Consider the following 72,089-nt stretch of genomic DNA (forward strand, 5'->3'; position numbering starts at 1 on the left):
TGTGTGTGTGTGTGTGTGTGTGTGTGTGTGTGTGTGTGTGTGTGTGAGAGAGAGAGAGAGAGAGAGAGAGAGAGAGCTTGCAACTTTGTGTTTGACCACAGGAACCACCCCCTAGAAAGCCATTGGAAAAGTAGAGCCACAACTTACTGCAATTGTTGTCATTTGCAAAGAATGTGCTTATCACCTAATATGCGCTAAATAAAATCATCTTGAGGCCAAGATCGAGATAATGTGCACCTCAATTAGTGGGCATAGAAAAATGACCTTCAGTCTATTATCTTGTTTGGAATTTTTTAAAATTTTCTTTTGAAGAAGATTGGCCAAACTTGAAAACAAAAACACTGAAAAAAAAAGGCAAGTGTATATCCTCGTTTGCCTTGGTTTAAAAGGTAAGAGTGAGCACCACATGGTGTGTTGTCTCGTCGATGGGGAAGAAAAGGTCTCCGTACAAAAGAACTCAAAGCTCAAATCCAACCGTTAGTCCAATCATCACTTTTTTATTACATTTATTATGTGAATTCAAATCTACCTCCATTGATGTCTCCAATTATTGCATGTAGATAATATCATTGTATCTTGTCTTTAAAGTTGCTTGTCTATTTATGCATCACCCGCCACTGACTGTCTACATTTAGTTGCCCATGGTCTTTCATGCTGATGAGGTTGTCCCTTGTCAATTAGATTGTCTTTTATCTAGCTATAGCAGTTGTTTGATTGTCATGAGTGCAAAAAAATATCACCTTATTTCTTGTTTCCACAAAAAATATTGCATGCATGGATGATTGAGACATTGTTATCAAGATACCCTAGGGACTTCTTTTGTACTTAAGCCTACATAAAAAGAACAATGTGTTTTGCAAGTGACTCTTAGTTTTTCCTTACTTTGGCTTCCTTTTACTCGCAGAGACACGTCACGTTGTTTGTAATGTAGAAATGTTCGTGCATCAATAACTTCTTTCATTCCCTATATGGAACATGATCGATTGCTAATAAAATCCTTTTGATACTTTTTGGACATCACAAGATATTGCCTATAGAATGTGCTTCACATCTACAAATTTAGCTCAGTATAGTATGCCCCATAGATTTACAACCCTTGGATGAGGATAAGAACTCACCATGAACATATTCCTATTGTGAAGGTGAATATGAAGTACATTGCTCCTTATGCCAAAAATTACTAGACATGCTCACCCTCAATGAAGCTAATTTCCAGACAATCTATGATCACGCAGCTTTCCATCATGAAAAGATGCTAATATGCTCGTAATAATCTTCATCCAACAAATTCAGTCTACACTTTTCTACAAATGTTGCTAAAATAATCATGATGTACATTAAATGTTTAATTGTGTCAATGCATCACTTTCACAAGTTATTTGTGCCCAATTGCATTATGATGTGCATTTGTATATATGATTTCTTGTCATTTCCAATCCTTATTGAAGATTGCCTGCACACACCATATCTCAAACAATCATTAATGGCAATATGATACATCTTGTTCAATACAATTTATTATGTAATTAGATATGTTATATTGCAAATTATGTTTTGCTCCAATTCCACCTACTTGGCTCCAGGATTAATTTTGCATTACTGGATGACTACACACACTTTCACAACGAGGTTTAGATCCATCCATAAGGTTTCTTTTTGGGTCACAAGTAGAATACGTAGCATGGAGCTACTAATTGTTCCCCCACCCCCCTTTCTTTCCCTCTGCCATGTGCAACAGCTTTGAAGCTTTTCCAGAAGGCTGTTCTTTCTCCATGCCTCTTCTTTCAAGTGTCGAAATCCACAATCTTGAACCAACAGGTGCGCTTTCTTGATTCTTCTGAGATCAGCCTCTCTAAACTGGCTTTGGCTAGCCCATAACTAATTCTTTCCCCATGATTGGCAAATGTAGAAGGTGAGGTCCAAGCTCAATACTCTGCCCCATAATTAGGGAAGAAAAGCAACACACAAACATAGGACTTGATATACATGTAATGACTTCTCATTCATGGTTTTCGTGGTCCTTTCAGTTAAAAAGTGAACAATTGTAGAATTGATTTTACATATACTTGCAACTAGAGAATTTAATTTCCTAAACCTGAGAGTACTGATGCTTGCTTTTTGTTTAACGCATCGCCGGTTCTTACACCTCCATTTACTCAAGCCAGTGCTTCCACAAGCTCGATTGACTATAAATGTAGACATCAAGCATTTCAGACGGCAAAGTATAGCTTTAGTAGTCTTTGTGTGAAAGCTTCCTTTTCTGAGCCAAAATTATGGTGCACAAAAACGCCTGCAATGCTTGGAAACCCTAAGCCTACCTTAGCATAAAGCTCATGCCACGGAGCCACATGCACCATTTGTCCCTCACAGAAAATTGGCACGCCTCACATGCTAATGCCTCTAACCTGGGGACTGGAAGTTGCTGGAATACATTCTGCAAAAAATCAACAAAAAATAGAGCATCTTATGCTGGAGATTGACTCTTTTCTCCATTGTCTGCATCTGCTTTCCAGACTATATCTTTGATACCAGCAGATAGGTTGTTATAGAACTGCATCAAAAGCACACTTCTTATAAGACATCTTGCTTTAATAACAAGGATTTTGTCAAGACGAACTGCCCAACAGAACAGATTGAAGAGAAAATAACTCTTTACATTGTGGAACTCCAACGTGTCACCGCCTGCCTTGCGAACTTCCACCACAAAAAGAGAGGGAGCCACTTGGAAAACCTGTTACAGAAGAAGCAGTTTTTAGTGACCATATGGAGAACTTGAAGAACCAATCGGTAGATTTTCATGGGCGAGTGATTATGGTAGCTCTCAACTAAAAGTGCAGTACCAATACAGCCTGGCTAAAAGATGCATCTAGTACGCTATCGATTCATTGGTCAAAACTGGCGATGGTATTGCATTGACAAGGCTCAAACAAGTACCTGAGTTGCTACAGAAAGATGGCCTTTCCTCCCTTTCTTTTCTCCTTGAAGCTTCATCTGTTCATGAGCGATAAGAAGCTGAAAATTCACAATCACACAGCATATTGGTTCTTGTTACCTTGTAGTTTTTTTTCTCCACATTGAACCCCAAAGGCTTTGCTGTAGCTTCAATTTTTGAGACTATCTCCGGAGCAGGATGGTTTGATGTAAACCGAGTCTCCCGCTTCACAAGACCCTGTGCACTCCAAACTTCAGAGAATGTAGAGGAGCTCAAATACACACAACTAAACCAGATTAGAAAGAGAGAATCTATTGGTCTTTAAAAATTTCTATATATTTTTGCCTAAGATTGAAGTGGATGATTTTTCATGCATAAGTTTATTGAGCTTCAACAATTCTATGCAATAGCATTGGCTTCTCTCCTAGCCCCCCCCGCCCCCCCCCCCCACACACACACACACACATCAAAAGAGCAAAACAAGAAAGGAAAGTATTGCATGTTTCAAAGTTAGTTGATCCATTACACTTCCGATGGTTATTTTGATGCCAATCAATCTTGTACCTTGCCATAACTGCATCCATTTTCATACCTAACCTTATCAACTTAGGCTTTGTACACCAAACTCACATCGAAGTTAGAGACGCCTCCTTCTCTTCCTTATTGCAATCATGTCTATAGAGATTTATGAGACCGAAATGTTGCAGTCATTTCGTCTTTCAGTTCCTGTACTCAAACATGTAAAGTACAAATCAATCATATTCAGTTTCGGAAATTCCAGTTTGTAAAGTCATACAGCAGAATACTGTCAGCCCATCAGTATCCCAGAAACCCAAAAGGGACATTAGTGACTTTATTCAAAATCGGGGTAATCCGTTGACAAAGGAGCGGAGTGACTCCCCTCTTGTGCAAACCCGCTGCACTAGATTCACCCATGCTGAAATCGGAGTTCTAACGGAGTAGACTATGCTAAACTGAATGCTTCATGGTAAAGTTCCAAAATCTAAGGAGTATCTGCTAGGTCCTCCTCCATCCACTTCGCATTTAATGCAGGATAGTTCTTGAACTTAGCCAAGAACCGCCTAATCACTTTACCTTTAATCTTTCTATCTGTGTGTCCCAATAGCTGTTCTGGAACAAGTATCTCCTCGCTTTCCTCCACTTCGGGTTGCTCATCTGGCTCCCCATCATCGGGCACATCGCCTTTAAAAGGCTTCAATAGACTCACATGAAAAGCATTGTAAATCTTCCAAGTATCGGGCAGCTTCAGTCTAAAGGAGACATCATTTATCTTTTCTTTTATCTAGAAAGGGCCATAGTATCTCATGCTAAGCTTTGGAAAAAGCCGCTCCTTTCCCTTTTTCTTTAGGCGTGCCTTCTCAAAACGTAAGAGCACCCAATCCTCTTCCTTTAATTTCATATTGCGACGGTATTGATATGTTGCCTTCTTGTGTCGTCCTAAGATTTCACTAAAGCCTCCCGGACCTTGGCAAAAGCAGTATCCAAGTCCCTCAAGTCTCATGTACTGGTCGGCTTCAAGATTCTTATCATGGGTCTGGGGAATGTTCTGATCTACAAGCTGATTCCCTTTTTCCTTTCTTCCTTGTACCCTGGGACCTGTGGGTAGCGTCCTTCACTTCCCTATCCATTGGCACGTCATAGTCAATCATCGGAACCCTAAGATGCACTATCATATGATTCCTCTTTCTCTGGAATCCTTTAATGAACTTGCATCTGGTTCCCTCTGATTCTCCAGAATCCTGTGATGAGCTATCATTTGGTTCCCTTGATTCATTCTCTTCACTGGCAGACTATTGCCTTTTTGAGGTGGATATTATCCTGCCCGTCGCATAAATTAATGAGCCGGCATGCATTTCCAATCGTTGCTTAGTCATGTCGCATAAGTCTCTGAATGGAGTCAGACTTCTGGTTCAAAGCATAGTCTTGAATCTCTTTAGCAAATCATAGCAAAACCGCTCAATCTGGTCTTTTAAAAGAATCTTCAACAAGTATCCCAAAACCTCTGGGTTCTCAGTCATTTTCAAGTGATGCCTAGGCATGATGACATCTCTTGCATATTCATCTAATATCCAAGTTGACGTGAGAAAAAAAAACCACGTGGCATGTGTTTCTCTGCGTAACAACAGAGTAGATCACCATGCCTGCACCGTTCTTTTCAAGTAAGATGCCACCTTTCGCTCCCTGAAATGTTTTGAGAACCACCCTCCAGAGAAGGCGACGTCAAATTGTTGTTCAACTCAAGGGCTCGATGGGTGTCCTGGCCCGACTCCCTTCCTTGAACTCCTTGGTTTTCTTGTTGATTCGGTCATTGTCAAAAGAGGACGACCTCTCCTCCTTTAAACGGATAGATGACCTTCGATGCCTTCTAGGCTTTGTTTCAAAAATCGTCTTCAAAAGAATCTTGTCTTAGGTGCTTAGAAATTGAAGAAGCTTCTTAGCACCCTCAAACACTTCAAATGGCGTCTTTCCCGTGTGTCATTGTAGGCAAACTCCACCAAGGGTTAATACTTTTCCCATTTATTCTTCTGATCCAAAGAAGAAAACTTGAACAAATTCAAAACCATTGAATTGGCTATTTCAAATTGCCCATCTGTCTACGGGTGGAACGAGGACGAGAACTGCAACCACATGCCAATGTTCTCCCAAATTGCCGTCCAAAACAACTAGTAGATCGGACAAAACAATGGACTCAGACATGCCATATATTCGAACAATTTCGCCAAAGGATCTGGCTTAACTATCTTCTTTACTGCAAAGCAGTGTGCTTGCTTACGGAATCTGTCGATGACCGTCCAAAGGCCATCATGCCAACTCTGCATCTTCGGGAGATCAAAGATGAAATCCATATCAATACTTTCCCAAGGGCGGGTGGAAATAAGTAAAAGGCTGTAGCAATCCTTTTGCTTTATGCCTGTCAAACTTGACCTTCTGGCATATTGAACAACTGCGAACAAAGTCGTCCACATCCTTCTTGAGTTTCAGCCAAAAGAAGTAATGCTCCACACCCTTCAAGGTGGTGTCGATGCCACGGTGACCTGTAAAAGGTGGACCATAACACTCAGTCAAAACCTTTTCCTTCAACGGTTGTGTGACGCACAGCATCGTTTTCTTCATCAAGTAGCCATCCCCTAAGGAATATCCCGCTACTTTCTCCCCATTCTGTATTCGAGTGAATACATCGAAAAAATCCGGATCTGTGGCGTACTGATCAACCATGTCCTCGAAGCTTCTATGATGAATCGCGGAAATAGCCAAGACTAACGGCTTCCAAGACAAAGCATCTGCCACCAAGTTTTTTTGTCCCTGAACATGGACAATCTGAAAGTGAAACTGTGACAAGATATTAGCCCACCGCATCTTCTTTTCTGAAAACTGCTTCTGTGACAAGAAGTAGCATAAACTCTGATGATAAGTGAAGACCGTAAAATCGGCTCCGAGTAAGTAATATCGCCACTGAGTAAGAGCATGGATCACTGCCATAAGATTTTTCTCATAAATCTGGACTGTCAATTCTGGCCTTCAAAACAATCGGCTTTCATAGGCAATCACATGGCCTTCTGGCATTAAGACCACTCCTAGACTACGACCACAAGCATCACAATATCTTCAAATGACTTTTGCAAAAGTCCGGCAAAAGTCAACACTGGTCCAGTAGTCAGTTTTTTTCTTTGAGTGTGTGAAAGGCAGTCACCTCTGTCGATCCCCACGAGAAAGGGACTCCTTTCTAAGTCAAAATGTGCAAAGAGAAGCCACCTCTGCAAACTTTCGAATGAACCACCGATAGTAAGAACACAAGCCCAAGAAGCTTCTAGCTTCATGAACATTCTTCAAGTCAGGCCAATCGCGGATAGTGTCATTTTTTGGCCAAATCTATCTGTACCCTTTCTATTGAGACGATGTGTCCCAAGAAATGTATCTCAGGCAAGAAAAGCTCGCTCTTTTTCACATTTATAAGCAATTTATGCTTCCTCATTGTCTGGAAAACCCACAAATGATCGGTATTCTCTAAAAATACAAAAAGTCGTCTTGAAAGCTGTCTTGTAGACGTTTCCAAGAGCAATACAGATCTGATCATAATCACTCTTCATATCAATTCGGCAAGTAGAATTTGGAAGTCTGTCTAGTATATCATTGTCCTTGTAATGTGGAAATCTGTTTTGGTTCATTGTTTCTTTATCTTGGCCTCGGCTAACGCTGTAAGGTGGCAAGTTCGGTGGTGTACTACCACGAATCAATCATGTGATCTTCACGACGTAAAGGAGGTAACTCGCTTTGTACGCCTTCAGAGAAATAGTCAACCCCTAATGCAAAAAATCTTGTCGTTCGTTTTTCGAGGTCAAAACATATTCAACCTTCAATCATCATTCAGTTCTCTCAAGAAAATCGAGTAAAGAAACTGAATTTCATCAAGTACAATCTCTTTGCCCTTCATTTGTCAAAGTCGCTTTCTCAGCCCGATAGTCAACCATGGCCTTGTTCTTGTGGTACCAAGGGATTTCGAGGACGTCGCAACCTTCCTAAGGGCATTACGTAGAAGTCCTCATGCCCTAAATACCCCTAACATTGCAAGCGAAATTTGCCAATGATTGGTGTAATGGCAACATTCCGTCCGGGTGCCGCTAGAACTGCCTCCGCCTGTGGCCTCAGCCTATCAAGTTTAATTCCAAGTCGAGCCGCCAATTCAAGAAGTTGGCCTTGGCTCCTCCATCAAAGAAAACGAGGGCTTCCTGATCTTTCACTTTGCCCCAAGGGCGGCAAAGTTTTGTACTTTCGTTCATCTGATTCGGTTCGGGCCCCACTCCGTTCTGCTTTCATCTTTCCTTTTCTTCCGCACTCGGCTACTGCTCTGTAACTCTCAAATTCGTCTTCTGGTGGTCCTTTGGTTCATCTTCTTTCTGCAAGTACAGGTTCTGCTTTTCTACACTCGTCTGTCCTTTCGGCTTTCCCCCCTACCTGAGAGGAGAAGCAATGGTCACACGCCATCTCGAGTAAATCTTATCAATCGGATAATTCTTCGTGTGTTTCGCCAATCTCGGATCCCTGGGGTACTTAATCAATCTGTACACACATATGCCAATCTGCAGTTGACGTTTGTACTCCATTCTAGCAAACTTGTCCGTCAAAAAAAAAATTGCCCAAATCTTCATTCTTTTTTTCAGTGTCACACCGGATTTTCAACTTTTCTTTGCCTTCCCACTGAGAGGTGCCATCTCTGTCAGATTCTTCACAAGAACCCATGTATAATCTAGGATTCTTTATGGCATTATGCCCTGTAAGACAGAGCGATCAAGACGGGAGTGCGCCCGATGCGCCATGTATGAAGGGTGGGAATGGCTAATAAGTTCGGGGTCGGGACACGGAGATTCTTTCACAAAAGTCTGTGTGTGCCGCAATAAGAATCGGATCCTCCGAAGAAGAAGAATCTTTTTGTGCTCTGATACGACTGTAATAAACTTGGACACCCCAAGTCTAGATTCTACCGCGACACAGCAAAGATTCACTTTAAAACAGTTCACAAAAGACGACATGGCCCGGCGTAGTTCCGTGCCAAGAGGTATTGGCCCCAAAGACTGGTGCCCCTTGCGGTATTTCTTTTAATATTAATCTGTGTGTAGAGTACAAGGGAGTCTGCGGGCACTCACACTCAAACTCTGCGTCCAAATGCTTTGAATAATGAGGGCCCAACAAACTTATTTATTCTTACAAGGGATGCCCAAAAGCAGAGCCCCAAAATCTCAAACTCAAAAGCTTCTTAATCTCAAAAGCAACTGTAATCCAAAAGCTATTAAAATCAGTTAGCGTAATTTTCGGAAATCCGTACACTGCCACGTCAGCATGTTAGTAAAAATTGCGACGATACGTACGGCCTGCCACATCAGCATGTCAGCGCGTTTTTTGGGGATTTTCCCGCTGGCCTACTGCCACGTCAACCTGTCGGCGCATTTCAGGGGCTGTGTGTATGTCCGGAAGCCTACCACGTCACCAGCTTGTGACACCTCGAGCAAATAGGGATGTGCGACCTATGAGGCCGAGTTACAATTAAAATATGTTTTTGGAATTGCAATGGATACCCATGACTTGGAGAATTACAATGTACCATAGAAACTCCTTCATGTTCCAAGGCACTTATGTTGACCCCTTTCCCTATTTCAAATTATCTCTTGGTCAAGCACTACATTTTGCTTATGACGCTCGAGACATCACTCTTGATGCCTACAGGATTTACTTTGACTGCTTCTAGCTTTCGGAGTCTCATAGTGCTCTGCTCTTTGTATCCCTTTCTTTTCATGGGTTTTCCTCGCTTTGAGGTTTCCCACTTGTAAAGTAATCAAAGCAGATTTACAAAAAAAAGTGTGTGTGTGTGTGTGTGTGTGTGTCTAAAAGGAATCATCATTCGTGCTAAGTAGCACACATTCAAGCAAGGAAAGAAGTTAAGATTTGTTGAAGTGTAAAGTCTGGATCATGTCACCATTTCAATTCTGCTGCAATTGACATCTCTAGTGTCGAGAGGATCTTTTTGGAGTGTAGTCAAATTGGAGTCGAGGTGTCCACCGGATCAGAAGCCAGTCCGTGTTTTGATTGCATCTTCCACTGCCTAGTCTGCCATGATGTTAGAGCCTTGATGTCTCGACCACCTCGGATGCTTGGTGTAGGCTGATCTAGTCCTATACTGGACTTGATTAAGAGAGAAGAAGCTTGCTGTTTTTCCCTGGTTTTTATTCCGTTTAGGGCTAATTTGGGTATGTGGAGCTTATGGATCCTGCCTGGTCTTCTACCCTTGTTTACCCCAGCCAGGGGAACCCCAAGGAAAATTAAGGATGAAGAGCATTTCTGGATGGTTTAGTTTTCCCAGATGAAGAAGTTTTTTTGTGGCTTCCCGCAAGGGGAGCAAGCTTGTCGTTTTCGGATCCATAAGGGGAGACATTTTTTTCCCAAAGTTCTTTTTTGACGGAGAAGCGTTTGGACAGCGGTGGGATTTTCTTCAAGACTTGTGGAGTGGGTTCCTATGGCTGTGTTTTCATCGAGGAGATAGATTGGCTGGTCTGATGTGTCTCTTGAAATTGCATTTTTATCTTGAAGTTGTCGACGGAGTTATCTTTTAGAGAACTTCATGAAGGCTGATATCGGGTTCCAGCCTTGTCTTGCACAGGCAAGTGTGCAATTTCGGTCCATCTTCAAAGAGGGGTTGCAGGCTGATGACTCAATTGCACCTTTGTACCAGGTTGCGGATCTTGGATGGCAAGAGGGGGATTACTTTCCTCCTAGAAGGAGAAGATGTACTTTTTTCTTTTCCATCTGAGGATGCAAGTTTCAGTTCCGTCTTTAGTTGACTCTTGTCCATATGGTATGTAGCAGACCATGTATATGTTTCAGTGCATGTGTTGGAATTGGCTTGGGCAAGTAGAGGGGGATTCTTACATCTCCAATACCACTTCTTGTATGATCATCCAACTGTTTGAGGATGAGGCCAAGAGGTGGAGCATGTGGTGCCAGATGCTTAGCCGACTCTAACAACAATTTGAGGAGGTTTTGTTGGAGTGCAGACTACTCCTATCTCCATGTTCTCTCTTCACCAGCGGTAGTGTGGCCCTACACATTTGGTCACTCCGATCATCTATGCCCTTTTGTGAGCTTGTCAGTACCCATTGAGAAACAGGTTTGCATCTCTTATGGGCTGTATTCTTGATGTCTGAGAGCAGATTTGTTGAGATGCTTTGGATGACAGGTTTGCACGCAAAGTCGGCAGTTAATGAAGACATCTAGTTCCTACTTCAGCAATCAGCAACATATGGAGGCTTCTCCCATACATGCCCATTCCGACCTTTGTGGGCATGTTGCAATTCCCCTAGGCGGTTCCTTACTCTCACCTTGAGTGTTGGTATTATGTTGTGTATTGGATATCGATAGTGTAACAAGAGAGAGGACCTTGCTCTGATACGACTGTCACAAAAACGGAAGCGTGCAATTAAATACTTTAGAGTTAATTTAGCTATTTCATGTAAGATTCCGCACAAAGAAATAATGAGAAAACAATGCAGAAAAAGAACACAGCACTAGAGACCAGAAGATGGACTGTTCCCCCCCTTGAGGAGATTTTTCTATTAGTTCTGGACTGTTACAAGCACATAACCGGAAAAGTTTATATCGTTCCTTGTCCCGAGAGACATCCTAATTAAGTGTCAATGATACACGGTGGCCAAGAAAGCTCTGATGTTGGCGGTGTCGAAGCTCAAGCAATGCAAGGAGAGTGTTCTGTAAAGAGAGACTCTAGACCAAAGATCATTTTTGAAACTCGTTCAAGACTGCCTGGTTATACAACTGATACATATAGCCCAAGACTACCAAGAAATATAGAGCTACACATCTATGGACTGTAGTGGAAAGTGGTAGGCTAGCCATGGTGTCCACTTGGCTACCAATCATCTGTGTCCCGCCAAGCGCCTCTGGTCTACTAGACCATCAGTCAAGCCCAGACCAATTGTTAACTGTCTATCCAGTACATAGGACACTGTAGCCCAACTTTACACAAGAAACTTTCCCCATTAGCTGGCATCCATGACTCTGCCAACATCTACTAGCCTCTTCCCTTTAGAGGAGATACAGCAATGGGCTGTATGGTTGGGATGAGTTTGGCACCTTGATAGCTGGTCTCCCCTACATATGCCTTTTTCAATGGAAACACTTTTAAGTTGATTGATGATTGGCAGCCTTTCTGAGCCACTGGCCTTGCAAGGAAAAAAGCATGCTATTTGACAGAAGAGGCTATAAGCCATTTGAAAAGATGTTTGATTTGGGAAGATCCAAATTCTTCAAAGCACTTGCAAGCAGGGCAAGCGTTGTAACTCCACTATAACCCTACCCATTGTTAGAACATTTTGACCAAATAAGAAAAGAAGATACACAACAATCAATGGCCAACCAATTCATCTAAGGAAAAAATAACCTGTTGTTGTTCAAAGAGGTTTGACAGGTTTAACCCTTCTGACATGGAAATGAATTCAAACGCATTCATCATCACAGGCTGCCTTTCCTTCCTCTCAGTTACAAGGTGCTCCTGTACCACATTTTTCATCCCAATTCAAAGCATGTACAAAACAGAAAAACTAGGATGATCTGCATGTTGGATTCCTACAAATTAAAGACATACCATTGAGTCATTAAAGACAGCATCCACATCTTCCAATGAGCTGGCTTCCTCTCCTTGGAACTGGGGAGGTTTATAGCCCTTTTTGAACCAATTATTCTCGAGGATTTCGGGAATTGTAATCCGCTACGCAAACATTGGCTGTGATCAGCACAATTTATTTGCATGCAACCACATTTGCTAAATGTGGATGCACTTCTCTGTGTATGCAAATTCAATGGGCCGAAACAAGTTTGACCTTACAGTTTTAGGGTTGGGGTCAAGTATTCTTGTTATTAACTTTCTTGCACCAGATGAAAACCATGGAGGGCATTTGAAATCAGCTTTGTGTATCTGAAATACATGAAATATCTTTTGCTCCAGATCAAGCATATCAAATCATGAGCTTATACCTTAATCAGAGTTAATATCTTGCCTTTCTGTACAGGGCAGCAAGATTCTCTTCGTCAAATGGTAAATAGCCAGCCATGAGCACATAAAGAATGACTCCACACGACCATAAATCAGCGGTTGCACCACTGTATCCTTTGTCTTTTATAACCTGAAACATGCAAGCTTTGCAAACTTCATTCAATTAATCCGTAATCATGGTTTAATACTGGTAGTCTTGTTACCTCAGGTGCCACGTAGTTAGGAGTTCCACATGCAGTGTGAAATAGTCCATCTTCCTGCAGAGTCAAAGATTTGGATTCAGATGCATAGAGAACACTGTAAAGGCCAGCTTAGAAAGCCATAAAACTTATATTTGGTGCCTATAAATTGAAGGCTAAGATCATGCTGGCAATGAATCCCAGCGAGCCCTTTAAATATTTCACAAAGGTCTTCCAACTTGTACTAGACACAGCCAGTCTTGTACTAATGCAAGCCATACACTGAAGCTGCAAAGCAGGTGGATGGTTCATCAAAATTCTTCTTTGAAACAAAACAGGGTCTGGTACTCGAGCAAGCCAATTGAAGGCTGCAAGTATGAGTGAAAATTTAAAGGAAAATCTCTCTCTCTCTCTAGCAATCCTGCTGAAATTCTGAAAGTTTGTGTTTGTTAGTAGCATTTCATAAGAAACCTCAAGTTATAGACGCACTTGGCAGGATTTTCCATGAATTGCAAGATGCTGATGTGGCATCCGTACGGCGTGATGACACCTTTTTGGCCTCAGTTATGAAAAACGCTGACTTTCTAGGCTTTTGAGTGCCAGATTTTTACAATTGCTTTTGGGCCACGTGCCTTTAAGATGCCGGCTTGGGAGGGAGAGCTCTACAGATCATTGAGAGTTTGCAAATTGCAGAAAGCTCTCCCCAGAAGTTGTATCTGTGAAGATCAATAATAAAGTAGAACCGCAAGGAAAGTGATTTCAAAGTAAAAGAAAAGAACCACACGCGCACTGCTGCCCCCCCCCCCCCCCCCCCCCCCCCGCGCATGCAGGACCTCTCCCCCCCCCCCCCCTCTCTCGCGCCATCACTCTCCCCCCCCCTCCCCAGCACGCACTGCCCAGCTGCCTGCCCGCTGCCTGTATTCGGACCAGCGCACAGCCACAGCCAGCCCGCCCGCCCGCTCGCCTCAGCCTCAGCCCGCGCCACCCCAACTGCGCACTCCCAATTCTTCCGCCTTGCTACCCCCACCCCCTCCCCCCGGGTCTTGCTCAGCTGAAGTCGTCCGCATTTTCAGCGTTTTCGGCGAGCTCATCCAATCGAGGGCCTCATCTCCTCATTGCCTTCTCGCCCTTCTCCACGGCAGCAGACACAAATGGAGGCTCATGCTCCGCCCCAGAGGGACTCCTCAGAAGTCCCCCTCACCCGACCCTGCAGAGCCCACCATCCGACTTGCTCTTTCACCGACAGAGCAAGCGAGCCTCGCAGTAGAGGTGGAGCGCCTCCAAGAGACCTCTGTCATCTGCAAGATTCTCGGCACCACTAAAAGCATCTCATCTCCCAAAGGCTAGCACTAAAAGGGTTGTCCATATAATCTACCACATCAGCAACTAGAAGCGCAAAACGTGGATCTGTCCATACAGTGCCACCTTAGCAACATAAATTACAAAAGTGTGTACTACAGGCCACATCAATATGTCAGCGTTGGATGCAAGCGTCCATATTGTCCTGCCATGTCATCAGCTTCATACGCAAGTCCTTGTGTGTGTGTGTGTGTGTGCGTGCGTGTGTGTGTGTGTGTGTGTGTGTGTGTGTGTGTGTGTGTGTGTGTGTGTGTGTGTGTGTGTGTGTGTGTGTGTGTGTGTGTGTGTCCTACTTTACCGCTAGTAGCTTGGGCTCCATCGGATGGGGTCCCATATGTTGGACTTTAAATATTTTGGCCCACTCAGCGAGGACATGTAAGTCGGTGAGAACTTTGTCTTCTTCTGCTGCTTCTAGGGTTTAAGCCCCTAGGCCGAGATCTACAAGTCGGCTAGGGTTAGATATGGGGAACCCTACCCCACTGTGTCTTCAGTGGCTTGACATGTCAGCAGTTTGTGACATCCCCCCTTCTTCAAAGAAGCATAATCGTCAGTGATTACAGTATATCTGCAAAACAGCTCAAGTAAGCTCAAAAATATATGAGGGTCATTCCGAGTGACAATCAGTTTTCTCATTCCATATCAAAGCTCTTGATATTTTGGCGTAGCAAGATTAGCCAGTACACCCAGACCGCGTTGATCTGTAACGGGTGTCTTGATGTACTAAAATTACATACCCAGGCAATCTCACCCAAATAAGGAATATTCAGTGGTTGGCATATCAAAATGCAACACAAATGCTTGCATATGCATGTTACAAGACATAGAAACATATGACTAGTCACCAATGAGCACTCCACCCGCAAATAACCATCCCGATCCAGGCCATGAGATGTTCAACGACTCCCTCATCACTTCTCCCGCAAATATTCTAAACAGATACGTGCCATGAGATATAGAGGCCTTTTACAACCAAACGGCCCTCAGACCGAAGCCTGCATCGCTTGGAGGTGTTGCGAGTAACCACTACTCAGACTTCAATACTCCCCTTGTAAAAAACCATACAGGTCCGGGCCATGACTAAAAACAGTACTTTTCAAACATAAAATACTCCCCCCGCAAATAGCCACAAGGGTTCGGGCCATGAGTATGTACAAGCATTCTTAAGCATCAATTCTCTTCAGTTTTGCTCCTGGGAGTAAATCACCAATCATTGAAACCAATAGCAAAACCAGAGTCGAGCAATCTCAAATCAGCATCAAGACAGGTTTCAAACAGATAACATCCATTTCAAACAGATTCCAAGCAGTATTTCAAACAAAGTGCAAAAATTATCTAAATACAAAGCAATTAGAAAATTCATTCAAGGTTTTGTTCGGATGGTTGAACTTTAAGGACGACTGGCTTGTCCTTCTAGATCACAGTGATGGGAGTGTCGCATCATTCTTGTCGTGCCAAGCCATGTCTAGGAGAGCATTGCACTTGCCCAACTTCATAATATGAAAATCTCCTTTTCCATGTTATCCTTGGATGGTGACTAGAAGAGCACCGATGAGAGGTAGCACTATCTGAGTTTTCTCTATGGCTAGCTCGGCTTCAAGTTATCTCCCTTGGGAATCGTAATCAAAGTTGATCTACTTCAGGAAGTTGGGATGGATAAGATTCTCAATAGCTCCCGGGTCAAAGAAGATTAGGGATTTCAAGCCACTGATTTTGCCATATGCTCTGCACAATTCATTTGAACTTTCGAGGTTTATGCCATAAATATCAGATACAGCCCAATATCAGATACAACCCAATTGCAAGTCTAGCTTGCTTGGCAAGAGGTGGTTCCGAGGCTCTGCCGGCTATCGGAGCAGGCATCGATTCGGCAAGTCGATTGGTTCGAAGGAGACAATTGAAATAATTATGCCCTGATTGAAAACATCCAAAACATCTGCCTTCTTGTAATAGTGTCCCATTGTTGAGGCATCAAACGAGGCCTTTGAGTTTAACTTTCACGAGAATCTAGAGAAATAGTTCATTGTGGTCAAGTATTCTGATTTGTTTGGGGTGTCTTTTGTAGACAATTGCTTATCAAGTTTGATGTGGAGGCCGGTGATCCAAAGACATTGCAAGAAGCGGTACGCTTGGCTCAACTCCAAGAGATGAAGCACAACAAGGGCAAGCTTAAGATGGCCTCAGGTAATGGTAATTATTCCTCTCATGACTTGTCTAAGGAAAAGGACAAGAATTCTAATGGGAATGGCAACAATAAAAAGAACTCTCCAAATTCTTCTCAATCTCAATCTAAGGGCGATAAATCTAAGGATAAGGGTAAAGGAAAATCTGATAAGCCTCAACTCACACCTGATGAAAAGATTGCCCAAGGAGTTTTAGGTGGTTCATTAGGTAGAGAGGAACAAGCATTGTATGCAAAAGAACGTCGGTGTTTCCATTGTTCAGTCGTAGGTCACATGGAAAAGGAGTTTGCTAAGAAAGAGTCTAAAAAGGAAAACTCTACTGTGTCGAATTCTGACTCTACCCCTCAAGTGAATGCCGTGAGTGTGGTAGAGCAAGAAGCTAAGCACTTTCGAAGAGGATGAACTCATCAAATGTTATGGACATGTTAATGGTTAAAGGGTCATTGTGTTGTTTGATTCTGGAAATTCTCACGATGTCAAAAGTGAATCTCTTGTGAAACGTGCACGTCTTCAGACTAATCCGATCCCCACCATCCCGGTGCAAGGATTTTTTCAAGGCATGGATGCTTCTCTTTCTCACGAAGTTAATGATGTCAATTTGATTGTTCAACAAACTCAGTTTACTGGTCGATTAGTAGTCTCTAAACTTGCAGGATGTGATATCATTTTGGGCATTAAGTGGTTTCATGTTGATAGCCGTTTTTTCGGCTCTTTGTAATTGCCACAGTGAGTTACCTCACCCTACCAAAATCACCCAAACACTCTGGCTATCCCTACCATTTCACTGTACATAGGCGTGCGTGAGTCACGGGACTTTTCCCATATTTTCTTAAAAACCCTCAGCTAGCTAGTCACTGGGCTAGGTGAGCCAAAAAAAATAAAAAAAATAAAAAAATAAAAGTATATTATGGCCTCATTGTGTGTAAATATTTCATTGTATATATGGCCTAAATATAGGGATTTTTTATAATTATTTTGGTATTTTATTTAAATATTTCTACTTAGGTGTGTGTTTTATTAAACCTATGTACACCTTCTTTCATCCTCTTACACCATAATTTTATTTTTTTGCCAATATGTACATACTCTAACCTCATATTTTTCCTTTATACAAATCACTCCCACATTTTCACCCTCACCCGCGTGAAAACAAAAAATTGATTTCTACTCATTGGTTACTTTTATTATATTATTTACTTGCATACATTTTCCTCTTTCACCCAAAATAATTCAAGGAGGGACCATATCATATGATTCCAATATCTTTCCATATCCATAACTCCTCCATATTTTTATTATTATTTTTACTCATTATTCTAACACCATGTGCTCATTGAGCTAAAGCCCATGAATAGTCCATACACTAGTCCCACCATGTATATATTTCTTATTTCACCAATAATCCTCCTCCATGCATGGGTCAAGGGCAACTTGAATGCTTTGTATTATAATATGACAAAGGAGGGGCTCACCTTTGGATGCATTGTACAAATTCAACAAAGGAGGGGACCACAAAAAGACTTTTGCAGGCCTAAAAAACAGGCTTTTTGGTGAGAATTTTGGCACCTATCTCCACTCCGAATTTGGAGCGGTGGTCAAAAGAGAAAATGTAGCCCACGCTCTGAATAATCACCCCAAATTTTTTCATGATTTTTGGAGCTACCAGCTGTGAGCTATGATTTTTTTAGTGGACCCCAGTTTTCCCATGCTATGCAGCCACACTCTCTCTTCCACTTTATCATTTTCCTCTTTCACACACACTTCTCCACTCATCATCCCCATCTCTCTCACCACTCCTCTCTGCACACTACTCACCTTCTCCTCAACCTTGAAGAATAAGAGAAACCATGGTGAACTCATACCTCCCACACACAATTCCATTCCAAAATTGACCACCTAGTCTCATTTTTCCTCCTCCAAATTACCCATATCTATCAAAAAACCACAAAATTCAGCCTCTTCTCTTAAAAGACAGCATCATGGTGGTTGATTACTCAGCTTCAATTACCTTGGCTCTCAAGGAAGGTCAAGAGTGGAGAAAAAATGTACCGTCAAAGCTAGTGGACCGTCAACAAGCGTCAAAGTTGGCTCTACTCAAGACACTTGGAGCATCAACCTTGTAAGAAATCCACCTTTTCTTACCTCTTAAGAGTTTTTCTTCCTTATTTGTATCCTACATGGATACTCCCATTGTAAATATTCAATTCCATTTGTAAATTAATACTAACTCTACTAACACTAACCCACTATGAAAAGTCCTATCACCTCCATTTCTCTCCTCTCTCTTTCCCCACCAACTTCTTGATAATTCCAAGCAAAAGAAATTAGATAAATTGCTGAAAATCTAACCCAACCATGGTTAGAGGAGTAACCCTAGCCTTTAAAATTGCTATAAAAGGAGGGTGTAGCTAGCATAAGAAAAGGCCATAAGCAAGAGCACTATGCTATAGCTTGAGAAGCCAAGCTCAACCTCTCTAGAAGGAGCTCTTGAGTGGAAGCTCATTGTCTTATGCATGTGCATGTGTTGTAATAGGGGATTAGCAAGGGAAATCTATGCCATTGTAAGAGAGAGAGTGATCATTCAATTGAGAGTAGGAAATCTATCATTTTTCCTACTAGTGTAAGCCCAACATTCGCTGAATCAAGGAGGGTGGATTTGGACTAAGCTTGGATACTTTGTCTCCCTTCCAACGTGAAGTAATGGACAACAATGATGCGTAAGTGTCTTGGTGTTTTCTTTTAAGTTCTTGATAGCTTGTCTCTGGTGTTGTCATCAATCTAGCCATAAATCCCACATACTGTAAGAGGGCGACAGGGTGGAGAGGACTCCCCTGGCCTTAAGACAGTGATTTGGGTGGCTTTTCTTGTGATGTGTTGTGGTGAAATTTACGCAAGCTATGTTGAACAAGTACTAATCTCACTTTGATTTGTCATGACAGATTTGTAAGAAGGTATTAATGCAACAAGCACCCCCTCCCCCTTTCTCTCTCTTTCTTAAATATATAGTTGGTTTGCTTGATCATTGCCGATACGTTTCGAAGCAGCCCGAGCACTATCTCTCTCTCTCTCTCTATCTCTCTCTCTCTCGTGTTTTAGTGTGTGAGAGTATTCCATTGGTGTTAGGGTTAGTGTAAATTCCTTGCTTGTTTGAGGGTTGCTCTAACGATTCTCCTCTTTTGCGTCCTAGTTCGCTCTTAAACTAGGTGGTGCCCCTTGTGTAGTTGGGATTTGGCGGTGGGTTTGTTGTTTTGGTTTATGTTGTGTTGTGCCCCAGCCCCATTGAGCAGCACGGGAGCCTTGAAGGGTGTCTAGAGGCCACTCTTCTTGTTGCCCGCCCCGGACCGCCTCAATGTTTAAGCCCATTACACGCTTCTCATCAATCACAATGTGTCACAGCCAGTCCTCATTCGAGGGAGAGCGGCATTCCCTCTCATTTCTCACGTCTAGGCTAAAAGAGAGCTACGTCGAGGATCCCAAGCGGCAGTCAGGAACATGGGTATTCTTGACAGGTATGGTGAGTTATTTGAAAAGTTTGAGCATTTGTTTCTCCATGATGATCTTCCCCCTACACTCCCTCCCAAGCAACCCGAGGATCATGTCATCGATCTAGTAGATGGAGCACAACCTGTAAGTAAGTTTCCATATCGTATGAACAAGGCTAATGAAGAGGAACTAGAGCGCCAACTAGGTGAGTTGTTGGATAGGGGTTTTATACGTCCCAGTGTAAGTCCTTTTGCTGCTCCGATTCTTTTTGTTCGTAAGAAAGATGGCTCATCGCGGTTATGTGTTTCAATGGGGCGGTGGTGTTCTCGAAAATCGATTTGAAGAGTGGCTACCACCAAGTAAAAATCGCAAAGCGAGACATCTATAAGACCGCCTTTCAGCCCGAACGCCGACACTACGAGTTCATTGTTATGCCGTTTGGTCTAACGAACGCATCGGATACGTTTAATCGCATGATGATGCGTATCTTCATTGATTTGGTCGGTAAGTGCGTGTTTATCTTTTTGGATGACATTCATTTTCTCCTCTTCTTGGGAGCAACATGCTATTGATGTGGAGAAAGTTTTAGCCCGCTTGGATGCTAACCATCTTTATATTGCAGCAAAGAAGTCGGAATTTTTTCTGACTACTGTGTACTACTAGTGTAAGGTGCAGCGGAAGTGAATGTTGAACTTAGCTCAAGATGAGTGCTCCGAATTGTGCTCAAGGGTTCCTTTTACTTACGGAAGGGAGAGCCTTCGTTCTTTTAGTGAGAGAGTGCAAATGATCACAAACAAAGTGGTAAATACTGTGAATGAAAGGCTGAGACTGAGAGATAGAGAGAGAAGAATACGACACCACAATGTTGTCAAACCCTCCTCCAAGGGCCCCTCTCTCGATGGCAAAAGAAGTCTTTGCTATTGATTGCACAAATCTCTACAATGGTCTAAATGCAATGGTCTTGCCGACGATGTCGACGACAGTGATGGCGACGACAAGACGAGCTGAAAACTGAAAACACTAAGGGCTGAAATCTGCAAATCTTGTATCTGCTGAATTCTGACTCTATCTCGGTGACGAAGGCGATGATGACGACGCGAGGACAATGCGCTGAAAACGTAGATGCTGAAATCTGCGAATAGCGGGCTGAATCTGCAAATGTTTGCTGATATGACCGTGCGGCGAGGATCTGCCTGCGGGAAGGTGAGATCTGCGAGGTTTGGGGGCTGCACACTGATGCAAAAATGGGTCTTGTCGCCAAGGAACAACAAACGCTAGGGCTCATCTGTTGTTCCAAAAACGCTAGGGCTGATGAGGCATCTGCTGCAAAAACGCTACGGAATCTGATGTCGATCTGCAACTTGCAAGACGTTGGGCTTGTTCTGCAATTGATGAAAAACACCGGATGGTCTTTGGTGGCTGTAAACACTAGGTTCCCTTGCCGGTCTTACTGAGAAGGTGCACTGCCAAATGCTATCTGCTGCCTCTTCTGCCAGAAAGCGCTAGCACTAGCTTTTCTTATATACTGAATTACCAGAATTGCCATACCCAGTTTCCCAACAAAGTCGCTTAATAATAATAAGTGAAAAATGGCTACAATAGGGAAAATGGGTTCTATGCACTGTAAAATGCTCCTGATGGGTACTGACTGTAATCTGATGATCATGTTGTGTGCAACCAGAGGAAATGCAACTACTCTAAGTGTCTGGACATGCAGGGTCTGCGAACAGACTCACAAAGGTGCCAGAACACTTCCTAAGCTAACCGAACCCTTGTCATGAAGTAGCTTGTCCACATGCACATAGGGTTAGATGTGCACGTGACAATTTGGGCTACATTCTCTCTCCCGAGGGTATTCGATTTGATCCCGCGAAGGTAAGTGAGGTAAGCGAGTGGCCTATGCTTGAGACGGCACATGATGTTCGCTCATTTTTGGGTTTCTGTCAAGCATACAGTTCTCACATTAGGCACTTTGCACATATTGCCGCACTATTATCCGACTTGTTAAAGGATGTCAAGACACGCCGTCAGCACGTTGTCATGATCGATGCTCCTAAGAGTGCTTTTGAAGCGCTCAAAGTAGTAGTCACCGAGGTGCCATGCCTCGTTCTCGCCTCTTGGGATGAGCCTTTTGAGGTGTGGACTAACGCTAGTAACATTGCCCTTGGCGTAGTGTTACAGCAAAACAACCGTCCAGTGCCATTTCTCTCTCGTTAACTCAATAGTGCTGAGACGAATTATTATGTTTATGATAAGGAACTTCTCTCTGTCATTCATGCATTAAAGCATTGGAAGCATTTTATGTCACAAAGTGATGACGTGGCTGCCGATATGATGGCCAGAAATCCTAAAACTGCAAAAACCCTAATCCTAACCCTAAGGGCAGCAGGGCTGAACCCGGAAAATGCGGAGGCATGATGACGTGGCACCGTACGGCAGAATCCGCTTTTTGCGGTGCAATCTACGGCAGCCAACGATGCTTTTTTGCTTTTTCTACGCAAATTGGAAAGAGAGAGAGAGAGAGAGAGAGAGAGAGAGAGAGAGAGAGAGAGAGAGAGAAGAAACTCTTTGCTTTAATTTTGAAGCTCAAGAGAGCTTGTGAGAGAAAGAGCCTTTGCTTTTATTTTCAGGCTTTTGACTTTAAGCTTTTGGGGCTCTGCTTTTGGCATCCCTTGTAAAATAAATAAGTGGATTGGGCTCCCACTCTGCAGAGCATCTGGACGCAAAGTCTGAGAGTGAGACCCAACCACTCTTGTACTTTGAACACTGATTAATACAAAAAGAAATACCGAAAGGGGCGCCAGTCTTTGGGGCCAAGATCTCTAGGCACAGAACTCCGCCAGGCCAGTGCAAATCTATTGTGAACTGTGAACTGTTTTGAAGTGGTTATTTGGTGTTGTCGTGATTGATTCTTGACTTGGAGTGTCCAAGTCTGTTACACTAATATCAAAGCACGGCCGATTTCTCTTCTACGGGAAATCCGATCCCAAATTTTTTTTTCCGCGGCACCTATGGCTTCAGGCAAGGATCAGTCGACTCCCTCTGCATCCAGAGATGCGGGAAGGGATCACAATGAAGATTCATGCGAGGAGTATGGCCCGCCTCGGCCTACTCAGGCGGAGCGTCGAGAGATGGAGCGTCGACAGTTGATCGACGATGCAACAAAGATGATGCTTAATTTTGCCAAGGACCCAAAGATGGCAAAATATATGAGCAAGACCTCTTTGGAGGAGGTGCATACGGAGTGGCAGAAAACCACACCACCACCACCGAAACCCGCTCTCAAGAAACCTCCTGTTCCCAAGAAGTATTCAAAGAAGGAATTAGAAGAGGTGGTGGATGCACGAATTGCTCAGCTTTTTGACGCGCAAAACAAAGCTAAAAAGCACGGCAAAAAGCAGAAGAAAGGCACTGACTTCCCGACTTATTTGGGTCGTCAGTCGACATTTGATAAGGCAAAGAAACCAAAGAAGCGTGTTCGATTTGAAGGAGTACCCAGTTCTTCTTCTTCTTCTTCTTCTGTCAGTTCTTCTAGCTCTTCAGATTCAAACGAAGAAGACAGAAAAGGCAAAAAGCGAAGCAAGAAACAACGCTTTGGAAAGGGCAAGAAAAAGGCAAAGAAGTCTAAATCTCGCCCAGTAAGTGACAGTTCTACAGAGGACTCGTCTATAGACAGTTCAGACTCTGATGACGGCAACTTTTATGTGAACAAGAAGAATTTTTATAAAGCCAACGAGTATGACTTTCTGGAAGACAAAAGCAAGAAAGTCCGAGAGTTTAAGGAAGGTGGACAATCAATCAAATTTGACACTTTTTCAAGATATAAAGATGCTTCGAAGGCTTTGTCTTTTATACAGTAGTTTGACATCGCTTTCGCGGAAGGATGCTACTCAGAGCACTCCAAGATTCGAAGAGCTTCCTCCTATTTTAAGGGGAATGCTCGAACTTGGTGGTCCACGCTTTTTTTAAACAAGACTGCGCCAGTTAAATGGCTGAAATTTAAGAATCTTTTTATTTCTTCTTGGCTGACTCAAGAGTATGAACGCGATATACGAGCTACTTGGAACCATCTTCGGATCACCAAGAGAGATACAGTGGATGCTTATTGCGAGAGATTCTCGAGCTCTTTTCTACCCACCTCTTCATTCAAGAAGATCTCGTTCAGAGAACAGATTGAGTGGTTTACCTTGGGTCTACCTACAGAGATCTGAGATCACTACTTGGAACAGAAGTCATCTTCTATTCAGGAGTTGATGAGTCATGCGGAACGGGGTTTTGCCATTCACTCTGGCAATCTGACCTACCCCACCGATGAGGTCATGACACAACGAGCAGAACAGACTTCAACGAATGAAAGTAGAAAGAGAAAGAGCAACCCAGAAAAGAAGGATGCACAACCCAAGCTTACTCCTCAGGAGAGAGCTTGCTTTATCAGGGAAGGGAAGTGCTTTGGATACGGGAAATTTGGACATATGTCCGCGAAGTGCCCTAAAAAGGCACAGAAAGAACGGAACGACAAGGACGACGAAAGGCCTGAGAGTTCGAGAGCAGCTGAGGAACGTGTAAGAAAAGGCAAGATGAAAACAGGACTGGTTCCAGATTGTGTAGGTACGGATCCCAACACCATGGACGAGAGTACAGAATTTTGTCGAGCTTGGGGCAAAGTGAAAGACCAAGAGGCCCTGATCTTCTTTGATGGAGGAGCCAAGGCCAACTTCATTCACCAGAATTGGCGGCGCCGCTCGAGATCACTCCCGATCGGATGGGACCACTTGCAGAGGCAGTTCTAGCGACACCCGGCAGGGACGTAGCCATTACACCTGTCATTGGCAAACTTCGGTTGCATTGTCAGGGGTATTTGGGGCATGAGAACTTTTTCATAATGCCTCTGGAAGGTTGTGATGTTCTCTTGGGAATTCCCTGGTACCACAAGAACAACGCCGTGGTCGATTATCGGGCGAGGAAAGCGACATTGACTACAGAGAAGGGCAGAACCATTGTACTTGACATTAAACTAAAGGGCGAGTCTGTCCCTATTGTATCGGCTTCGGCCATTTCTAAATTAATGAAATCCAATCTGTTTGTTTACTCGATCTTTATGAAAGAGTTGAGTGATGAGCATAGCAAATATGTCTAAACTTGATAAAGAACGCCAAGATTTTCTACACTCTCATGCCGATTGTTTCTCAGAGGGCCTCCCAGGCGAGTTACCACCTGCTCCTCCTGAAGATCATACCATTGATCTGATACCTGGAAGCACACCACCGAACCTGCCACCTTACCGTGTGAGCTGAGCACAGAATGAAGAAGTGAAAGACCTCTTGGAAAAGGTTCTTGTCCAACCTAGTACTTCACCGTATTGCTCTCCAATGTTGGTTTTGAAGAAAGACGGATCTTCGAGAATGTGCATCGATTACAGAGCTCTCAACAAAATCAACATCAAGAACAGATTCCCGATTCCTAGGATTGATGATATACTCGACAGATTACAGGGATCCTCATGCTTTAGCAGGATTGATTTAAAGAGTGGATATCATCAGATCAGAATCGCGCCGGGAGACGTCTACAAGACAGCTTTTCGGACGACTTTTGGGTTATTTGAGTTTTTGGTGATGCCTTTTGGCTTAACCAATGCTCCTGCGACATTTAACCGGATGATGGACAGGATTTTTCGAGAGCACAGGTGTCACCAGGAGGTGTATTTTTCCTATTGCCTTCCGTAAATAAGTACTAGATATTTTTATTTATTTTTATTTTTACTTGTTTTCCCCGGAACCCTTGAAAAGGTGCAAGTGGACATTGCATGGCCATTGTGAAACGGCTACGGCTGAATAGGTTTCTCACAGCGGGAGTCTCAGTCGGTCGGTCTGGGACTGGTCGGGCCAGTTAGCACTGAATTCTGATGAGTATGGAAGCCTGTGTGCGCCAAATGAAGTCTGGGCCACTCGGAAAGTCACTTATAACTTTATAAGTCAGTGGGAACTAGAGAATTAACTCAAAAGGGGCAAACTGGACACATGGCGGCTCCAGGCAGTTTTGCCACTTCCAGCATGAAGAGGGGCCCCCCAATTTGAGAGAGGAGGCTGATTTTTTAACACAAGTGACCTACAGTGTGTGTGTGAGTAGTGGGTGCAGGTTTACAGCTTTAATGGAAAGCTTGCCTTCTCCTCTGTCTCATGTAGCGCGATGATTTGCTCTCGTGCATCTCTCTCTCCCCTTTGGCACATATGGTAATGCCCCACTAGTTGGGCTACTCAGATGAACATGTACAGTTCTGGGGGTTTATGCGCGTTTGCCAAGGCAAGAGCCTTCTGAACAGGAACCGGATTAGCTAATTGCTAATTCCCCACAGGTACGCACAGTTCCATCGCGAAAGATTGCGAGTTTGGAGAATTTCTCGCGTGAAAACTCGTCCAATTCACAGGGGAACTGTCCCATTGTGTGCGGCAGCCCTTGGGACACGCGTAGGCGTGTTCGCTCCGCTAAAAACGATCCGAAACAGGGAATTACAGCCTGCTATGTTTTTCTGCAGGTTTAGGGTTTCGCACCTAAACTGCAAGGGAACACCGGGGGAGCCTCGTGAGAGCCTTGGGATGCGTGTACAGGCTTTGGGCACCCGGCAATGAAAAACAAGGAATTACAGCCCGCTGAATTTCTGTGACAGCTCACCAGAAAGCTTCCAGATAGCGAGGGAATCCGTCCTAGACAGGTGCTTTTGACCTACAGGTGTTTTTGCGCCGTTATGCTGCCAAAATCAGGTCGAAAACCTGCGTTTTCAGCCCTCGCCAGGTTTGGACAGCTTTGTGAAAGCTTGTGCGAAGTGGTCGGATCGTCTACCTTAATTTGAATAAAGAAATACCAAAAGGGGCGCCAGTCTTTGGGGCCTACAGGGTGTCGGTCTCATGTGCGCAGTGACATTCTAGTCGCTGGACGCATCTGTGTTCTCTTCCCTTCTCAGTGCTCTGTGTAAAGTTAACAGGTAATTGAAATAGTACCGCCCTCTACGTTGTACAGGCCGGTTATATGGTTCCATCGACGGGATAGTCACTTTTTCTTCAAAAAGTGCAGCGTGGATTGTTGTGGGGTGAAAGCAACACAGAGCTTGTCGATATGGCAGAGAAGAGAGACCAAGTACCTGAAGAGGAATCTTCCTCACATGGCACAGAGAAAATTCCTTCAACTCTTCAAGAAGAGGACAGGTTGTTTAGAACTCAACTGCATTGTTGCATGGACATGTTTCAGCAGTTGGCTAACAACCCAAGGATGCAGGAGTTCTTACAGGCTCCGACATAGGGTTTTCAGCCTCCTACACAGGGCATGACTGAGCCGTTGCAAGAAAAGGAGATTTCCAATGCGCAGAGGACTCATGATGCTCGAGGGAAAGCCCATGTGGTTGAGCAACTAGCGATGTCCAATGATCCAAAGCAACTTGCTTTAGCTGGACAGGAACCGTTTGTGAATGGTCAAGGGAGTAATGAACACGCTATGCGTCAGACCCTTCCATTACCTAATACTTATCCTAGTTATTTTGGAGGTGGATCAGTGTTTCAAGCTATGGTTGGACCTTCCACAGGTTATATGCCAGGGAATGTGTTCGGGACAATGCAAACAGGCATGGGTAACCCTATGTACGCGAACATGGGTGTCCAACCAGGTTTTCAAGGTGCCTACGGCCAGTTTCGAGTGCCTGGAACACAATTTGGTATGGCTTGTTTTTCGCAGCCATACGTACAAAATGCAGATATGACAGGTAAAACAGTTGATGCGAGTGCTGGAATGAACAATCATGGAGCACCACTGTTACAGGCACCTGTTTATGATAATGTGGCTCCTTTGAGTCAGCTAAAGGATTACAAGGAAGGTGGGCAGGGAGTGAAGTTTGAAACTTTCAGAGGAACTGAGGATCAATTAAAGGCTTTGACCTTCATACAGCAGTTCGATGTAGCTTATGCTGGAGGAAACTTCACGGAATCTTCAAAGATACGCAAGGCTGCCACTTTCTTGAAAGGGAATGCGCTTCAATGGTGGACCGCATTGTTGAACCAGGGTCAAGCCCCAACAACGTGGGTCCAATTCAAACAGCTTTTTGCGCCTGCATGGTTGACAAACACTTTTGAAGTGGATGTGATGACAGAATGGCACGAGTTGAATGCTAAACAGTGTGCGAATTTGGAAGAGTACAATAAACACTTTTGGGCCGCACTGTTACCAGTCACCTCTTACAGGTTTGTGCCATTGTCAGAACAGATTGAGAAGTACTGTTGCGGATTGCCCAAGAAAATCAGGGACTACTGCACAAAGACTATTGTCATGAATATGTTTCAGTTGATAGAGAATGCAAGAGTGGCCAGCAATCTGTCGAAGGGAGATTCCGATGGATTTAATAGCCACAAGAAAGGGTCCCAGGGCAAACAGTTTTCAACCAAGGGCAATGTTGCAACAAAGCCTTCTGAGCCTCCCACAAAGAAGCCCTCCACTGAAGAAGGTGATACGTCCAAGAAGCAGTCTAAGTCTTCTTCGGGACGAGGACAAGGACAAAAAAGGCATTTTTCAGGCAAAACTTTTGAAGAAAGGAAAGCTCTTAGGGAGGCCAAGAAATGCTACATTTGTGAACAGGAAGGACATTTTGCAAATGAATGCCCACAAAAGAAGTCACAGGATAAGGATGACAAGTCAGACCATAAAGGGAAGAAGTCAAAGCCAAGTGCAGGACTTGTTCCAGATTTGGTTGGAGACCAGCCAAACACAGATGCCACAGAGCTGTGCAGAGCTTGGGGCAAAGTTAGAGACCAGACAATGCTGGTTTTCTTTGATCCAGGAGCCCGTGCAAATTTCATATCACCAGAATTGGCATCAAAGTTGGGCATTCGTGCAGAGGAGATGGGTATGACAGGGGAAGCAGGTTTGGCATGCCCAGGTCATTCAGAGCCTGTTACTCCCATTTTGGGAAAGCTTCGTCTGCACATTCAGAGCTATGTGGATGCGGAAGAATTTCATATTATGCCACTTCAGGGCTGTGATGTGTTACTGGGTATCCCATGGTGTTACAGGTTACATGCTATGGTGGATACAACAAAAAGATTACCCTTGTACATAGAGGAAAGACTCATGTCCTTGATGTAAAGCTTAAAGGCGAGTCTGTTCCAGTTGTTTCTGCTTCTGCTATTTCATCTGTAATAAAGAATCATCTTTCTACGTACTTGATCTTTGCAAAAGAAGTACCTCAAGTTGTATCTAATTTGTCTACCTTAGATAAAGACAGGTCAACTTTTTTGAGTGGTTTCAGTGATTGTTTTTCGGACTCTTTGCCAGGGGAGTTACCTCCTGAGAGACCTGAGGATCATACTATAGATCTTGTGTCAGGTTCTAGTCCACCGAATAGACCACCATACAGGGTTAGTGTAGCCCAGCAGAAAGAGATTATGAGTCAGGTCAACGAGCTTTTAGAGAAGGGGCTGATTCAGCCCAGTTCATCCCCTTTTTGTTCGCCTGTACTCTTAGTGCAGAAGAAGGATGGTTCATGGCGCATGTGCATTGACTATTGCGCCTTGAATAAGAATACCATCAAAAACAGGTTCCCCATACCGAGGATAGATGACATTCTTGATCGGCTTGAGAGAGCGTCATTGTTTACAAGGATAGACCTAAAGAGTGGCTACCATCAGATACGCATTAGGCCAGAAGATGTCCATAAGATTGCATTCAGGACAACATTTGGTCTCTATGAGTTTCTTGTCATGCCATTTGGTCTCACAAATGCTCCTGCCACGTTTAATAGAATGATGGACAAAATTTTTAGGACACATAGAAACTTCGTGGGTACCTTCTTTGATGACATGATTGTCTATTCGAAGTCCGAAGAGGAGCATAGGGATCACTTGATTGCAGTTTTCAATGAGTTACGTAAGAACGGGCTACTCATTAATGCGAAGAAGAGTGAATTCTTTTTGCAAGAAATTCACTTCCTTGGGCACATTGTTTCAAAGGATGGGGTACGCATGGATCCCGCTAAAGTGGAAGCAATTAGGTCATGGCCAGACTTGAAATCCGTACATGACATTCGAAGCTTTCTAGGCTTATGTTCCTACTACAGGAGGTTCATCCGAAATTTTGTTGAGATTGCTTCTCCACTCCATGCACAACAAGGAAAAGGAGTTACTTTCAAGTGGACAGCCAAGGAAATTTTAGCGTTCAAACACTTGAAAGAGAAGCTAACTTCAGATCCGGTAATCATTTTGCCAGATCTTTCAAAACCTTTTGTGGTTCAGTGTGTGCGTGTGGCCATAGTCTTGGTGCAGTTCTAATGCAGAATGGCCGAGTAGTCGCATATGAGAGCAGAATTCTTTTGAAGACTGAAAGGAATTTGCAAGTCTATGAGAAAGAATTGTTGGCAGTAATTCATGCTCTCACTAGTTGGAAACACTATCTGCTAGGGGCTGATTTTGTTGTCCAAACGGATCATCAAACCTTGCGATATTTTCTCACACAGACAAAGTTGTCTGAGAAGCACATGCGATGGGCAAACATCTTGTCAATGTTCCATTTTCAGATTGTGCATGTGCAAGGGAAAAAGAATGTGGTGGCAGATGCGTTGTCACGAAAGCCCCAAATTTCAGCAGTGTCAATTCCGTACCATTGTGAACTAGACGAAATGAAAACACAATATGCTGAAGATTGAGATTTTGCAAGGATCTATGACCAGCTTGTTGATGGGCAACATCATGAGCACTATATGCTTAAGAATGACTTTCTCATGATGCATGGAAAGTTATGCGTTACTAAACAGTTACGGCCAAAGATTTTGATGGAAAGTCATGCTCCACCTTATGCTGGGCATCGTGGAATTGATGCGACAGTGAAAGGGGTTGAGGCATTCTTCTATTGGCCAGCTTTGCGTCAAGATGTTGACACATTTGTAAGATCGTGCTTAGTATGCCAAAAAGTCAAATTTGACAGACAAAAGCAACCGGGATTGTTGCAGCCATTGCCAATCCCAGATAGGCCATGGGAAAGCATAGCAATGGACTTTATCTTTGATCTTCCAAGGACGCAAACAGGCAATGATGGCATTTGGACTATCATTTGTAGGTTCAATAAGCAGGCCCATTTCATTCCTGTGAGGAAGAAGATAAAGCCAGAACACATGGTCAAGATATTTATTAGCAATATCTTTAAATACCACGGGATGCCTCAGTCAATTGTCAGTGACAGGGATCCACGTATGACGAGTCTTTTCTGGAAGGCATTGTTTGAGAACATGGGCACTACGCTAAAGTTCTCTTCTTCCTTTCATCCGCAAACTGATGGACAGTCAGAAGAGGCAAATTCTATTGTCCTCGACATGCTCAAAAGTTATGTGTCAGAGCACAAGGCAACTTGGGAACACCATCATCCATTGGTTGAATATGCTTACAATAACACTGTGCATACGTCAACAAGTAAGGCACCATTTGAGATAGTGGAAGAAGGGAAGAAAGTCCCACCCATTTTGCAGACTAAGGACAAGATTTTTGAGGCAGATAAGTATGTGCAAGATATGGATGAAACATACAGGAAGATAAAGATTGCTCTTGAGAAGACTCGGGCTAAGCAAAAGAAAGCTGTTGATCGTCACCGTCATGAACTTATATTTTCACTTGGTGATTGGGTGCTTTTGCGCTTTGAAAAGGCCAGGTTAAAGAAAAGGAAAGGCAAGGAACGCTTGTTTCCTAAGCTCAGTATGCGATATTATGGTCCTTTTCAGATTTCAGAAAAGATCAGCGATGTAGCTTACAGATCAAAGCTTCAGAAGGCTGGAAAATACATAATGCTTTTCATGTCAGCCTTCTAAGACCCTTTGTTGGTGATGTGCCAGAGAATATGCTTGATGAGGAACAACCCGAAGTGGAAGAATTGGATGAAATCCTTGTTCCTGAACAAATATTGGCACATAAAGAAAGAAAGGTTAGAGGAAAGGTTGCAAGACGCTATTTGGTGAAGTTCAAGAACTATCCATCGTTGGATGCCAAATGGATGGAAGAGTCTGAATTGGTTGATTCACCTCAGCTATTGCAATTGTATCTTGAAGCCTTTCAGATGGAACCCACAGTGACTTGATGTAGCCTTTTCTCGAGCAAGGCAAGAGCATGGTTCATGATGCTCAAGAGTAGTTAAGCAATTGTATCTACTCTTTCCATACAGAATTTAGCTAGAGAAGTTTGTGCTTGAGAGTACACTAGAAGACTTCTATGCTTGATATATGTGTCGTAGCCAGGTTGGTCGGATTGTTTAATCGTCCAACGCTACATTTCCGGAAGCATGTATATCTTGGATTCCCATCATAGAATATGTGTGATATCAAGAGATACTGCATGTATTATTGGCATGCAAGCGAGGTCGCTTGCAGTATTTCAAGGGTGGGGTGTGTCACCAGGAGGTACTAGATATTTTTATTTATTTTTATTTTTACTTGTTTTCCCCGGAACCCTTGAAAAGGTGCAAGTGGACATTGCATGGCCATTGTGAAACGGCTACGGCCGAATAGGTTTCTCATAGCAGGAGTCTCGATCGGTCAGTCTGGGACTGGTCGGGCCAATTAGCACTGAATTCTGATGAGTATGGAAGCCTGTGTGTGCCAAATGAAGTCTGGGCCACTCGGAAAGTCACTTATAACTTTATAAGTCAGTGGGAACTAGAGAATTAACTCAAAAGGGGCAAACTGGACACATGGCGGCTCCAGGCAGTTTTGCCACTTCCAACATGAAGAGGGGGCGCCCAATTTGAGAGAGGAGGCTGACTTTTTAACACAAGTGACCTACAGTGTGTGTGAGTAGTGGGTGCAGGTTTACAGCTTTAATGGAAAGCTTGCCTTCTCCTCTGTCTCATATAGCGCGATGATTTGCTCTCGTGCATCTCTCTCTCCCCTTTGGCACATATGGTAATGCCCCACTAGTTGGGCTACTCAGATGAACATGTACAGTTCTGGGGGTTTATGCACGTTTGCCAAGGCAAGAGCCTTCTGAACAGAAACCGGATTAGCTAATTGCTAATTCCCCACAAGTACGCACAGTTCCATCGCGAAAGATTGCGAGTTTGGAGAGTTTTCTCGCGTGAAAACTCGTCCAATTCACAGGGGAACTGTCCCATTGTGTGCGGGAGCCCTTGGGACACGCGTAGGCGTGTTCGCTCCACTAAAAACGATCCAAAACAGCGAATTACAGCCTGCTGTGTTTTTCTGCAGGTTTAGGGTTTCGCACCTAAACTGCAAGGGAACACCGGGGGAGCCTCGTGAGAGCCTTGGGATGCGTGTACAGGCTTTGAGCACCCGGCAATGAAAAACAAGGAATTACAGCCCGCTGAATTTCTGTGACAGCTCACCAGAAAGCTTCCAGATAGCGAGGGAATCCGTCCTAGACAGGTGCTTTTGACCTACAGGGGTTTTTGCGCCGTTATGCTGCCAAAATCAGGTCGAAAACCTGCGTTTTCAGCCCTCGCCAGGTTTGGACAGCTTTGTGAAAGCTTGTGCGAAGTGGTCGGATCGTCTACCTTAATTTGAATAAAGAAATACCGAAAGGGGCGCCAGTCTTTGGGGCCTACAGGGTGTCGGTCTCATGTGCGCAGTGACATTCTAGTCGCTGGACGCAATTGTGTTCTCTTCCCTTCTCAGTGCTCTGTGTAAAGTTAACAGGTAATTGAAATAGTACCGCCCTCTACGTTGTACAGGCCGGTTATAACAGGCTATTTGTTGGCACTTTCTTTGACGATACCGTTGTTTTCTCCAAGAATGAGCAGAACACAGAGATCTTCTGCTTCAGGTCTTTCAGGCATTACGAGATCACAAGTTAGTGATTAATGCAAAGAAAAGTGAATTTTTCCTACCAGAGATACACTTTTTGGGACACATTGTGTCAGCAGCAGGAGTACAAATGGATCCGGCCAAGATAAAGACTATCCGTGATTGGCCCGATTTGAAGAATGTCCATGAAGTTAGAAGCTTCTTGGGACTGTGTTCGTACTACAGGCGGTTCATTCGAAAGTTTGCAGAGATTGCTTCCCCTTTGCATATCTTGACATAGAAAGGAGTCCCTTTCTCATGGGGACCCACAGAGGTGACTGCCTTTCAGACACTGAAAGAGAAATTGACTACGAGACCAGTTTTGACTTTGCTAGACTTGCAGAAGTCATTTCAAGTATATTGTGATGCTTGTGGTCGTAGTCTAGGTGCGGTCTTAATGCAAGAAGGCCATGTCATTGCTTACCAGAGCCGATTATTCTCAAGGCCAGAAATGACAGCAGAGATTTATGAGAAAGAGCTTTTGGCTGTTATCCATGCTCTTACTCAGTGGCAGCATTACCTACTTGGAGCGGATTTTACTGTCTTTACAGACCATCAGAGTTTGCGCTACTTCTTGTCACAAAAGCAGCTTTCGGAAAAGCAGATGCGGTGGGCGAACATCTTGTCACAGTTTCACTTCCAGATTGTCCATGTGCAGGGACAGAAGAATGTGGTGGCAGATGCTTTGTCTCGAAAGCCGTTGGTTCTGGCTATTTCCGCGATACATCATAGGAGCTTCGAGGATATGGTCGACCAGTATGCCACAGATACAGATTTTGCAGACGTTTTCACACGGATACGGGATGGGGAGACAGTAGCGCGATATTCCATTCAGGATGGCTAGTTGATGAGAAAAACCATGTTGTGCGTTACACAACCGTTGAGGGTAAAGGTTATGACTGAATGCCACTGTCCACCTTTTACGGGTCACCACGGCATTGCTACCACCATGAAAGGGGTAGAGAGATACTTCTTTTGGCCGAGACTCAAGAAGGATGTGGAAGAGTTTGTGCGCAGTTGCTTGGTATGCCAGAAGGTCAAGTTTGACAGGCATAAAGCACAGGGATTGTTACAGCCTTTACCCATACCCACCCGCCCCTGAGAAAGTATTGCAATGGATTTCATTTTGATCTCCCGAGAACACAGAGTGGTCACGATGGTATCTGGACTGTTATTGACAGATTTAGCAAACAGGCTCATTTCATTCCAGTGAAGAAAACCGTCAAGCCGGATCACTTAGCGAGACTGTTTGTGGCCCATATCTTCAGATTACATGGCATGCCTGAGACAATTGTTTCCGACAGAGGACCCAGATTTACGAGTTTGTTTTGGAAGGCAATTTGGGAGAACATTGGCACACGGTTGCAGTTCTCGTCATCGTTCCACCAGCAGACTAACGGGCAATTTGAGATTGCCAATTCAGTGATTCTAAATTTATTGAAGTCTTTTATCTCGGATCAGAAGACTCAATGGGACAAGTACTTACCTTTGGTGGAATTTGCCTACAATAACACGATACACTCTTCGACGAGGAAGGCGCCATTTGAGATTGTTGAAGGTGCTGCGAAGGTTCCACCCTTCCTAAGCACGAAAGATAAGATTTTTGAAGCGGATGAGTATACGTGCGACTCAGACACGGCTTTTGCCAAAGTCCGCGAGGCTTTGCAGAAATCTCAAGAACGACAGAAAAAGGCAGCGGATCACCATCGTCGCGACTTGAAATTGAAGGAGGATGATTGGATGCTCTTACGTTTTGAGAAGGCACGCCTGAGAAAGAAAAAGGGAAAGAAGAGGCATTTTCCAAAGCTCAGTATGCGATACTACGGACCTTTCCAGATCTCTGAAAAGATAAATGATGTCTCCTTCCAAGTGAAACTGCCTGATTCTTGGAGGATTCACAATGCATTTCATGTGAGTCTCTTGAAACCTTTCAAAGGTGATGTGCCTGATGATGGGGAGCCTGATGAGCAACCCGAAATGGAAGAAAACGAGAAAATCCTTGTTCCTGAACAGATTTTGGCACATAAGGATACGAAGATTAAAGGTAAAGTCCGAAGGCGGTTCTTGGTTAAGTTCAAGAACTATCCTACATCGGATGCGAAGTGGATGGAGGAGGAGGACCTAGCAGATACTCCTCAGATTGTGAAACTTTACCTCGATGCTTTTGGTTTAGCATAATCTACTCCAAATGGAACCCAGAATTCAGCTTGGCCGGAGATCTAGTGCAGTGGGATGCACAAGAGGAGAGTTACTCCGCTCCTTTGTCAACAAATGCCTCGATTTTGATACTAGAGTCACTAATGTCTCTTTGAGCTTCAGGGATACAGAAAGCTGACAGTATTCTGCTGTATGACTTTATGAAATGAAATTCTTGAATATGATACTGATTTGTTCTTGACTTCTTTTTAAGTGCAGGAACTGATAGACAAAATGACTCCAGCATTTTGGTCTACTTGATCTCGAATAGACATGGTTGCAATAGGGGTTAGTCAATCGGACATCGATGAGGTCCCGACTGGATCTAGATGCGATTGCTAGCTACATTGCCGATAAATCATGGTCTAAGATCTGAATGAATGTTGAATGTCATGTGATGTCCTATGAAGTCTAGTGATGTCGTGTTGATGTGGCTGTCGATTGGTACATGTGCTAGATGTGTGTTCCTAGTACGTAGGTACTAACAGTCAGTGTCTGCTAAAACGGTTTATGACCTCTGTCTGTTTTGCAGGCGTAATCGAGGGAGATTACAATGCTTTCAAGAGAGGGTATGTCACAAAGTGATGACGTGGCTGCCCAATATGATGGCCAGAAACCCTAAAACTGCAAAAACCCTAACCCTAACCCTAAGGGCAGTAGGATTGAACCCGGAAAATGCGGAGGCATGATGACGTGGCACCGTACGGCAGAATCCGCTTTTTGCGACGCAATCTACGGTAGCCAACGATGCTTTTTGCTTTTTCTACGCAAATTGGAAAGAGAGAGAGAGAGAGAGAAGAAACTCTTTGCTTTAATTTTGAAGCTCAAGAGAGCTTGTGAGAGAAAGAGCCTTTGCTTTTATATTCAGGCTTTTGACTTTAAGCTTTTGGGGCTCTGCTTTGGCATCCCTTGTAAAATAAATAAGTGGATTGGGCTCAGAGCATCTGGACGCAGAGTCTGAGAGTGAGACCCAACCACTCTTGTACTTTGAACACTGATTAATACAAAAAGAAATACCAAAAGGGACGCTAGTCTTTGGGGCCAATATCTCTAGGCACGGAACTCCGCCGGGCCAGTGCAAATCTATTGTGAACTGTGAACTGTTTTGAAGTGGTTATTTGGTGTTGTCGTGATTGATTCTTGACTTGCAGTGTCCAAGTCTGTTACATTTTATTTATGGGTGTGAGTTTGTTGTTCGCACAGATCACCACGCACTTAAGTGGCTTCAATCTATACCTAGTGCAGATTGGAGTGATAGGCAAGCACGATGGTCTCAAATTTTTAAACAGTTTGGTGGTATGATTGAGTATATCCCTGGAAAAGCTAACCCTGTTGCAGATGCTCTTAGTAGAAAAGGTCAAGTTCTCTCTATCGACTCTCATTCTTTTCTTTCTATTCAAGGTGTTAGCTTTGATGATCTAAAAGACAATTGCATGGGCTCTAAGTTTGAAAAGCATTGGTTAAATGATGAGGACCAACCAGAGATTGTTGATGAAGCAGAAGTGATGGAGCCCGAGCAGATTCCTTTGCATCGATTCAAGCACGGAAAGAAGAAGCAAGCACGACAATATTTCCTCAAATTCAAGGATCGAGGGACACATGAAGCAGCATGGGTGGACGAGGAATTCTTCACCGATTACCCAATCCTCATACAAGGAGGCCATGCAGATCGGTACTTGTACCTCACCTTAAGCAGGAGGGGATGTCGCGTGCAAATGGCTCTGTGTGCCACGTGGACATACTTCATAGACTTCCAGAGCCACTTCTCCCCTTCTTCCTAGATAGAGATGTCTAGAATCCTAGGAGGATTAGTACTGGCAATTTTTGTGAGCCTATTCGCAGGACCTACATATCAGAACAAGTCCATTAGATTAGGTTTTCTAGTTTGGAACCCTCTTGCATAAATGGTTTGTATAAGCGTCTTGACATAAGTTATTACATTACGGTGGGCATCTAGCATGACGAGCATGTAGTTCTAGGTTAAAGGAATCCAATGAGCCATTATTCCATGCGACAATCATATTCCCGGGTGGGCGGATGTGCGACAGTTGCACCCAAATTTGGACCCCCTAGACCTATTTTTGATTAATCATTTTTATGATTTATTTGTCCTGGTGGACAGTTGTCCTACCTAGGCCTTAATAATTACTTAAGGCCCATTTCACACCTATATAAAAAACCATCTGCCAACACTTGGAGCAAGAACGCCAAGATCAGCCAGCGTTTTGCAACAGGAGCAACCAACGTTTCTGGAATTCAACAACCAGCTTTTTTGGTTTTCAACCCCATCGCCGGCAAATCTCAGCCATACCAGCCAGCGTTTTTGGTTTTCAGCCCTAGCGCTGCGGCAACAACAGATCAGCCCTGCATTTTTCAGTTTTCAGCCCATCCCTCGCCGGATGTGCAAGAGATCCACAGCGGTTCCCATTGACAGATGCGATCCGGTACTTCGGCAGTAAATTGAGCCCTCCCCTCGGTAATTCCCTCACCGAAATTGAGTGCTCTATCACTGTCCTTCATCAACCTCGTCGAGGTCCTGCGTTTTCAGCCCATCATACTTCTCACATCGGGAGTGCAAACCAGCCCATGGTGGTCATCCGCAATTCCCAAATCAAGAAGGATCCAAGGTGCATCAAATCAGCCCCAAAGGTGCCTCTTCCCGAAGAGTTACCGCAGTGATTTGTCGTCGTCCAGTCAGCAGAGTCTGCATTGAGGTATTGCATTGTGTATACATTCCAATTTACGCAATCTAAAGCAAATACCACATTGGTAACGGTGTGGGGGGCCCTTGAGAGGGTTAGTTGGGACCCCATCGGGTGTCGCTCTTCTCTTCTCTCTCTTTCTCTCTCCCTCTACACATCTCTATTGCTTTCTCTCAGCCCCTCTCTTCAGGGGAAGTAAAAAGAACAATCATTCAAGCACAAAGCATTCATTTAAGCAAGGAAAGAAGGAAAGGATTTTGTGGAAGTGTAAAACTAGATCTTCACCATTTCAATTCCGCTGCACCTGACACCAAAATACATCGATCCTCCACAAACCTGTCTATGAAGCACGATGACGTCGCGCATAAAGACTTTCAAGCGCATACTAAGCATGCAAGAAAAGATCTTTTATACGGAAGACATGACAGTGATCAATCTCCACAATCGGAGAGATGATGCATCTCCACCTTTCAACATAAGTCCCGAACACATAGAGGCAGGCATCTCTCCTATGTAACATATGTGTTGTAAGCCAGAAAGCATAACATCCCAAAACTGCAAGCAAAATTGTCGAGTCAACTCATCCTCCCCAAAACCAGATGTACTACCTAGGCCAACCACTGCGTCATGCATCTCCTGCACAAAGAAGGGGGCTAGTAAAGTGTGGCACATAACCTCTGTAACCACAGGCTGAACATGAGACCAAACCGCTTCTCTGGCATGCAAAATATCATCAATCAGCTGATCTACAGTGAACAAATGCTCAAAATAATATAAAGCTATGTCAAGGACCTTATCAGGATCCATGTGCAACCATGCGGCATCTCAGAATGCCCTAACAGAAGTCCCCTTGGGACACTCCCGGAAGTGTGCAAAGAAATCCTTATTCAACCTATCCGCTTTGAATGTGACTAAGAGTCTCTCTCGTGTTAGCTTGGCACACTCCTCGAAACTCCTCAAGCTACCAGTGTATGCAACCCAAATGGTCCTGTAACGTTCCTTGCAGAACAAGTCTCAGTGCCTCTCTACAATTGTCTGTCTGCAAGTTTGGGAAGAGGCAGTGATGCATGTAGCTAGATGGGATGCGGGATCTAAAAAACGATTGCATGTCCAAACATCATAAATCATCAGAGACAATGAAGCATCCTCAAACACCAAGTCAAGTATGCCCAATCCTTGTCTAGGCATAGAGGACGTCTCGATCTCAAATGCAAAGAAATTAGGGCATGATCAAAGAGCACTGTGGATCAGAGAGCATTGTAGCAAGCCAAATCGTAACTGTCCCACCATGAGATGGTGCTCACGCACCAATCTAAAATCTATCTAGTCGCTCTAGCAAACGACCTGACTACCTTATGAAACCCCACAAAAACTTCAAAGACTCTGGAGTGCGAGTCAAAGCATGCCATGCAAGCATCTCTCTCGCATGGTGCTACAAATGGGAGAGGAGGAGGCTGAACGGCTTACCAGTCCTCAGGGGTCTCTATATTCTTGAAATCACCTCCAACAATCCACAAATCCACAATAGGCAATACATTCACAATTTGATACCAAAACTCAGTTCTTTCCTGAGCTGAAGTGGGGGCATAGATACGCATCGCACCAACTAGAGACTCATCCATCTCTAGAGTGATCCACATCGCTCTACCATGTACCAATGCACCATGGTCTTGCACACAATGATGCCGCACCCACAGAAATATATACACCACTGCTAGAGTCTTGCTGGTCAATCGCAGTTGCCCAAATGTGTGAGAATCCCCAGGTACCAACTTGCCACATCTATGGTAATTACATGGATTGTGCTCCTGCACAAGAAGTATATCCACATCTCAATCTACATGAGAGCGCAAATCTCTGCGAAGAAAATTCCATCTTGGGCCACTGATGCTAGTGTGATGCAAACCATTGACATTCCAAGTGACAATATGTATATCCATGTTGCAAACAATGGTGAACCTGAAACCTCAAAGGCATACATCAACCGTGGCATCAGCTACAAGACTAAAGATCAATGTCGAGCCCTCTTGATCCCTGGCCGAAGCTGTGGAACAAGAGCTAATGGAAGTGCATCCTCATCATGTGGTAGTGGACGCAAGAGTTGTCATGGAGCAAAGGAGCGAGCAACTGTAATTCAAGAACCAAAGTAGTCTGAAGAGCATCGCAGTGTGGAAACAATTGTCGGCTCCGCATGTGCAACCATGCACTGATCTGCTGAGTGTGGCCCCCTAGGTGCATATTTAAAGGCATGGTTACAAAGGCAACTGATACAAAAGCTAGCTGCCCTCAAAAGCACCCTTGCTAAAAGCAGGTCCCGAAAGCCTGCTAAGTCAACTGCTTTCATAATAGCCAGATAAGCTGCCGTATGGCCTGCTGCATCAACACATCCCTACTGCGACTTGTCCCACGAATCCTGCCATGTTTCACACGTGCTTGGCTTCAGACTCGAGTCCTTTGTTCTGCCCTTGCTTTGTCGGGTCAAGTCATGATCATGCCACATCAACACTTTGTAGCAATAAGGGATCCCAACAAAAGCTCGAAGAGTCTTAAAATGAAACTTTTACCTCGTAGAATTTATTGGTGCAGCTACAAAAATAGAAGGAGCTCGAAGACTTTTCAAAGACCTTTCTAGAGCTATGCCAGTCACTATTTTCATGGAAGATGCATCTGAACTTGGTTTTGTTGTGTAAAGGAGCTTGAGGGGCTTAAGCTGGAGCATGCCTCATAGTGCAAAACGTCCTCCCTCCACTCTGAGGCAAGAAAGGTATCTGCAACAGCTTTGAAAAATTATCTTCAGACCTATGATGTGATTACCTTGAGAAACATCTGGAGGCATCAATGGTCACTACTTTTTTGGGACAGTCCTTCACTTGCCCCAAGTCGCTTAAATCTGTTTCTTCGCATAGTATGAGGGGTTGTTTCGAGATCAAACTGGAGAATGATGACTCCTCTACACAGTTTAAGACATGTCATATTAAATACATGGAAAGGACTAGAAACATCAAAAACAAGAAGGCTCCTGAAGAAAAATTTTCAATTTGTTCTTTCAGCTTGAAGCAAGGTCCCCTGGGCTTACTAGCATTATGCTAGTCCACAAACTCATGTTAGCAAGGCAGTAAGTAATGAACTCTATTATAGGAAAAAGGGTCACATTGGTGTTTTTGAGCACCAAAGTCTTGTAGTCTTACCCATAATACTTAATCTGATAATCGTCCATGTCATATACAAAGCAAATTTTACAGATGCCTTGAAATTACTTATGGCATCAAGTATCTATATTATGCTAAATTGAAGGTTAAAAACTTCAAGCGGATATGTTGTGCAGAAAAGAATATGTGATATCTTACACGAACTTGTTGAGAAAGGGCACTAAGTCCAAAATCTGATACTTTGAGGTTTCCTTCAGAATCCAGAAGAAGGTTCTCAGGCTGAAACAGGTAAGACTTAAACAATGTAGATGGCAAAAACGAAGGACAACCCGTAAGGGTCAACCAAGCAACAAGGAAAATCAATTTATGACTTGAACCGCTTCATACGGAAGATCACCAACCTTTAGGTCTCTATGGTAGACTCCTCGACTATGACAGAAATCCACAGCATTGATGAGTTGTTGAAAATAACTTCTTGCTTCATCCTCTTTCAGCTTACCTCGATGAACCTAACATGATTCCTGGATTAGCACAACTACTGATAATGTAATAGCAAGGTGTTATGCAGTACATAACCACATTATTACAATTTTGTCGAAAAGCTCCCCTCCTTCTACAAACTCAAGAACAAGATAAATCTTTGTTCGGCTAGCCATCACCTAGAGCAGAAAATCCATGTTTAAGTACTCCAGAGAACAAAATTCTCAAAGTAGCATGCCCTTAACATTTATGAGTGTCAGGGAAACAGACAAGAAACCATGCATCGACTAAGACAGACACCCTGGCTTATGGGAGTGCAGCTGCATTTTCTTCCACATTGCAAGTTAATTCTTATAGAGATAGACCATGCAACCCCAAATGAAAGATGCACAAGCCAGAATTAAACATGATTGTGCATACACAAACATATTAATATGGCTTGAGACTTTGCACAGAACAAATACTTCAAGTAATGAAAAACCATGAGTCAAGGAATCAACCTCAAACAATTGCACTACATTTGGGTGTCTGATTAGCTTCATAGTTGAGATTTCCCTCTTGATCTGTCAAAATAACGTTCCAACTTGCCATTAATGTAGCCTCACCTTCATGCAAATGCACCTTGTGCAAATTCTCAAACTTTTCCAGCTAACAAGTCAAGCTTCAGGCAATGCATATAATCCTCTCATGCACCATCGATAGGAGCAACTGTATGCCAGAAGAAAGCTCCAAGCACCAAAACACTGAGTATCGAGTATAATGATTCGAGGCAACAATCACATCAAATGTGCTCGTCTAAGGGTTGTGTTGATCCATCCATTGGTACAAAACGATCTACAACTAGAGATCTAATCAAAAAACATACCTGTTCCACCATATGATGCTTGAGAATTTTCTCCTTGTCTAAAATCTTAATGGCAACCTTCTCTCCAGTCTCAACATTCTTGGAATACTTGACCTTGGCAAAGCTACCTTCACCAATTGTACGTCCAAGCTCATATTTGCCTACACGGATGCGAGTATCAGGTTGGCTCATATTGAATCCAATTTGAAAGCAATGTGCAATTGCCAAGCTATACTCCTGGACTTCGTTTTCAAATTCTGCGATGGTTCCTAATGTCTGATCAGCCTTGCCACAGAAATTATACCCTTTTCATCAATGGCCGAGAATATTTGTTTACGGATGGTAGACAAACCCAAATGAATGTAGTATTTCGATAATGTCACTTGCTCTATCAGCTAATGAAAGCTGATGTCTACAATCTCAATTTGAAATGAAAGCCATGTCTGATCAATTTCAACAAACACACTTTAGTGTAATGCTCAAGCTTTGCCAAAGCCGTGTTCCTGAAATTCCCTTTTGAATTCTGGATGTTTGATCAACCTTGGCTTAGGCACTATGCCCTTTTCCCTCTAGGAATGCCAGCATGCCTTCAAACGAGCACCGTAATTTGATAAGTACACTTGCACTCTCAGCTACATGAAAGCTGATGTGAAGTAGGTAATCTTGCCGAAGAAAAAAATCCCTTGCGACAGAAGTTTTGTGGGTATGTTAATCCTGCAAGAATGGTAGACAGTCTTTGTGTCTAGCTGATCTGAATGAACATAGTATGTTGATCATCTCACTTCCACACTCAGCTGCATGTAACTTGCTGATGTCAATTATCTCAAGATGCTGATGTTACCAAAGAGAAATTCCAGACGCAGAAACTTTGTCGATACTACTTATTTTGGCAGAAAATATCGGTATCAGCTTGCTCCTCTCTCCATATGCATGCTTTGAACAGCCTGTTGCAGCTCACTGACACAAATTATGCACGTAAGAGGGTAATTGAAAGCCAGCCTACAATCTATATGCATACAGCAGACAGCAGCAGATTAGTCATGTGTCTCTGCAGTGTTTGTAACTTTTGTGGGTGTCTGTGTGAGAGTGAGAGAGGCGCGCGCGCGCGCGCGTGTGTGTGTGTGTGTGTGTGTGTGTGTGTGTGAGAGAGAGAGAGAGAGCACGTGTGTGTAGTTTGTCCGAAGTAGCAACCCGACAAGGGGAGGATGCGTACAGAACCTGATCGCTGCTCCATCACTCCGGCCAACTTTTTCGTACGCAAAGTGTTGAGGGAATCAAGGCCAGCCTTCAGGACTTTTAGAAGACAAAACTTAAAATTAGGAATCATCTGCACTGTGAAATCACCTGGTTCTTCTTGTATTGAAGCTGCTCAGTGCTTGTTACAATCTACATGGACGCTGGCCTATCCATGTCACGCCTTCCCCTTAACAAAGACATACATCATGAATGATAAAACTTAATATGAGTGACATCAGCACAAGTGATGATCTGATTAGAGTTGCGTTGGCATGGCCGGGAAAATATGCAAGTGGATTCAAAGGACATGGCAAATTAAGTTCTTCAAGATTGATTTGTTCTTTGGTAGTAACAGGTTGGGAAGTCCTGATGTGCTTGTCTGCATACAAATAATCAGGTACTACTTCTTTCACCATATTTGGCAAGCAAGGAACCACCGGGTGTTTGAGGGGGATCTGGCTGTGGCAAGCTTTTGTGAAATCATACAAGAAAACAGGGTGACGATCCACATGATCGGAGGTAAACAAGTCTCAGAGGATTGGTCTAGAACAATACATATCATGATGACATCTTGCAATAAGTAAAGCCTAGGAGCAGTTGTGGTTTCTCTGTCAAGCAGAGAACTTGTAATCCTTTGACTCTCAAGGCTCGGTCTAAGCTCGAGGTTGGTGTATATTTATGATGTTCTTAATACTATCCACTCACAATTGTGAGTTTTGCAAAAAAAAAAAAAGATGCTAGGTATTGGTTCTAATGCGTTGGAGGATTATGGATCTAGCCATAGATGCAGAAGAGCTTCACTAAGGCCTGTCTTGCACACTGGATAATAGAGTAACACATGTGCTCCTTCTTTGTACTCTACTGGATGGTGCCCTTCATCATAGTTAGGCATATCGAGAGTTTGAGCGGAGATTTTATATTTGCGAGCTTTCGATTTTGAGCTTTTGCAATCGAAATTTTATTTTTGAGCTTTTTAACGTTCGCATTACACTAACGATATCTTAAAATATCATTGTGGTATGAGAAAACCTACTCTGGATTGTGCATTCCTTCAATTACTAAACAATTAAATGTGACATGCATGCATATCTATATTTGAGGGAATGTAAACTTAAGCACTCTCTTATTAAACTAAAATGTAACTTTAAAAAAAGTACATTTGTAATCAGTACTGAGTGAATATCAGACTATGAAGAATACCAAACAACACAAGTAATGTCAAAGTAACCTACCAAGTCAACTCAAGTAGGCCCAAACCAAACTAGATTCCAAGTGGTAGTGTGGCATGCATATCATATTACATAGTAAACCTTTAATCACAGAATCTAGTCACATGATTACCAAAATGCCATGCCCACATCATGTGGTCACCATGTACACGAGATACACAAATCAAAACATCAAAATGCAATGTCTAAAGAGAGTAACCTACCAAATCAACTCAAGAAGCCTCAAAACCAAACTGCATTCCAAGTGGTAGTGTGACATGCATCTCATACTATCGTAACAAGCCTCCAATCACATTATCTTGTCACACGATCACCAAAATGCTACGTCCACATCATGTGGCCACCATGTACATAAAACACATAAATCAAAACATCAAAATACAATGTCTAGAGAGAGTCTCCTAAAGCAAGTTGCCCTCCCTGCATCAACATATCACTTGTCCACATGCCATGTTGGACAAACATCTTTCATAGAGCACATCATTTAGCTCTAGACACATGCAATGCCTCATATCCTCTGCACGAGCTCGGTCTAAACCACCATAGCCCGCAAACACATCCAAAAATATAGTTGTAAGGCTCAGTAAATGTAGTATGATGTGACCTACCAGATCCCAAAATCTATGCTTCGCCTCAATTGTTTTACCAAAACTGTCTGAGAAATTTATTCACATGTCCCCCCAAATTCAAATGGCAATTTTTCAAATTTTATCCATGAAATCTTTGATGATATGGCCTAGATACAGCTAGCTGCTTTTAAAGCTTCTCCAAGCAATAAAACTACCTTTCAAATGAAGGGTCACATTTTGAGATAAGCTTAAGTCTTGCTTGTCTTTCGTGACGGCCACCTTCAAAACAGGCCTTTTGCTATGTATTGAAATGCTTATAGCACCCTCTAGACAGTTGTTTGGACAAATGTTTTGCACTGTAAGGTCTATAGACATATTAGCTCTTTGTAGACAATGGAATACACCAACAGTCTTACATGGTCATAGAATGTTCATGAGCATGTAATGCTTGCCCTTTCCTTAGGCCATCACGTGGTAGCTAAATTGTTTCTTACCAATTAGTAGCTAGTTCTTCCCATAGAGGAGCATGTATCTCTTGCCCTTTCCTTAGGCCATCATGAGGTAGCTAAACCCCTTCTTACCGATCAACAGTCCTTTCTACCCATAGAAGATTTTGTTCACATGTGAAAAACCTTCAAGGAGTGACATGTGTGTCAGTTTCACCAGACTCCTACAAAATGCAAAACCAACAACTGAAAAATTGCTTGGGCGTTGGAATTTTCAATGCAACTATGATCCCATGTAACTCTCACCACAAGCATGTACTTTATCCCATTATACTTATCATAATTTGCAACTCTCCACAAGCATGGGAGCTTTGAAACCAAGCATCTCCAACACACTACTTGTTGCTTGTTGAAGTCTTTCTTTGATCTTCTCCAAGCCTGCTCTACGATCCATAGCTAGGTCCCTCTTTTGGTTTATCTGGTCTTTAATGTCTAGAGCGTTGTTATCTATCTCATTGGTCCCAAAGGTGAAATGATAGTTCTTCTCAGCAATTGAAAGCATAACCTTTGAAAAAGAAGCTAATTTTTAGCAATCAAAAGAATGGCTTTTGCAAAAGAAGTTAAATGATGCAATACTTTGCAGCGGAGAACTTCAACTCACTTGATTATTAGTAGCAGTAATCCCTTTGTGATTACCTCAACAACCTACTTTAAGATGCATGTCACAAAACATGAGCATGTAGTCAATTGAGAGCAAGCCAACTTGCTTAGAGCATGTGTCCGGGTGTAGCTCCAAAATTCCAGCTTCAACCATCACAAAGGTTAAAACTAGACGAGCAGGTGTAGTTAGAAACCAACTAGCACCCCTGCATTGAGATAAATAAGTTGCTCACATGCTGCATACTTGTGCTTTGGTAGACATCAAACAACAATTTTTGTCTCATGTCACTTGACAACAAGAGCAAGTAGATGACCTTAAAAGTGTTACTTTTCTTCCTCATTTGACTAAGGGAAACATGAGATTGATGTTGTTGACATTTGTGTGGTTGTAAAATGTGACAAAAGATACTATAAAGGCTTTGGAGTGATGGTTTATTTGGTGGATGTAGAAGATGAAGACAGTCTCAGCAGGCGGGAATTGTGTCCTGGAACGTCGAACTGTAGAGCAGTCACACAGTAGTAATTACCACGGCAATTAGTACAATAACTTCTAGAAGGCTATAAATAGGACCCATTACATTGTAATCGGGCTTCTTGCCTCTTACTCCTTATTTCTTAGTTCTCTTAGCTTAAGCTTTGGAGTATTCTCTGCTACAATCTCTTCGCCTGTAACTTCATCTTGTAATCGTTACTGCAGCTATAATCATTTGAGCTTCAATCAGTTATACCTTGTACTAGTTGTCTCTATACAATGAATATGAAACTACAAACAGTTTTCAGTTGTCCAATCTATCTCTCATTTCAGTATACTATTTCAGTTCATATAACTATTTCAGTCTAGTCTCTAGTCTCTATTCCAGTTTAACTGACTGAATTGATGACTTACCGCTAACTCTAAATTCCAACACTGGAATTATCTATCTAAAGAGATCAACTCCAATTCCATTTTGGCGATCACGATGGCTAGAGCTGATTGCTCATTGACCAGTAAACTCTTCTCTCCCAGTTGGAATTTTCTACTGTAGTAATGGCACCCAAAACCAGTCGTGGTCGTAAACAGTCACACCGTGTTGATCCTATTCCTGAGGAGTCAGACAGAGATTCTAATCCTAAGAAGGACCCGGGGACTGAGACTGAGGCTGAGGAGGAGCACAGTCATGCTGATGAGGCTAAGGACTCTCAGCACTCCAGCCAGTCGAGAAGGAGAAGGGCTGAGCGCAAAGAACGCAAGTTCAAAAATTCTTGCACCACATATAATGAAGGGGGCAAAGGCAACAAGGGTAGTCGCCTCAGTTCTAGTAGGAAAGCCAGAGAAGAGACAACAACTGAGACTGATGAGAAAATTGATTGGGATGATGATACAGACCATTACAAGAAGTCTTCAAGACGAAGTCAGGTTCCTAACGTTAGGAAAGGCAGAAATGATACTGATCGACATGATTACACTTCTTCATTGAAAATTTCTTTCCCAATGTTCAAAGGAGGGAAGAAAGATGATCCAGATGTTCATATCCAAGCTTTTCAACAGTATGCTGAGTTGAAAAATATTGATGAAGATGATTGGGGGGAATACTTTCCTCAGACACTAAAAGATACAGCAAGGAAATGGTACTACCATTATCCAGCTTGCCAACTTAGATCATACAATAAATTATTGAAGGCTTTCAGACTGGAATATTCAGACAACAGAGGGGATGAGGACATCCTTTGTGAATTGGATAAGATAAAGCAAGGGAAATTATCAGTCAGAAGTTACGTTGAGAAAATCAAGGAGCTAACTAGATAGCTGGGGGGTTCACTATGTGTAAAACTACCATATCACGTGCGTTCAAGACATGTTTGTAGAACCCCTTAACTGTGAATTTTTTAAGGAATAAAATGTACCCTTTTCTTTTAAAATTTGTAAGTTTTTTTCAAATTTGAAAAATAGTATCCCTTTTGTATATATATTTCTGTAAGTTTCAAGAACTTTAAATACCCTTCTGTTGAACTCATGTGATAGGTTACATTTTTCTTAGGTGACCTGCCTAGGCCAGATAGTTGCAGGAGCCACCATCAAAAAAGAGGTTGCGAGCATGGTTTTTAATGGTTTCCGCAGTAAAAAGCTTAGGGAACAGGAGGTGCCTGCACCAACAAAGAAATTCAATGATTTGGTGCAGCGAGACCTGAAGCTTGAACAACAGGCAAAGAAGGAGAGGAGTCACAAGAAGAGGAGGTCCAGTGGTAGCAGTGATTCCACTGAGAATTATGATTCCAGTAAGACCTCCAGTAGCTCTGAAGCAGCTCAGATGAAAAGAGCAAAGACAAGGCCAAGAAAGGGTCTTGGTCCAGATAGATTGATGAGATGGCCAGGCAGATTGCTAAAATCAGCCAGACCGGACAACCAGCTAGAAGAATGGAAACCTGGTGTTCAAGGTGTAAATCTAAAGATCATGTTTCCGATGAATGTCCACAGTGTACTTATTGCAAAGCGTATGGTCATTTATGGAACAATTGTGGCATTCGCATTCATCACTTCAAGAAAGGGAAAGATTTTTCTGTGGTGGCATTTACTAATGTTGAACCAGCCAGACTGGAGACAACCAGTGTACCTCAAGAGGAGAAAGCAGGTACCAGTGGTACTGGTACTAGGCACGACAGATACCAGGGAGATACTGGCTGGGGCCGGGGTCGTGGTAATTTCCAAAACAGAAGTCTGAACTATTATAGTTGTGGTAAGTATGGGAATTTTGCGGCTCAGTGTTCAGAAACACCTACTACTGTGGCTACTGAGGCAAAGGCCCCAGAGCCAGTTCCTGCTAGAGCAGTTACACGCAGTAAAGGGGTGGTCATTGAGGAGATTCCAGATGAGCCAGTCAAACCAGTTGGTCCTAAGAGTAACAAATAGACTCAGCACAGAGAAGTGTGGAAGGCAAAGGGTAAAGAAAAGGTAGTTGATGAATGGCAGGAGTAGAGGGAACTGGCGGCTAAGATCACAGAAGATTTAGCCAAAAAGCTGCTAGAGCAGCTTGAAAGTTCTGATGCTCGGGCCATTCAGAAGATACCATCCCCGTCTTCTGAGAAAGCACAACCAGATCAATCAGGGTCTGGAACTCATGAGACCATGTTGGCTACAGTATAAGGACTAATCGAAGATCTAGAAAATGACAAATCAAATACAACTGCAATAGGAAGCACTGGACAAGGCACGAGTGGTATCAAAATAGAAGAATGGCATTATGCAGATAGTCCTGATTCTTCAAGTTTTGAGAATGACTCTGATAAAGAGAGAGAAGACATTCAAGTTAAGATTTGGGTGAAAGAATTCAGAAACTCACAGTTGAGTTAGATGACATTAGAAAAACTTTACCTGAAGCAGCAAAATTCATCAGACAGGGAAGGAAGGAAGGCTGAGACGGAAGCCAGAGCAATTGACTTGGCTGCTGTCAGAGATGATGAAGTGCCGGTGATCCAGGTAGACTATAAGGTTAGAAAACAGTGGGAACCACTATCTGGTGTAATACTCGATGGGGGAGCAGGTGTAAATATCCTGGGGACACACCTTCAGCAAAGAATGGGTATTACAAATCTGAAACCAACACCTTTCAAAGTTCGAATGGCGGATCATTGGGTTGTGTAGGCAACATGGATGATAGAGAGTATGCAGATAAGAGTGGGCAAGGGAAAGTTCAAGACCAGTTTCCTAGTATTAGATGTGCAAGGCGCATATGGGATGCTACTAGGCAAGCCATGGTTGCGAACAGCACACGCTGTTCACGATTATGCCAATCAGACTCTAACGATACAAGGTGCAAGTAGCAGAATTCAGATTGAGACGAACAACACTAGGATCTGGAAAAAGGAGCTTTGACCAGAAGAGATTTTCCAGAAGTATAAGGTGAAGAAATTTTAGAGGATGCTAGCAGCAATCAATATCTTTCCATTAGCTAAAATAGATTTAAATGCAGTATTATTGGATAAATATCAGGCGGAAAGTCAAGAGAGGTAGTTTCCAAAACAATTTACTGAATTAAATTCTGGGGAACGACTAGTTCAATTATCAGGAAGGTCAGACAAATCAGTTGATTCCAGTACACCAGAGGCTTCTGAACGAACACAATCTCGAGAAGTTACTGAACATCAGAACATCAGTTCAGAGCTCAGAGGTCCGTCTTGGGACTATGCTGAAGAATCAACCAAAAGAAAGGGTGGTGGGCCTAACTGGTTGCTGTCAGATGATCAAGAAATAGAAGAATGGAATCTGGGTTCTGAGGAAAATCCCAGAATGATTAAAGTCAACAAGCATCTGAATCCAGTGATGAAAGAGAAGGCACGACACATGTTCTAGCGGTACAAAGATGTGTTTGCAGGGGAACATACTGACCTCAAGGGAGTGGATCTAGAGGTATGTCAACACCGAATACCATTAAAACCTGATTGCAGACCAGTGTGGTTACAATGCTACAGGATGAATACAAATTATGCTAAGAAGGTCAAGGAAGAAATTGACAACCTTCTGAAGGCTGGGTTCATTACTGAAGTAGCTAGTAGTGACTGGTTATTTTCGATTGTGGTGGGACCCAAGAAAAATGGAAAGCTGAGAGTCTGTGTGGATTACCAGAAGCTGAATGCTCAAACAATCAAGGATCCCTTTCCATTACCCTTTACAGACATGCTGTTTGATGAAATTGCAGGATATGAGATGTATAGTTTCATGGATGGTTATAGTGGATATAATCAATTACAAATTGCTCATGAGGATCAAAGTAAAACCACTTTTATCACTGAGTGGGGAGTGTTCATGTATCTAGTTATGCCATTTGGTCTGTGCAATACTTCAGCAACTTTTCAACGATGTATGATGGAAATATTCAGTGAATTTATCCACCGATTCCTGGCGATATTTATGGATGATTTCACTGTATATACTGCGGAGGATAAGAATTTACTTTTTTTGGAAATGGTTTTCCAGTGTTGTCATGAGAAGAGGATCTATCTAAATCCATTCAAGTCTTTTTTCTTGGTTTGGAAAGGACAACTGCTGGGACATGTAGTGTCCAGAAATGGTATAGAAATGGCCAATGACAAGATTCAGTGTGTCTAACAGGCCAAGGCACCCTGCAATGCATCAAAAATGAGTTCTTTCTTGGTATACATCAATTTCTATAGAAGATTTGTGTATCAGTTTGCTTCCCAGGAATTTCCTTTGTATGAGCTCACAAAGAAGAACAACAAGTTCAATTGGATTGCTGAATGTGAAGAGAGCTTTCAAAATTTGAAGAATGCCATTATTAATAAGCCAGTACTCAGACAACTGAATTGGGAGGTCCTTTTTCATGTACATGTAGATGCATCAGGGCTGGCAATGGGAGCCATATTAGTTCAGCCAAAAGGAAGGACTGACTATCCAGTATATTTTGACAGTCGGAGATTCAATCAGGCTGAACAAGGATATACAACTACTGAAAGGGAAGCTCTGGGAATGGTTTTCAATGCTACTAAATTTTGACACTATTTGTTGAGCAAGCTAATTTCATTTCTATGTGGATCATCATGCATTATTGTTTTTTATCAACAAAGTCATTATCCAAGGCAGATTGATAAGATGGATGATGTTCCTGATGGAATTTGAATTTCGCATTTTTGATAAGCCTAGCAAAAACCATTTGGTGCTGATTTCCTATCCAGGAGTATGGATGGTTATTCTGAATCATCCCTAAGAGATGAGCCAGTGGATGCAAAACTGTTTTAGATGACGGTTGAGGAAACAACGGATCCATAGTTGTTTGATGTATATCAGTTCCTTTCTAAGGAAGGATTCCCAGAAAGCTGGACTTAGAGTCAGAAGAAGGCCCTGATTATTAAAAGTTTGAAGTTCACAATCATTGGTGGATCACTTTACAGGCTGGGGGTGATGGGGTTCTTCAAAGATGCATGCCCATGGAAGGGAGAATGCAAGTTATTTCAGAGGCACATGATGGAGACTCTGGAGGACATTTTGCCACTGATGTTACTTACAAGAAAATTTTACAGGCTGGATTGTGGCGGCAAACCTTAATATCTGATGTCAGAAGCTTTTGTAAAACATGTGATATATGCCAGCGGATGGGCAAACCAACGGCAACAGATATGACTCCTCTAACTCCAGTGCAGCCACTGGAAGTATTTATGAAATGGGGTTTGGATTTCATGGGTCCATTCAAGAAAATTACTCCAAGGAAGAATAGATATATATTATTGATGGCCACCTGTTATGTCACCAAATGGGTGGAAGCAAAGGCTCTGCCTAACAACACCGTGAAGTCCACTGTTGTGTTTACCTTGATTATGTCAGAGCAGTTTTAGAAACCTTGAAAAGAGAGGCAGTCCACTTGGCTCATCTTCATTGGAGAGAGAACTTGGAAGATTTAAATTAGAAACCAGTAAAAAGAACTCCTAAAGTAAAGCTAAAAACTCGACTTGTAACGCTAACGCTAAAAAAAGCAAGAGGCCACCACCTTTTATAGCAGCGCGCGCACACACGGGGGGGGAGAGAGAGAGAGAGAGAGAGAGAGAGAGAGAGAGAGAGAGAGAGAGAGAGAGAGAGAGAGAGAGAGAGAGAGAGAGAGAGCGTGAGCAATTGACGACGCAGAGCAGAAACCACAGCGGAGAAGAGAACAGGTACTCGTTTTTTTTTCCATCCTACTGCCGATGAGAGAGACAGAGAGGCATGCTACTGCCCAGAGAGGGAGTAGGAGGGAGAGAGAGAGAGAGAGAGAGAGAGAGAGAGAGAGAGAGAGAGAGAGAGAGAGAGAGAGAGAGAGAGAGAGAGAGAGAGAGAGAGAGAGAGAGAGAGAGAGAGAAAGCTGCGTCCTCGTCCTAGAATACCACCCCTAGCGCCACCTCCACATTCGACCGTGCCACCTCCACACATTCTGAAAATCCTTGTGAGCCTGTTGGAAGGTCTTCTGGGCTTCGAATCCTGCCTTATAGCCTTCTGGAAGTGGTGCCTGCAGCTTTAGAGTGAGGGTGACACACTGCCAAGCATTATTCCAGGCCTGTTGAAAGCCGCTGGCCTGACCCGACTGACTCATATAAGATGCAGCAAGGGCTTCTTGAAAGGCACGAAGAAATCCTTCTGGGCTGTTATTGAGCCTAGCACGCAAGTCTTCACGCAGTATAGCAGTCTTCCCGCAGTCCTGTGGCCCAATCAGCAAACAAGTGATGGCCTTCCTCCCACAACTGACGGACTGTCGAGAGAGAGAGAGAGAGAGAGAGAGAGAGAGAGAGAGAGAGAGAGAGAGAGAGAGAGAGAGAGAGAGAGAGAGAGAGAGAGAGAGAGAGAGAGAGAGAGAGAGAGAGAGAGAGAGAGAGAGAGAGAGAGAGAGGTCCTCTAGCTCGTAGCTGCATGGCAGACGACGTCTCAGGGAGGTGGTATACCCCGCACGGCAGTAGCATGGCTGCCGAGAGAGAGAGAAGGGACTCATTCAAGGTGAAGCTCTCACAAAATCTCATATTGTACACTTTTCATTTCATTTAAACATCACAATGTCAAACATGCCCAGTGCCAAAAAAGAGAGAGAGAGAGGGAGTTTGCGTGCATTTTGGCTCATTCCAAATTCTAGAGAGAGAGAGAGAGAGAGAGAGAGAGAGAGAGAGAGAGAGAGAGAGAGAAAGAAGAAAGTTTTATCGTCGTAGGAAACTATCCCAAGAGATGTTAAAGACCTAGCCGACGAGAGAGAGAGAGAGAGAGAGAGAGAGAGAGAGAGAGAGAGAGAGAGAGAGAGAGAGAGAGAGAGAGAAGAGAGAGAGAGAGAGAGAGAGAGAGAGAGAGAGATCCTATTGTAGACAAAAAAAAAATTACAGTGATATTGTTAGTCTAATATAGACCAAAAAAAAAACACGATGATTTTGGTAGTCTAACGTCGTAAGAGACTATCCCAAGAGACCTTAAACATCTAGCCACCAAGGAGCTGTTGAATGAGAGAGAGAGAGAGAGAGAGAGAGAGAGAGAGAGAGAGAGAGAGAGAGAGAGAGAGAGAGAGAGAGAGAGAGAGATCCTACTGTAGACAAAAATAATAATAAGTACAGTGATATTGTTAGCCTAATATAGACCAAAAAAAAAAAAAACACAATGATATTGGTAGTCTAACTTCGTAAGAGACTACCCCAAGAGACCTTAAACATCTAGCCGCCGAGGAGCTGTTGAACGAGAGAGAGAGAGAGAGAGAGAGAGAGAGAGAGAGAGAGAGAGAGAGAGAGAGAGAGAGAGAGAGAGAGAGAGAGAGAGAGAGAGATGCCGCTGTAGACAAAAACAAATAAAAATTAAAGTGATATTGTTAGTCTAAGAGAGTTTTAACATCGTAAGAAACTATCCCAAGAGACCTTAAAGACCTTGCAGACGAGGAGTTGAACGAGAGAGAGAGAGAGAGAGAGAGAGAGAGAGAGAAACAAAGTGTAGCTTGCAAAAAATTGCAAGATGCTAATATAGACAAAAAAATAAAAATCACGATGATATTGTTAGTCTAAGAGACTATTAACGTCGTAAGAAACTATCCCAAGAGACCTTAAACATCTAGCCGCTGAGGAGCTATTGAACGAGAGAGAGAGAGAGAGAGAGAGAGAGAGAGAGAGAGAGAGAGAGAGAGAGAGAGAGAGAGAGAGAGAGAGAGAGAGAGAGAGAGAGAGAGAGAGAGAGAGAGAGCAGTCTGTAATTGTAAGATGCTAATATAGACAAAAAGAAAAAATCACAATGGTAGTGTTAGTCTAGGGCTTTTCGATTATACTGTTGAGCAGTAGCCAATGACTTTTTGGAAGTATAATTCACGAAGATATTGTTAGTTGAAGGATTTACGATTTTCTAGCTGCCTCCAAGAGAGAGAGAGAGAGAGAGGGGGGGGGGGGGGGGGGGGGAGTCTGCGTGCATCTTGCGTAATTCATGATCATATTGTTAGTCTAAGGCTTTTCGATTATACTATTGCTAATTACTTTTTTGAAGTACTTCACGATGATATTGTTAGTGGCCATGCTAGTCCTTTCTTTAAAAATACTGCGTGCATGCTTGTTCCTTGAATCAAATGTAAGAAAGCAAAGCGAACAAACTATCGTCATTTAAAAAAAAAAAGATTTTACTAAAAAAACTAGCCCCTCTAACACTAGAGGAAAAGCATAAGCCCCCCTTCAACACTGGAGGGGATAAAAGTGGCGGGGGAAGGGCATATTCCTTACAGTATTATAAAAAATGTGGAGAATTGTGCCAACTCCACACCATACTTATGTATGGTTTTTTTTTTCACAACACACCAGCATTCTGTGCACGATGTTTGCACAAAAAACACTAGCATTTTGCACGTGCATGTTGCTGAATTGTACAGTTTACTGCAACAAATAATTCCATGTTGTCAATTAACGTAAAACTTCTGCATTGCCTTTTTAATTGAGAAACCATATTTCCTTCAGTGATGAAGGTTACTCATCTATTATGCAGTACTATGATATTGTTGACGAAAATCTAGGGATCAATTGATTTCTATGTTAGGAAATAAGACGTAGCTAAATAGATAATTGAGTAGATTACTTAATGGAGAGAGACAGATTTATATACACGAGATTATACAGTAGAGAGAGAGAGAGAGAGAGAGAGAGAGAGAGAGAGTACACACGATATACATGGTTCACCCAATGTGGGCTACGTCCACGGAAAAGCAGCCACTCAATGGCTTTAGTACTTCAAAACAAGAAGTAGTTTACAATGGGATTATACCCTTAATGGAGCTCCCGCCTTGCTTCACTCTCACCACCTCACACTCACCTTGTTGCATCAACTTCACACTATGAAATGTGTGTAGAAATGGCCTCCTTTTATAGGCCAAAAGGGCTGCCCTCTCTTATGAGAGACAGCCATGTGTAGCCGCCCTTGTGCGAATAAGTCCAAATCGGACCCTCCAATCCGCCCATGTGTGGCCGCCCTTGAGAAGACGAGTCCACTTTTGAATTCGGCCACCGGCCATTGACTTCCGACCACCGGCCAACCGACCGGTTGTTTTCGGACCACTTTTCGGCCGCCGTCCGGCCATAATATTCCGGCGAAAAAGAATATTCCGACCGAAAAAAAAAAGTCTCGGGGGCCTCCGCCCCCGAGGCCTTTAAAGTTGCCCATGATTCTTGTCCGTGAAAATTTTGGTTTCCGGTGAGTGATTTTCCTTCACGCACGATGGCTTCTCCTCATAATGGGGGCCTTACAAATGTGTGCTTTTATCACAGAAAATTACAAGGGTAAATCAGGCTCCATACTTAACATTCTAGTATATTGTTTACTATCATCAACTTATCGTTCCAAGTTTAGAGGTCGTTTTTTTTGTGTGCATATCAATTTAGGGTATGAAGAAGAAAAGTGAACTTTTTTTTTTGTGTGCGTATCAATTTAGCGCCTTAAAAAGAAAACCGATTTTATTTCTGTTGTTGAGTAGATGTGAACGACTGTATGACTCTCCAAAAGCTTGATCACTTCGACATCAATCGTCCTCTCGATTGCAAATGTCGTAGTCTCCCATTCCTATATGACACTCCAAAAGCCTGATCTCGTCGACATCAATTGTTCTTATTGATTGCAAATGTTGTCATCTCCCATTTGTGTACGTCCACGTGCATATTGATATATTGTACGGTTTACTGCAACAAATAATTCCATGCTGTCAACTAATGCAAACCTTCTGCATTGCCTTTTTTTTATTGAGAAAAAACCATATTTCCTTAACACTCTGCCATTGGTTGGTGATTTAGTGATGAAGGTTGCTCATCTATTATGCAATACTATGATGTTGTTGCTGAAAATCCAAGGAACAATTGATTGCTAGTATATTTTTTAGTGTTATCAATTTATCATTCCAAGTTCAGAGATCGTTTTTCTGTACATATCAATTTAGGGTTTTTTCTTGTACATATCAATTTAAGGTATTAACAAGAAAACTGAATTTTACTTCTGATGTTGGGTAAATGTGAAGGACTGTATGACTCTCCAAAAGCCTGATCACTTCGACATCAATCGTCCTCTCGGTTGCAAATGTGTGGTCTCCTATTCACACACTATAGTCACCATCTCATTTGTGCACCTCCCCGTCTTAAACTATAAAATTAAGCTTAAATCTGCTGTGGCGTAAATATAGGGACCTATATGACACTCGAAACGCTTGATCACTTCGACATCAACTATCTTATCGATTGCAGATGTCGGCATCCCTCATTTGTGTACATCCCCGTCTTCAACTGTAAACTTTACCGCACACCAAAAGCATGATTACTTAGACACCAATCGTCCTCTCGATTGCAAATGTCATTGTCTCCCATCCAAACACACTGTGGTGATTGCGTCCTTTTTACACACACCCCATTCTAAACTGTAAAGTTGCAATTAGTTATAGAACTCCGTTGTTTAACTTGGCGACTACAAAGATCCGATCCCGTTCTACAACATTGGCTACCATTTTGACCCCCCACATGTTGTTGCGCCTAACCGAGCCACTTTCTGTTAGTTCCCATTGTAGGAGCACAATTCCCATTAGTTGTTACCCTTAGCATGCCATCCAATGTGAAACAATTGCACTTCCTATTAGTTTGTATGTGGAGGGCCCGTCCTAGGCTACGAGCATTGATCTTGCCCAAACATATTGCACTACTTTATCAACTATTTGATGTCATTTACAAAATTCATTTATACACACTAATTTATTCAATACAGTACTGGTCATTGATGCAACAAATGTCGCTCCCCTTTTGAGCTGTGAAGTGATAAATTCTCTCGCCAATACATCATAATGTCGTTTGAATGGTTGTAGGTAAAATGCTTCCCGATCAAGCAGTGCAATTGAAAAAGAGATTACGCACACAATTAGTGCGTGTAGTGGATGCCCTCACATTAGACGAGATAACAACAACCTTGAGAGATGAGCGGCGCTTGCAGGCCTTGCTCTCTGAAGTGGTCCGCTCAACAGCCTCGAAGTTTGAGGGCGCAGATATTAGTGACGTGCAGCATCTTCTCTTTAGTATTGTTGGAGACATGCCAAAATGCGCTATCGACCTGCGAGCTGACTTACCAGAGGGCATACAAATGGAGAAATTACAACATTGGTATAACTGCTGGAAGATTGACATTAGGAGAAAGTTGGACTCACTTTTGGGCCCTATAAGAAGTGCCACGTCGGCTTAGAGAGAGAAAATGAAAATGTTAACTTGTGCATTTTATGTGATACTTTTCTGCACAACAAAAAGCCAAAATGACATTCTTTGGTAGGTAGCTGCCGTCTTTATCATTCTTATCCTTCGTTCTCTTGTCAGTAATCCAACTAACCGTATGACTAATGATTTGAAATGCCAACTTACAAGCATTCCCTCCAGAAACATAAGCCATACGAACTCTATCAACTCTAAACTTGAGAATATGGCTTTCCCTCCCAAAACCTGAGATATTTCTCCGTCTTCGTCTCTATCAACTCTAGGAATGGAGAACGCATCTTTTCCTGATGAAAACACTAATTTGAACTTACAATCCTCGGCCCCTTCATCTTTAACACTTACCCAAAGAAAGAACACACATCATCTTCATGTTGATGTATTGCAAGAGTACACACCGTTGCAGAAACGTAGGAGGGAGTCTTTCTTATCTCAACGGGAGAAAGAACTTAGAAGGACAAACAAGGAACATCATTTGGATTTGTGGACCGATGGGTCTATTTATCCAAAGGATCCTATGACAAATGCGCCACCTCCCTTTGCTAATATCACTAACCTCTTACATTTCACAGGCGATGGCAAGGATGGGCTATTGGGATACACCGAACATTTGGAAATGAGAGGATTGAATGCGGAAAGGCAAAGAAACTTCCTAGCAATGGAGAACATGCAGCTGTAGAAACTTAATGAAGCATGCTCTCAAAAGATTTCATCAAACAAAGAGACAATCCAAGGCCTTGAGAAGAAGATCACAAGTTTGCGAGAGAAAGACACCGTGCTTGGTAATCGGAAAAGAAAACGAGATTTGTGCAACCTTGAGAACATGAAGGTTGGTATTGATGGCCTGAAAAAACGAATACGAGCTTTAAGGTAACTCGAAGTTTGTTTCTTCAATGTGCTTCATTAAGAAGTGGATACACTTACTTTCCTATACATGATCATAACGCATTGTGCTTTTTTGGCAGGTCTTTACTGCATCCAAACTCGAACGGTGCAAGCTTCAATGCCGGAGTGCATTACAGCCGTCTAGTTCCAAAAGAAGTAGTTGAAGAGATGATAACTCAGAAAAAATTTTGTAAGTTGAAAGGGAGGCTACTTACCTCCTTCATGAACGAGAATCAGCTGGAACCAATGGAAGTGCAAGCAATACTTGATGAGAGTGGCATCTCGCAGATGGGATACAGGGCACTCTTCAAAGCATTAGCTAAAAAATCTCAAAATAAACTACAGAGAGGATCATTGCTGCCAAAGCCATCACATGTAAAGGCTGCTCGCCGGCACGTAAACGATGAGGTGTTTGATAAACTGGGGTCACCATTCCATATTGAAGCAACGTTCTTAGGCAAGGGCGGCAGAGAGGTACAGTTTAACGATCACAACAACCTCTTCGTTGATCTTGAAGCATTGCAAAGGTATGCAGTTCACTTCTTTGACATCAGCCGAGACGAGTGCGGTGGGGTTCTCAAGTTTGTTTTGAAGCTCGACGAGTGCGAGGTCCTGAAGAACAAGAAGTTGGAGAAAGTCACCATTACCCTCATGAACAAAGCTCTAGATCCATCAATAACGAAAGAGGATCCACGATACTTCAGCGTGCAATCAGAAAACAACATTCTATCTCTAGGATCATTTTAGGTATACTTCGGTCAATCTCTGACAACAAAAATATTGATTATTTGGTTGTTGATTTTGTGTTTTCATTTTTCACTGCAGGTTGATAAGGAAAATTTTGAAATCCTCGATTGGGTTTTTAGTCAAACCCAAATTCCTTCTATCATCAGTGAACAAAGAAACGGAGCCGTTCTTTCAGTGGAAGGATTTGGCGACTACACAGTGGAATGGCACATGGCAGGTGACTTAAAGACTCTTAAGTGTATGTACAACATAACACACGGAGCAGCTGTGGCAAATCCATGCTTATATTGCATGGCTGATGCACAATCACTTGAGAGTGTGCAATGGATTAGAGCTCCCAATAGACATCTTCAAGATAAAACTTTTAAACCAGTGCTTGATATTCCTCTGAGTAGAGTTCACGTCTGTACACTTCATGCACTCTGTCGAATAATTGAAAAGGTGGTTCATTTGTACATATGTTTTGCATGGACATTAAAGCCAGAGAGTGAGTCGAAAAGAGTGATCAAAGCATTAGAGGGAGTGCTCTCAGACATTGGTTTGCATGGAGGCAATGTCAAAATCGAAGAGGACCCTAAGATGTCTCAAAGTCGGTACAAGGTACCAAGGAAAGCATCGATAGGCGGAGTGAAGGCAAGAAGGTTTCTTGGGTTTAGCCTCAAAGATTCAGATAGAGAAGAAAGGAGAATCATGTTCAACAAATGGAAACAGTTACATAAAGTGGTTAAAGACAATGCTGGTGGTGGGGCAATCCAGAATCACAAAGCGAACGTGTGGAAATCACTAGATAAAATTTTCCACTACCTTGAGCAACATTCTTGGGACCAAAGTAAGCTCACATCATTTCAAGCAACCTTGCTGGATTGGAGAAAGGGTTACCTTACAGGGTGGGGTGGGCAACATATCACACATTACATGGTAGGTTGGCATTCTACGTATACAAAACAAAATTTTAAATTGTACTCAACTGACCATTTTGTTTTATTTCAATGCAGCACATACTGTTCAATCATGGTCCATATTTTTCCAAGACATAAGGTTCACTATCAATATGGTCCACACAAGGCATGGAAAAAATCCACTACATGGCAAGAACAAGTTATTTTAAGCACACTCGGCATAGGGAAGGAAAAGAAAAGGCCAATAGCCTATTAGAGTTACACCAATGGACTTATAGACGACTAATTCATAAAGCAAGGCAGAAGGAACTTCTTAAGAGTTCAGAAATTACACGGTCTTTACAACACATCCGCAAAGAGAAGAAACAGATGGCTTGGGGAGCATCAAATGCGGTCGAGCGCCATGCAAGGTGGCGCCGGTCACGAGTCAGGAGCGGGAGAAGATGGACCTGAGCCCGTCGTTTTTATCCTCTTCGATGCACCTCCTTCCTCCTCACTTTGTACCTCTTCAATGTGCAAGCTCTGTAGACGAGCTCGTTCCTCTGTTGATGGCAGCATCCCTACGGGCATCACATGTTCTTTCCCTCAGAAACAGCTGCTTATTGTATGGATCTAAGCCTTCCGGGTCTTCAACCCCTGCAGCCAGAGCCTGAGCTGTGTAGGACATGAAATATGGGGCTCTGAGTGCCTGGCACCCATACCCAATGCCAAATACACGTAGAGCAAATTGTTTTTCAATCAGAATTACTCTTTCTGCGTTTAGTGGGAGGGGGTGCCCACCACACAATCTTGTAATAGCTTTCATTGCAAACAGAGGGAACTTTGCATTGTCATCGGAATATTCCTTGTGGTATATTATGATCTATATAATAATTGCAATCAATTTATTATCCGTAAGTGAGATGAGTACAATTGTCAAGTACTTGAATTGTTTCTACAAACCTTTTTGTGGTTGAAACGCCCGATGTAGTGAGACAACGTTGCATCCTTGCCTTGGCTCCAGTGACAAGCCCTTGGCATGAGCCTCCCGCTCTTCTAAGGAAACTATCGTCATACACTAGCACCTGGCAGCAAAAAAAATTGTTCATGATATTTTATCACTCGGCCATCTCTAATACTATATGAATGCTCGACAAAAGTTACCATCCGATTCTTGTCCATTTCCAGCATCGACCTCCCCCATAAGTGAATAGACTGACTATTCATTACATGATCTTCTGGTGCCACGTGTCTACCCATGTTTTCCAAGCCAAGTTGTTTTGTTGTCAATTCAAACTGCTCATCTGTTGGCAAATCGGCCTCTCCGGACTTCGCCTCATTGAACGTATCTTTAATCAGTTGCGACCCTGAAGTGAACTGTGAGTCATGGACAACTGTGTCAGCAATAAGATATTGGTCCACTGCATCATCGTCCACAAACCCCATGTCTGCCTCACAAAAATTTGCAATTGCCGCTAGGCGGTAGTCCTCCAGTATATTGAGCTCATGCATGATATCTGTGAGTAGAATATAGTGGGTGTCGCCCGCCATAGCAAAGCTAGGAGCACAATTGAGAGGCAAAGTCGCTTCCATACTTGGGCTTTCTTGCCTGCACCCTATTGCTGCATCCGCAAGAGAAACAAGAGTTAAGCCCGCATCAAAGGTTTCCTTTAGTACCTCTTCCCGCTCTTCTTCTGGATTGAATTGCACCTCCACATCCTCTACCTCTTCCTCCGGCGCCAATGGACAACTACCGAAAGTTGTTGACTATGAAGTCTCTGACTCACCATCCGTCTGCAAGTATAAGTAACAGACAAACCCATGGTAGAATTCCAATAAGCGACATTTTTTTAAGTGCTTCATACACCTGTCTTGTACAAGCAGTGCATTGGAGGGACACTTTTCAAGACAACGATTCAGTCTCCTTGAAGCACTCTTGTCAGGGTCAAGGTCGGCAGGGTGCACATATCTCATGCCATCAACTGTCATGGAATTGTCACAAGTGACTACCTCATACTGTTGCAAATGGTTTTGTAGGTACTCAAAGGAGCAATCTATAATCCTCTGTATAGAAAACTCTACATTGAACATTCCTGATAGTTCTGGTGCACGGTGATGAGCTCGGGCGTTATATAAGAATGTGAATAGTTTTTCTTCACATGTATCCTCGCTCACGTATGTCTCCAGGACTATGATCCCCATGACTGAAAGAAAAAGCAAGCCAAAACTATTTGGTGTCATAACAAAGCGAATTTTGGGCCTCGAGTACCCCTCAATGTCCTATTTTGCCTGGTTCGACCCCGTGCGCTCATGTCATAAGAGGTGACATTAGTTGAGTCAGAACCAAGCGAGTAGGGTACCCAAGAATTTCCGAAGGACCCTCTTCGCTTGGTTCTGTCCCGTGTGCTAAAGTCATAAGAGTTGACGTTAGTTGAGTCAGAACCAAAGCGAGTAGGGCTCCTAAGAATTTCAGAAGAACTCTATTCGCTTGGTTATGTCCCGTGCGCTAATGTCATATCGACGGGTTATGTCCCGTGCATTAATGTCATAAGTGGTGACGTTAGTTGAGTCAGTACCAAGCGAGTAGGGCCCCCAAGAATCTCTAAAGGGTTCTATTCGCTTGGTTCTGTCTTGTGGCATTCGGAACAGGTGGATAAGAACAGAGCATATTATGTTTTTTTTTTTACCATAAGCGTGAGTTAATAAATTACAGGAGCAAAATATAATTTACAAGAGGGGTAGCTACACACGACTGCTGCATGACAGTGATAGATTTATAGTTCACATAAGGAGTAATTATTCCAACCATGAATGCGATACGGTCACCACATAAGGAGTAATTATTCCAACCATGCATGCGTTTTTACCCTAACGCAGTGGCTTCGGTGCGCACACAGTTAACAACACACAGGAAGGGGAGAGGCAGGGAGAAAGAACCTGTCTCTGCAATATCCAATGGCGCCGAGTTGGATGGTGATGTCGCAGGCCACCGACAGCAAGAACCAGTAGGGGGGCGATGGCGATGGCGACGCGGCAGCAAAGGACTCGACCCAGTGGAGGTCACTCAACGCAGGATCACGAGAGCTGGGCAAGGGGAAGAGCGCAAAAAATGCAAAGGCGATGGCGAATGCAAGGGCGATCAGCGTCTGACTCTAAACGCAGGATCACGAGAGTTGGCCAAGGGGAAAGGCGTAGAAAAGGCAAAGGCGATGGCGAATGCAAGGGCGATCGGCGTTTGACTCTAAACGCAGGATCACGAGAGCTGGCCAAGGGGAAGGGCGCAGAAAAGGCAAAGGCACGAGAGCTGGCCAGGCAGAAGGTGCGAGATGGAGATGGAGATGGCGACTGCAAGGGCGATTAGCGTCTGTCTGACCCTTAACGGTCACTCAAAAAGGCACGTGGGCTGCGCTCTCAAGGACAACCAGTATTAAATGGTCTCAGATTCCCATGCAGTACGATTTACCAACCGCAATCTCGCGCATAAGTGAAGTTGTCACCCTCCCCGAGGTAAGCATTCTAAGTTGAGGCATTACCCCCGCCAAACATCTCAAGTTTCAACTATTCTGCCTCTTTTCGCGTCCTCTACTGCGCATCATTCTAATTAACTCTACCCCCATCGATGCCACGCGGTAAGCAAACTCCATCACCTCTTACTCTCGCGCATCCTCCTTCTCTTACTCTTGTTCTGCAGTGCTTCAGCGACGCGGAACTCTACACACAGTGACGAGGTATGCTACTTACTACCCTTCTGCGCACTTGTATTTTGTGTAGTTGGTTAGTACCAAGCGAATAAGGTAAGGTCACTTAGTCCGAAGAGCCCTATTCGCTTGGTACTGACCAAAAGAAAAGTTTAGTGATGTCTGCTAGTACAGAGGTAGATACTAAGCAAATAAGGGGAAGGTAACCCCTGCTTGTTGTGGATTTAGGGTTTTCCTTGCCAAATACGCCTTTTGATTTCGGTCCCGTGCGCTATAATTTGCTGTAGTTGGTCAGTACCAAGCGAATAAGGTAAGGTCACTTAGTCCGAAGTGTCCTATTCGCTTGGTCCTGACCAAAAAAAAAGTTAAGTGATGTCTGCTAGTACAGACGTAGATACTAAGCAAATAAGGGGAAGGTACCCCCTGCTTGTTGCGGATTTAGGGTTTTCCTTGCCAAATACGCCTTTTGATTTAGGTCCCGTGCCCTTTAATTTGCTGTAGTTGGTCAGTAACAAGCGAATACGGTAAGGTCACCTGGTCCGAAGTACCCTATTCGCTTGGTACTGACCAAAAGAAAAGTTAAGTGATGTCTACTAGTACAGAGGTCAGTATTAAGCAAATAAGGGGAAGGTAACCCCTGCTTGTTGCGGATTTAGGACTTTCTTTTGCAAAATACGCCTTTTGATTTAATAAGAAAGAAACAAAATTACAACTGAACACCGGGTTTGAGTTAGAAAACACTTCAGACTTTACAAAGAGTGGCCTATTAATTTCCGGGGGGGTTAGGGTTTAGGGTTCACAGCCAGCTTATCTCTTTGCAAAGCATGTTTGCAAAGTTAATGGCCTCCTCATATTTACTAGCTAGCTCAAGCACTTCATCCTTCATTTCCTGAAGCCAATTAATGATTGCCTCCATAGAGCCATTCTCGGCGAGCAATCGCTGCATGTCTTCAGGCCTTCTTGCTTCCAGAGAGTTTTTAAGGATTGAGACCCTCTGCCTGACGATCAACATTTGCTGCAGCTTCAAGCTAGCATCCTACACATAGCATTTAGCAAGTAAGCTCTTGAAACTACGAGCTTGGAAATTGGGAGCGGAAAGCAAAGAATTACCAGCAACTTACCTCGAGAATAGACTCCCGTGTTGAGAGCAGCCACTCCCGAGCTATGTCGGACGAGAACACTAAAGGTAACATCGGGGGAGGGCCAAGGGGGGACCTCATGAGGAGGGCCCGGATGCGGTGTTGCTGGCGCTGCGGGAGTATACCTTGGAAAGGCATCGCCAGTATCCTAAGCTTCTTTTAGTTGTTCTGCGAAACCCTGAGGGAGGTTCTGAAACAATTGCTTCTTAAATAGACTTTCCGACAAGCCTAAAAAGCAGAGCCTGGGCATGAGGTTTTATGAGAGGGTGGTACTGCCATGAGGTTTCATGAGAGGTGGACGTGGGAGAGAGAATCAATGGTATCATCCCCCCGATATTAGGGGAGGTGATCGGAGGGAACGACATGACAGTTAGAACCGCATCGATTTAAGATCTCCTTCACATTGCTTGTAAACCTGTTCGCTTGCTTGTACACTTTTTGAGGTCACCACTTAACGAATAAGGTATTTTTTTTGCAGGGGCTGCAAACCTGTTCGCTTGGTAGTGATCCCAAAAAATGTAAGTGATATCTGCTATTACTATTTCTGAAGTCACTACCGAGCGAATAAGGCAAGGCAAACTCTTTCCTATGCACCTATTCGCTCGGTAGTGACCTCAGAACATATAAGTCATGTCTAACATTACTATTTTCTGAGGTCACTACCGAGCGAATAAGGCAAGGCAACTCTTTCCTATCCATCTTTTCGCTTGGTACTAACCTTTCCTTAAATCTGAAGTCCCTCGTGCTGACAAATGAATTGTCTTTTGTAGAGATGCCTCGTGTTAAGGCCTGCGCTAGGAGGGCAACATGTGAATCTTTGAATGCTCAAGCACGAAGACGCTGATATGAGGTGCACAGAGGTGTACTACAAGAGCTGCGCAGGATAGAGCGACACGTTCAACCTGCTATTCCACGTCTCCCTTTCTAGCGAGTAGTGCGAGAGATTTGTGAGCAGTGGAGAGTCGGCATGCTATGGGCTAGCAGTGCACTCCTCTGCCTTCAAGAAATTGCTGAGGACTACCTCGTGGAATTCTTCAGCGATGGATATATCCTGGCTGCCCATGCACACCGGGTCACTATCATGCCGCGGGATTTTGATACTCTTCGTAGGCTTCGTTTCCGCTACGATGGGCTGCTTCAGCCAGTACCAATCCGGGATAGTAGAACCATGGATATTCTCAACATCCCCCCTCTCCATCCTCGTGCATAACAGACAGAGCCGTCTAGGGCTGAAACAAACAGCAGAAGGACCCGATCACGGGTCGAGAGAAACGACACAGATGGGCAGGCTGAGATAGCCGCAGAGGGACAAGAGCAAGCCAAAGTGGACCCCGAGGCAGTCATGGAAGAAACAGAGACAGTTATCGAGGATCCAGCTAGACACCAAAATGAGCAAGTCATGGAGGATCCGCAGTCCACCATGGATGATGAGGGACAAGAGCAGGTCAGGGTGGAGCCTGAGGCATCCATGGAGCAACCAATATTGAAGGAAAATGATCCGGAGCCTGAGGCAGCCAGGGAGCCAGCTCAAGAAAGGGAAGCGCAAGGCTTTGCGTCAGAAGGGCCATCCAACGTATCGGATGAGTCAATTATTTTAGAGCAAATCAACGAGGAGAATGAAGAGGAGTTGAGAATTTTGTTGAGCTACGCACCTCTGCGTGCGCACATTCAACTGCCTGCAAGGTCAGAGGAGGCCTGCATTACCAACCTCGATAGAGTAGACTTCATGTGCATGCGCAATTTCATCGACTCGCTCGCAACAAATTAAGTCGTCAATGTTGCTTTGTGGTAATTCTCATTCTCTTTAATTCTTATGCTCATTAAATGGGTCTCTACCAAGACATGGGTCAATACCAAGCGAGACAGTGGGTAATGAAATTGAATTTTGGAACTACTCGCTCGGTATTGACTCATTCTGTGGCCGGTGCCAAGTTTTTCTTTATAATGGTTCACTACCTTAAAGACATGGGTCAATACCAAGCGAATCAGTGGCGTATGGAATTCGATAGCTGCCCCCTTCGCTCGGTATTGACTCACTTGGTGTTCAAGTCTAATTTTTGCCTTTTGTTCATGTTAGACACGCTGTCTCGCTTCTGCCCCCTGAGGTTCAAGAGAAAGTATACGTAATAGATCCGCTGATATCGCCTTATCTGCAAAACAACTCATATTCCTTTTTGAGTCTGATGAACTGGTTTAGCAGAGTCAACTTTGATCTAGCGCGCTTTCTGGTCACTGCGTACAATCAATCGTGATATTTCTTGCCTTGTAAAAAACATCTTGCATTGCGAATCTCTCCTCATCTTTGATGGTGTCTTTGTAGTGATCATTGGAGTCTGATGTTATTTGACATGGAAGCTAAGATTGTTTACTACGCAAACTCCGGGCAAAGCAGGGCATTTCACGGTCGTGTAAAAATGTAAGGTCCATTTGGGTACATTTGGAAAGCAGTGTAGTGTCTCTTTGGAATGTGTTGCTGACTCAAGTGGTTATGTATGTAGTGCCGCGAAAAACCTTGTATGTTGTGTAGAGCATCTTTTGTTAGAACATGATCTAGGAAATGTAGTCAAGCACGAACGGGTAACCGTGTCCATGCAGACTAATGACTATAGCTGTGGCTGACGAACCTGTTTAAATGCCGTGTTGCTCATCAGTAAAATTATGGATATACCGAACGTAAGTAATCTGCTGTTTTATTGTTTGCTACAATGTATGTATGAAGCAACAGATGTCTGTATCACGCTTCTACAGGAACTTTGATGACATAACTACACCAACAACAATGTGCGACATTTTTCTGTAATGGCCATCCAGCATATTATAATCTCAGTAAACAGACGCACAAGAGAGGAAGCGGCGAGAGCTGACGAGTTCGAAGAGGCTCGAATTAACAAAATGACCCAACGCCACAATCAGACTCAAGAAGAAGTTCAAAATATGCAAGAAGCAATAAACCAATATAATGCGAACGCCGCAGAAGTAGAGGAATGGGCTGCACGTCGACGGCAAGAGCAAGAACAGCGTGAAGCTTCACAGGTGCAAGAAGCATGGGAAGCCATGGAAGAGGCCCATGATTTCGAGCGACGCGAAAGGATGCCTGAGACCAGCGTCCCCAGAGGCAGAGGTAGTAGCAACCGGAGCAGAGGGCAAGGGACGAGTAGCACAAACCGGGGGAGAGGACAATAGCTGGGAAAGGGAGCAAATTACTCTTGACAGATACAACACAATATGTAAAGTTTTGAAACATTGAAAATGTACATTTTTGAAACATTGTTTGAGCGCCAAAAAATATCTCTGCATTAGTCATTTTGAAGAGTACATCATGGTTTGCATGGCATCAAAGCTCTTTGCGTGCACAAGGTATGTGACCTAGCTTCCGGTGGAAGCAATTAAGTGAAGTGTATTTGTTATGGACTCCTTGCACAATGTTGTTTTCTCCTTGCACCTTGGAATTTGAAAAGAAGAAAAAGTTAGATTCAGTCATAGTGTATTAAAGACAATCAAAATTTATCGATTTAGTAAGCAACTTTCTATTGTTGAGACTGAATGCATACAATTCCGGCAAAAGTGGAAGTTCTTCACATGTAAGATCTATCATGAGTTGTGCTTGACATTGTCTCCACATCACAGTAAGTAGGCTGTCTCGAAAGTAGAGTTCCATTGATAAAGGTTTGTTCTCGAGGCTGTTCTCTGTATCTTGGTCGAGTAGAATAAGCTGCCCACTAAGAAGATGATATCTAATATAGTAAAATGATACTAAGAAATTTTGAGAGCTTATAATGAACTTGCAAATTATGGACTTCTTTTGCAAAATACAGATTTTGTTCTGTGATTGTTTCCTATCCCAGTTATCATCTAAAAAGTCCAAACAACTCTCAGACTTGCAAATGAACATTGTTGCGGTAGTTCTTATTTGTTCATCGAAGAAAAAATCTGCAAACACTTCAAGAGGCATAAATAGTGCGAGCCGAACTATTTTTGTGGCAATTGAATACTTGAGGGACTTTTGTATATCTTGAAACAACTTATTCCTGAAGCTTTCACTAGTTTGCGAAGTAGGCAGGGACCAATCCTTGCTGTCAAAGGATGGAAGTGACAAAGGAGCTACACGACCCCAACCAATGGATGTTCTCGGTTCCACATATGATATATCATAAAAGAAAATTTCATTATCTGCAAGTTCCTTGTGTTGTCTTCCTCGGTACATTTGCTCACCAATAAATGCATGGAAAGCATCAAAAATCCCAACTATACTCTCAACTGGTTGCCAATCTGTCCTATTCGATGGATAAATATCTGAAACATACCAAAGATGATATCCACCACTTAATATTCGAATATAATCATGCACTAAGCGAGATGCTGAAATAACTTACAGTTGGATCGATGCCTTGGAAAACTTGGAGGAGATGTTTGTAACCTTAAGTCTGCATGCTGGAAAGCATGTTGTATGAGGACCTCTTTCACCCGCTTGCTTTGTGCACACACTTTAAACTCTTTAACTTGACCCTTGAAAGCCTCCACGAAATCATTGCGTTGCCTCCTCTTCCTCCTCCTAGTTTGCAGTAGAACCCAACTTCCGATAGTTATACGAGATGGAATCCATGCTTGATCGTCTGTAGTATAACTGTTAAAAATGCTAACAGAGTCAATGGTAGTGCTAGGCCTTCGAGAAGTAGACATGGTTTGCAGTAGAATTAATACATAGAAAGGTTAGCGCAAATATAAAAAAGGGAAGAAGTTTTGAGAGGGAAGTAGAGCTACTCAAAGTCATATTTGGGCGAGAACAAAGTACTAGATAGAGTCTTCAATGAAAGTTCTGAAATTCCTCGGTACATAGTTAGTACGACTTACGGCATTTATGCCTTGAAAGCGTGAAATTTTGCAATTTGATGAACCAAAATAAAATTTCCTCCCTTTTTTTTGAAAGAGCTTGACTCCAAAATGTCGATTTTCAATGTAACGTTAGCCTCTTCCTCATTGGTCGAGCGCCACTCTCTCTCTAGAACTAAAAGGCCCAAAAGTGAGTCCAACTTTCTCCTAATGAAAGGAAAAATCCACTCGCGCAAGGAATATTGACACACAGAACACCTTCAATAAGAAATTGCGGAAGGAGACCCTTCAAGATAGCAGAGGACCGATGTCTAGTCTGCACATTCAGAAAACTGTACTGAACTCATTTTGCTCTGTCACCTTGGGCATTCCATTTGAGGCTATAAAACGAGGAAGAAAACTAGGATCTGGGTCATATGGAGACACTTATGAATGCAAGATCGAAAGGATTTCTTTCCTTCCGTCCAACAATGTGTATTGCTGTAAGGAATTCAAAGGTCAAGCAAAACAACAATTCAAATCATTCGCAACCGAGAGCAGTGTTGACCTCAATCATCGAGGTATTGTGCGTACTCTTGCACATACAAATCAATCACCATGGATACTTATATTTCCTTATTTCAATGGATCTTCCCTTGGCGATTTGATGGAGTGTGTGCCTACACCTTTTGGAAACAGCAGTGAAATTGTAC

The 72,089-nt window shown here is 43.2% G+C and overlaps 2 protein-coding genes across 3 annotated transcripts; both read right to left on the reverse strand.

Annotated features, from left to right (window-relative positions):
* Positions 1–1,983: 1,983 nt before the first annotated feature.
* Positions 1,984–44,050, reverse strand: LOC147418472 (CBL-interacting serine/threonine-protein kinase 9-like). 2 transcript variants are annotated; one of them, XM_086506943.1, is made up of 14 exons: positions 42,916–44,049; positions 42,551–42,613; positions 42,158–42,229; positions 41,972–42,079; positions 41,769–41,849; positions 12,713–12,766; positions 12,514–12,639; positions 12,342–12,431; positions 12,102–12,224; positions 11,898–12,008; positions 3,053–3,169; positions 2,935–2,991; positions 2,657–2,731; positions 1,984–2,551 (listed from the first exon to the last, which is right to left on the reverse strand). In XM_086506943.1, exons 1-14 carry the CDS (start codon positions 43,084–43,086, stop codon positions 2,465–2,467), a joined length of 1,335 nt encoding a protein of 444 aa, XP_086363069.1. In that variant the 5' UTR covers positions 43,087–44,049; the 3' UTR covers positions 1,984–2,464. The 2 variants fall into 2 exon arrangements, with proteins under 2 accessions (XP_086363069.1, XP_086363070.1); XM_086506944.1 differs by lacking the exon at positions 42,158–42,229 and having other exon boundaries at positions 42,916–44,050.
* LOC147418473 (uncharacterized) lies at positions 43,527–44,221 on the reverse strand. The gene is made up of 3 exons (XM_086506945.1): positions 44,113–44,221; positions 43,736–43,838; positions 43,527–43,608 (listed from the first exon to the last, which is right to left on the reverse strand). The coding sequence occupies exons 1-3, from the start codon at positions 44,219–44,221 to the stop codon at positions 43,527–43,529; spliced, it is 294 nt and encodes a 97-aa protein (XP_086363071.1).
* Positions 44,222–72,089: the final 27,868 nt, after the last annotated feature.

Source organism: Adiantum capillus-veneris, chromosome 30 (genome assembly GCF_014529385.1).
Source record: "Adiantum capillus-veneris isolate H3 chromosome 30, ASM1452938v2, whole genome shotgun sequence".
NCBI classification, from domain to species: domain Eukaryota; kingdom Viridiplantae; phylum Streptophyta; class Polypodiopsida; order Polypodiales; family Pteridaceae; genus Adiantum; species Adiantum capillus-veneris.

Bases quoted from the DNA above. Each gene is read 5' to 3' on its own strand.
- LOC147418472 (XM_086506943.1), bottom strand. From the start codon at position 43,086: ATGAGCCAACCTGATACTCGCATCCGTGTAGGCAAATATGAGCTTGGA. The intron at 41,850-41,971 runs GTTGGTGATCTT...TACCTGTTTCAG, and splicing joins TCTACCATAGAGACCTAAAG to CCTGAGAACCTTCTTCTGGA. The intron at 12,640-12,712 runs GTAACAAGACTA...TGCATGTTTCAG, and splicing joins CTAACTACGTGGCACCTGAG to GTTATAAAAGACAAAGGATA.
- LOC147418473 (XM_086506945.1), bottom strand. From the start codon at position 44,221: ATGATTCCTAATTTTAAGTTTTGTCTTCTAAAAGTCCTGAAGGCTGGC. The intron at 43,839-44,112 runs GTTCTGTACGCA...GAGCTGCAACAG, and splicing joins AGTGATGGAGCAGCGATCAG to GCTGTTCAAAGCATGCATAT. The intron at 43,609-43,735 runs GTAACATCAGCA...CCATTCTTGCAG, and splicing joins GCGTCTGGAATTTCTCTTTG to GATTAACATACCCACAAAAC.